The sequence below is a fragment of the Ambystoma mexicanum genome, chromosome 10, assembly GCF_040938575.1.
Source record: "Ambystoma mexicanum isolate Mex_15411 chromosome 10, UKY_AmexF1_1, whole genome shotgun sequence".
Lineage (NCBI taxonomy): Eukaryota > Metazoa > Chordata > Amphibia > Caudata > Ambystomatidae > Ambystoma > Ambystoma mexicanum.
Window position 1 is genome coordinate 1,586,921,621 of NC_090932.1, and position 72,089 is coordinate 1,586,993,709.

Genomic DNA, 72,089 nt, shown 5'->3' on the forward strand with positions numbered 1-72,089 from the left:
GATGACTCCCATCATGAACGTCCAGGACTCCTATTTCATGGAAATTGGCTATGGTTACCTACCGCAGAATCTCAAGTGTTCCTATTACGTTATTGCCACGATGATTTAGGAGCAGGCCAATTTGGAACACTTAAGACCCAGAAAAAGGTAGAAAGATTCGACTGGTGGGAATCCTTGCTGAAAGATGAGAAAGATTATACTCAGGCTGTGAAGCATGTTCACGAGGCAAGGTAACCCATCAAAAGATGATGGGATTATTACAGCCTCTGGTTAAAGTCTTCCGTAATATTTCCTTACGTACGGGCGAGGGCTGGGGATACTGGGACACTGCAAGATAGTCTTGCCTGCGCCCTTGTTCACCCCAGTTTTTACTTGTGTGTGCACTCTACATGGCTCCCGAGAGCTTGTGAGTTATTGAATCTGACACTAACAAAACTTTATAAAATTGCACTTAAAAGGACATTTGCATACATCAGGAGATTATCTTTAGGACAGACAGTGTAGGCATTAAAACAAAAACTCCAGGGGTCTGTAAGGTGTCCAAAAATCATAAGGAAGACCCATGCGGGTTGCAAAAAACCTATAGAAAGAATGGCCATTGAAATTGAATAGCTTATAATTGACCCCAAAGAGGAACATTAAAGGGGTAACGCTATAAAACGTGCAGAATCGGCTGCAGACATCTCAGTTCAAATTTCAGGTCAGAGGTTTGCATATTACTGGTATCACACCTTCTCTAAATCCTCAGGATCGTTGCAACAAGTTCCTTTACACCGTGCAACTGCAACAATAGCTAAAAAGTTTGTGGCACTCGGTGCTATTTAAAATAGCCTTGCTAGTTACATAAATAATGGTAGACATTATAGAAAGGTGAATTGTATAATGCTGAGATTCTAAGAAAGGGCAAACCCGTGATCTTGGTTTCATCGAACCAATAGGATTCTATCAGAGTAGGATTCTAAAAGCAGTGACAGCTGTACGAGTTAGAAATAAGGCAAGTATTCTTTGTTGAAGTGAGCAATGGCGGGAAATGTCTGCAAGCACCAGGGGCTACATTATTTAATCTTTGCACCTGTGCTAAAAAGCAATGAAATTCTTAGATAACACGGAAGAGTACAATTGTATTTTGTCACAATTCATATAATCTGAAAATCTTGCACCAGCGCAACATTTCGACTGTGACCCTATAATATGCTTGCTGTATAACATCTTCATGTATTTCTTTTCTTGTTGCACACCAAACATAGTAGATGAAACAGTCTGCTTCATGTTTTAAATAATACAGATTGGTGTTAAACATGTTTGCTCCATTTTGTTTCACCTAAGCACAGTGCTTTAAGTGGGGTAAGAAATTGAGGGGGGGCCCTCGTTTGGGGGCGTGGCTTTCATTGTGGGCGTGGCCTAAAAGTGCACAAATCATAGTAAGGTGCGCAATCAAATATATAAATGTATGTGAGCATTTATATGTTTGTATGCGTACTACTATGGTGTGTGTACTTTTCAAGCCATATTTTATAAACATAGCAATGTTACATATTTCTATGTTTATAAAAGGTGGTTTGAAAAGTGCACAAACCATAGTAAGTTATGCACACTTGTGTGCTTACCTTACTATGGTTTGTGTACGTTTCAAGCCACCTTTTATAAACATAGATATTTGTAACATGTTTCTATGTTTCTAAAAGATGGCTTGACACGTAAACAATTCAAGGCATGACGGACAAAACAAACCGCAAGGTGGCTTTGTCCGTCGACAAAGCTTTATAAAAGATGCCTTGAATTGTGCACGTTTCAAGTCTTTTATAAACATAGAAATATTTCTACCTTTATAAAAGATGGCTTGAAACGTACACAGTTCAAGGCATCTTTTATAAAGCTTTGCCGACGGAGAAAGGCACCTCGGGCTCTGTGATCTATCTGCTATCACTGAGCCCGAGGTGTCTTTCACCCTCTGCGAACCCGCGGGCTCCATGATTTAATCTGCATATTAGATCACGGAGCCCGCGGGGGTCAGTGACCTGGGGAGGGAAAACAAAGGGACAGTAACTTCCTCTGATGACCCTGATGAGGGGTCATCAGAGGGAGTTACACTAACTGACAGAAGTGCCGCCAGCCTCAGTGTCGCTGTGGCTGGCTGGCACTTCTGTCAGCTTGGCCAACATAATGACGGGCGCAATGTTGTGTGGGACGGGGGGCCCCGGCTGGGCCCCGGCTCAGCCCCACTTTCTGGAGACTGCCCGGCCCCGGCAGGCCCCGGCCCACTTAAAGCACTGCCTAAGCAGCAAAATTGCAAAAGGACAGAGTTTTGATAATCTGGCCCCAGGCGACTCTTCTGACAGTAGCACGTAGGTGTGGACGTCCCATATGTCTCACTCGTGCAGAAAGTGCGGCATGCAGTGCTTACTGTGCCTGCTGTTCGGCATCCGCCTGGTGATGAATTTCCTTTCATCCTAGCTCATGGGACAGTGCTTAACTGTGCCCAATGCTCTGTATCATCATGGAGCTGCTTTTCTATCAATCCTCTGCCATGTTGGCAGTGATTGACTGTGCCTAACTCTCTGTATCTTCATGGTGCTGGATCTCCATCCATTATCTCTCATTATACAGTACCCGACTGTGCCTTATGCACTGTATCAACATGCTGCTGGATCTCCATGTATCCTCTCCCATGCTTGCAGTGACTGACTGTGCCTAACTCTCTCTTTCATCATGGTGCTGGATCTCCATCCATCCTCTCTCATTATACAGTACCCGACTGTGCCTTATGCACTGTATCAACATGCTGCTGGATCTCCATGTATCCTCTCCCATGCTTGCAGTGACTGACTGTGCCTAACTCTCTCTTTCATCATGGTGCTGGATCTCCATCCATTATCTCTCATTATACAGTATCCGACTCTGCCTTATGCACTGTATCAACATGCTGCAGGATCTCCATGTATCCTCTCCCATGCTTGCAGTGACTGACTGTGCCTAACTCTCTCTTTCATCATGGTGCTGGATCTCCATCCATCCTCTCTCATTATACAATACCTGGATGTGCCTTATGCGCTGTATCCTCATGATGCGTGATTTCTAGCCATGTGCTCTCATTTTTCAGTGCCCAAAAGTGTGTGCAGGCATTTGAGGAGATTTGATTAAAAGTATTAAGCCGAAATTATTTGTTTTTGGACAAAAATGCATCCGGAAAATGTTTTAAAAAACACATGTTTGAAAAGAAAAACAGAAATCATTGTTTTCGAAAATTAAAATAAGATGACACTTTAAAAGTGTAAATTATGCAAGTTGAACTAATATGAAAAAGGAAAATATTTAAAGCTAGATTGGTTTTCTCACGGTGCTAAAGCTCCAGTCATCATAGTACACGCCTACGCTGCACTGAAGACAAGGCATGCATGGTCTAAATGTGTACACAGCTTTCTGATGCAGCTTCATACACCCTTGCTCATGCACCCACTCAATTACACAAGGGTGTCATTCAGTGGTGATGGTATTCCATCTCACCATGATCATTCCCATAGGGGCCAATTCAGAAAGAAGTAAGTCTGGCTTACTCCTGACATACTCCAGATTCACTTCTAGTAAGTCTGGAGTAAGGCGCTGTTGCTCAAGGTGACCTCTTTTAGAGTCAAATAATACTCTCCAGGATTAAGTCAACAGCAAGTCAAAGTTTCTGTTAGAAACCGTACATCATTCTCATAAAACCTTTAAAATGGTGCAGTCTCATTGAAAAAACGCTTTGTAAATCAGGATAATAGTCTCTAACCATGAGAACAACCCTTCACCCTGAAGGTGATAACGATGAAGGGGGATCTACTTTGATCTTCCTCTGCACAAACGCCTGCTCTGCATATGATATGGTTTTTGTACTGCCCTGTAGCACTGTGGTTTATCCTTGGTGGCGGTACCCAGCTGAACGTCCAAAGTAAGTACCGCAATTTACACTAGCTGCTACTTCTTCGCAGTGATTTTTTGGACATTGTGTTGATTTTTTTAAAGTCTAAACTAATGAGAGTTTCACATGAAATGTAATGATTCACATAAATGGTGCCTGTCTTCCCTGTTTGTAAATTTGTAATGTGTACATTGTTCGCTGTGTTATACAACCTTGAGCTACCTTGCCATAAATTGTGTATGGTGTCATGTCTTCACAAATTTGAATCTGTCCCTTTTCAATTAAATTCTACAACGAAATTCTGAGTCTAATTGATGTAAACATTTGGAGGTTTACCCTGCAATCCAGTATTTCCTGAGCCTACTCACCACCACAACAATAGTAGGTTATACCAAAACAAATTAAATGTTTTTTTAAAAATCACTGAGGTCTAGTGGGCTTCATTCTGATTGTCTCAATGAATGGTGATGGAATACTTGCTGCAGACCTAAAAAAAAGTTTGCATCTTGGAGCCATTTTCTACACATTAATTTCAATCTAAGTAGAAATCTAAACCAAAAGTCTACTTTCTTATCTGTGAAACATTATTGACATGTGGACACTGTTTTAGGGCCACAAAATATTCCTGCAACCTCCACAATTGCCTAAAATCACAACAGGTATATTTGTTAAAAAAGGCATTGTAGTATCTATATCAAAATCAAATAAAAAATGTCTCGTGGAGTATGCCTGTTGGACATTTACAGTTGCCACAATGAAATTGCATAATAGAAATACATAATAAGAAAGGTTGTAAACAATCCACTGTTTCATGTAGGCACATGTTAAATGTAGATGCATTTTGAAAAAGATCAACACTCAATCCATTCTCATAACATGGCAATTTTTTTCAATAGATAAACCTTACAAATCCGGAACGGTACTACATTTCAAAAACAATAAGTGTCCAAATAGGAATGCAATGGATTTTTAAATACAGGAACATCAATTGCATTTTTTTCTGCAGTTCTAAAATAATTCTGTTTGAATTTTGTGGCAATATTTGTATTCTTTTTAACCATACAACTCAGTTTTGAATCTGGGACCTTTTTATGGCACTTGCATTGTTCTAAGATGCAATCTATTTTATTTTGCATGGTGACTGTTCAGAAGTTCTCATTATAGTTATGGGACATTAGAAATAAGCCTAAACATGGAATAGCGCTGTTCAAAGTTTTAATGAAAAATTATTAAATTAAACTAACAATGTGTGCAAAAAGGACACATAGACCTGTTGATTATAGTTTTGAGTTAAATGTGAAAAAGTATCTTTTGAAATGTGGTCTTAGAGTATTGTGTGTCGGCCTCATAATCTCTGACTATGAGTACAGTTCATTACCCTGAGGGAGACGAAGAGGCCTGTACTGTATAATTCATCTGCACAGAATTGTGCTCTGCAAATGATATAGTTTGTGAACAGTCTTGTAGCACTGTGGGTTGTCTTTGGTGGAGGAACCCAGCTGAGCGTCCTAAGTAAGTACCAGAACTAATACTGGGTATCAATTTTTGAGAAAGGTTCTTTGTATGTGTGCTGATTTTCTTTTTTATCTTTTGACTGTCTAAACTACTGTGACATTCACATGAGGTTTAATGATTTATATTAATGCTGCATGACCTATTTCTTTTTAAATGTGTAATTTTGTCATCAGATTGCTGTCTCCTTTCAGATAGAATGACATGAATTGTCACAAATTTAGATCTATCCTTTTCCATTTATATTTGAAAGCAATTTTCTGGGTCATAGCCATTTACACGTTTGTAAGGCTATCCTTTAAATAGCCTAAGATTCCCCTCGCTTATTCAGCACCACAAATAGTATGCATTACACATTTAAATGAAATGCCATTATAGTAGGCTTCATTCAGTCAGACTGCAGGTCATTTCGCTCAACGAATGGTCATCGAATCTGTGCTGCAGAACTCCAATTTTCTTTTAACGCCATGGCCATTCTTTACACATACATTTCAATCAAAATAGAGATCGAAACCAAAAAGATTTTATTCCTGTTTGTGCAAAAGTCTGAACACTGCTTTAGATCTATACAATGTTTCTAGAGCATCTGCAACACCCTTAAATCACAATATATAGGTATCTTAAGAAGTCATCTGAGTATCTATATGAAAATAAATAAAAAAATATGTATCTTAACTTCCTCTCAATGAGGTTTATACAGACAAACATTTTAAGCAGTGTAAATATTGAATTTGTTTGCATTTAGAAAAAGACCCAAAGGCAAGCCACGCTCCTAACAGCGCAATTTAAAATAGTCGTAGACTACACATTTTGCAAGGTAGTTCATTTCACAAAGATAGAGGTGATTTAGTAGCTTTTTTTAACCTCAGGACTTGCAGACCCCTGTTTGAATTTGAGGGAGTATTTGCATATTATAAAGTTTTTACAAACTATCTTTATTCAAAGATTCAATCTATTTAATTGGACATATTTAGGTTTCAGAGGTTTCTATTATAATGAAAATATATAGAGCATATTAATTCAGAATTATTTTAGCTGCTTAGATAATATGGAATCGTGCAAAGAGGTTACCCCCCAATCTGTATTATCTAAAATATTTTCACTTGGGCAGCAGACTCTTTAATTTACCACATTTACTCGAAACATGAAAAGAAATATAGTAAACACATTCAGGGCCTGATTCACAGAGTTTTCCAATGGGATTTGCGCCATTATACAAGGCTTCTGAGAATCAGGCCCTTAATTGTATGTTATGCAACAAACACACCATAGAAAACAGTCATATAATTGTTGCCCTACTGCAAACATATTTAGATAATACAGACTGTGACAAAAACTGTTTGCCCCATTACATATAATGTGAGCATTTGCTCAATTTCTAGCACTGGTGAAAATGTTAGATTATCTGGACCTTGGTGGTTACATTCATTTCGCAAATTCTCTGACTTCAGCATAGATCCCTTCCCCATTTCCTTCACTCACCCAAGTACAGTTATTAATGCAGGAAGAAGGTTTGGTACAATCATGTCACCTCAATGGGTGTGAGGTAGAGTATTTGCCTTTTCTGGTTATCTACACCTTTTATAATGCCCCTTTATTTCATGTACAATATTGTTAATGCAGTTAAAAATCTTAGCACTGAGTGGCACAACCTTTCAGTTCCATCAAAGCCATAAACAAAAAGGTGTTGCCATCCGTTGGTGTAGATTTCACTGAATACAATTTACCTAAGGAGAGGTGACCAAATGTATTTGACCAAAATTGGTAGGTAATGTGGTACGTGTATAGTGCATAATAGGTGGGGTGTGGGGCAAGGCCATGAGTTAGTTTATAGAGGAGTAAGGGAGGGCTGCAGGGGTTCTCCCCCCGTATTAAGTACAAAAAGTAAAAAGTGATTTTATTTTTGGGGTAAAAAAATGCAGTCACTTCTCATTAGGTAAAATATTTTCGAAAACATCATGTATATCCCTTGCCGCCACCCAGTTCAATGACACCTATCGCAACAAACTTTAACATTTACAGACTGCTTGAACCCAGCAATATTCAAGCCTCTGTCCTGAAATTTTAGCTGAGATCTCTGCAGTAGGTACTTTAACAACATCTGCAATTTCACTAAGCTATGCCATTATTCCAAGTCCATGTGGTCAATTATAAGCTATAAGCTTTCCAAGTGCCAGTAATTAAGGTTATATGTGGGATATTGAATGAGAGCAGAAGAGAATAGAAAGTGGTGACAGAATGGTTGCTGTCAAAAAGGAATACAGTGTTATTATTGAAACCAGGTGGAATGAGAGGGGAGAAGAAATACAAGGAAAGAGGATGCAGTTAATAGGATGCTAGAGAAAAAGGAAAGCAAGGTAAATTGATAACACATTGATGTTAGGATAACTATTCAATTTTTGTGAGTGATTGTGTAGAACAAAGAAGTACAGTCACAATTTCAATAAGGAGAGAATAAAGAGTCGAGGTAAGTAGAATAGAGACGTGTGAAAATTATAAAGGATGCATGGAACAGACATACAGACAAACCGATACATGGATAGCATACCTAAAGTTTTATTTGAAAAAAACACTACATTCTTTTAGGAACTGCAGCTTAGCCTAAAAATATCCATCAAATTATAAACTGGCAATGCAGTCAGGTCTGATGAAGTCCCCAATCCAGTAATGAAAGAAAATCCAGTATGTGTGGCTTGAGTTGCTGACCCCTGTTTCGAATGTTTAATATGCTCCCCACCCCAAGCAATAGTTTAAGGTTGGAAAGTGGGTATAAATATTCCATTAATCAAATCTGGGAATAGAGCACAGCTATAGGATGATTGCTCTCCAAGATGCTGCAGTGAAGATTTTCCTGAAACCTCCACTGATTCATTTAACAGAATGTATGGAAACAAGTAACCTTATTTGCCACAACTAGCTCGGTTTGGCGAACGGAACATCTTAGGAATACAACCAATCACCCTTAAACTTCCTGTACTCAAATATACTAAAACACAACAAAAAGTATTTATATTTACGCTTTATAGACTTGTCGTTGGCAATTTATAAAGTTTATATGTGTGTACATTGATAGAGACTTGCACATTGGGGGCTACCACATGCACTACTAACCTTCATAATTGAATTTCATGCAAAGAAATGGACTAGGGTTGAACTTGCAAAGGGTGGTGGACAATCAGAAAAATCACTGTATGAAACTAAAGAGCGGCGCCTTATAACGTCACTCCACAATTGTATAACAACTGATCTAATGGGTTCTATGTGAAAATGTACCCTGGAAAAAGGTCACCAGGTAATCAATTATTTTCCCTGCACACCTAAAAGCTTCCCTCACATATTCTAGGATGGGTGTTATTTACTATTCTAACTCCAATTCTAGAATATTTGGGGAAAGTGCTTGATTTTATTGGGAGTACAAATTTGGGGAAATGTTGCAACCTGGTAACATTTTTCCAGGCGGCTTTATCACTGGATACCCAAAACTGATATTTCTAATATTGGAATTCACAAACTCTCTTATTTCTCTTTCACAGAAGACAAAGACATCTTTGATTTAATGCCCTTAGGTTTGCAATATTCTGTAGACCAATTATATGTATATGTAAATTGACATAACCTAATGTTCAATACCAAAAAAACAGCAATAATAATTTCAAATTGCAAAAGAAAAAATCAATTATAAATATCATGTGAATAAGCAAGCACTCATCTCAGTAACCAAATATACATATTTGGGATTTATAGTAGATCAAAATATGAACTCTAAGACTCAAGGTTTGAAGAGAGGTTTGGAACCAACTAGGAAACCATTGATTGAACTTTATGGACTAAAACTAGCCCTGCTATAAACACATAGAATAGTTGCTGAATGAATAATAATGAATAATATAATGGACATATGAAATCTAGTAAAGAAATTGAAGGTTTGGTGTTGAAAAGGAAATGACAAATTAAGAAATCTTGCAGTATGGAAGGTAATACATTAAAAATATAAACCCCAATATAAACTTACAAAATGAGGTTGCATGTATGCAGTTTTGGGAAGCTTTCAAATATTCCAAAACAGGGACCAAAGACTATAATACCATGAATTAAAGGCAGATTTTAGCCACAGAGGAAAGAAGTAAACAAGGGAGAGCAGAACGGATAGCACGACTGCATTCTTGAAATCTGGAATAAATATAGGCATTTCAATTCTATGGATGGATCTAGATAGATACTCTTTCAGTAAGAAAGGCTACAAAAGTTCTGATTTGGTGTTATATGGGTCTGGGAGGGCGGAACATTATGAATATGAACTGCAATAAAAATAAATCCCCAGTAATCACAAATAAGAAATTAGAAACAGACTTCCAATGATCACATAATGATGTTTTACGTCAATGAGAGTCAGATTCTGGGTTACAAATAAAAGACTTTCCAGACTATGGATCTGATGCTTTACTTAAGCCACGTTTAGCAATGTTATGAAATCAGTGCTTAAAACTTTTAAAGAAATTCCTAGAGCAGGTTAGACCTGCCTGGCAATGTACTATCCAGTCAAAATGATGACTATGAATCGCCAAGGATATGCACAACGGCATTCTATGTTCTCTGTGAGGGCTATTTTCTGTTGCATAGTTTTGTCATTCTTATCTTTGGGAATGCACACATAAAGCCTGCAGTCCTGACAGGTGCATTGTATCTTGAATATAGGAAAGGTGTAGAGATAAACAAACAATCCTCAAAGCTCATACAGGACTATGGGATCCTTAGGAAAAGCTCAGATGGACACACGAGTACAATCAAATGGTGACATACATAAACAATTTGAGTGCAGAAAGAGACACTGCTTCCACTGCTAATGGCCACTTCATTGCAGCAACCAATCTACCATCAGACATCAAAGCTGCCCTCATCTGTCTCATTGTGATTTTCTGCCCTTTCCTGTAGATAGCAAAGCCCACCAATCAATGAGAGGTACTTTGCATTATATATGTCTCATCTCTTTAACAATATGATTTATTGCAAAGGAGTAGCCTAGCAGTTCCTCACTGTCCATATTATTCTCTCTCAATGAGTCCAGGAAATCAATTTGGAAATGTTGTCTCATCAGGGTAAAATTCAGTCTTCCACTGTATGTTGAGACCCACAAAAGCAGCACTTTGGGATCCTCAGGCCCATCTCATCCAGTAAAGCCACAGGTAGACAGACAAGGACTGATCAATGAATAATAAAGTAAGGTGCAGCTGGAACCTTCTTACTTATTATCATTAATCCAGGAGACAGAGCTGGAGGTGGACTTCAAACACAAGGACAAAACTGCACATGTGTAATTCATTCATGATTGGAACATTTGTCCCACATCTGATATCTCTGTTGAGATATGTTTAATTTGCTGTTTACAGTGTCAGCATCTTCTTTGATCCAGTAGCCACGTTCCGATTAGCTCACTGACATCTTATGTCCACATAAGTCAGAGTTCAGTGTAGAAACAAATGTATTTTTTTGTCAGTAGAAATTGGCTTTCCCCAAAGCAAGACACTGTTAGTTCATTTAATAAACATCTTTTGTTCTCCAGATTCACTGCATATGAAGGAGGTCACAGAAAAGGTCTGGATCTCCATATCCCAAAGCTTAATGTGTCTTAATGTATTCACATTTATCATGTAAGCTCGCCAGTCATGTGTTTGTCTGTGAAGAGTGGTCTCAATCAGAGATGTTGAAGAATAGAGATCAGTGGATTTCTACTAGCCACTGGACTTAGCTGGCCCACCATGTTGCTCTCAATGTCCAAGGATGATCTTCCTAAATCAGAGGGTATCCCCTGATGTCAGATTGATAGGTTTTCTGCAGACCTCCTGGTGCTGCAGAATGGCCTTGTGATTGTTTTTGTACAGCCATATAACACAGTGGTGGATGTTTGGTGGAGGCACCCAGCTGAACGTCCTTTGTAAGTAACACCATCCATCTTTTTCTATCACTCTGAAATGGGTTTATTATTGTTTTAAGTATTTTTCCTTTGAAGTTAACAGATTATTCACTATTACTGTACACGTGTACTTTCCTCATCGGCAGAATCAATTTCTGCCAAAATACATTAATTTCATATATCATTATTCATAGGTTGTGCTGCTCTCGTGTTTCTAAAGAATAATAACATTCTCAACAGCATGATATTGTATGTTTTCAGAAAGGGAATATTTACTCTGTGCCACTATCATCATTATCTTTCCATTCTTAGAACTATCTGGTCATCCTGAGATTGGCATTACTTTGAAAAAAGCCACAATAGAGATTATATCAAGCATGTATAATTGTAACAACAACATTCACTTTCACTGTGCATATTTACATGTATGTCCCAATGTGATATAAATGGCATTTAAATTGGGAACAATACATTGTGTTTCATCCTCGGGAACCAGATGAAACATCTTTCACTGAATTGTGAGGGTAATTTCATGTGTTATAAGTTAAAAGAGCAGCCATTACTACTGAGGCATTGTTTTAAATGCTATCTTCAATTTATACAAGGGCAGAGTTACTCAGGGATAAAGTGGCACCAGGTAGATGTGTTTGCAGGTCTACAATGAATTATTGCAGTTTGAATACATATCTTCAATCACATGCAAAGACCCCTAAAGGAGAGCAGCAATGACTATTAAAGAGGGACCACTGTGATCTGTGATAGGATCTATTCACAGGGAGGATTGATTTGGGAATTGCAAAGCTCAACAGATGGTAATATTGTCAGAAAGCAAATATATTTGTATGGAATTGTTCCAAAGTAACAATGATGGAAACACCAGCAATTATTGTAATATTTATTAAAGGGATTCCTGTGTAGATTTATGTTTAACTCCCCCCTCATGAGCTCTGGTAACTTAGGCTTCACCGGTCCAGGGTGATTAAAAAATGACCATTAATCTGGGAAACAGTGACAAATGTTACGTTCAAAATTACAGAACTGAAGCTCTGTTGTGTGGTGGCTATTGAAAAGGAATCTGCTATTGGATTTAAATTGAAAATAGTGAACACAGCTCCATGTAGCCCAGGAATCATTAGGTCTGGTACTCAGGAACTGCATCACCTTTCTTTGTTTTCAGAACGTCCACACTAAAAATATTTTTAATACCATTAGTCTGAATGTTAGTTCTTTCCAAAGTGACTGGTTATCCTGAAATCTTAGAATAGTAGGGATTCTCAAGCACAAGCTCTGGACATAAGAGACCCCTGATTTGCTAGTGGGCTGGGACTCTACCAAGCTTTGATCATGAAGAAAAATGTGCAGAAAATTCCCAAAGTGTCTAGTTGTGCCTGCTGCTCACCTTCCTATGGACAATGTACCCCCTATATTTTCATCACCTTTATCTGCTGTGTTACGCATGGTCGGGTGTGTATACAGCCCTAAGACACTGTGGGTATGTCTTTGGCGGAGAACCCAGTTGAACGTCCAATGTAAGTATCAGAATTAACACCGTACACTGCTCTAGAAAGTGCTTTCTTCTCTTTTTATTTTGTTCTTTTTTATCATTTCACTATCTGAAGTGTGCAGTCACATTTGTAGGATATTTAGCATTTAGTATAGGTATCATTGTAATGTAGTTCATTGCTGTTTTGCGATGTTCATTTTTTATTTATTTTTTATTTTATTTGTTAAAGTACAGACTTAGATCCACAGCAGCAGAGCCCTGTGCAAGGTTTGGGTAGCCAGCATTTGGGTTTGCATCTTTTAACAGTAGCACTGCATTGTGAGTTACATTATGTGCATCCTTTGAGAAACTGAAGAATTTGGGGGCATTCTTAGACGTTACTGGGATGGAGTTCCAAAGTGTGGTTGTATGACAAGAGAAAGATTGTTGGGTGTTCCTCTCTTTATGTATTAGAAAGCTAAATGCTGAGATAGGTTAATAAAGTACCTATCTGTGCGGTTAGCTTTCCATTATTAATCTAAAATAATATTAGCATAGCTTTCAATTGTGAAATGGTTATAGGGTAAAAACAGTAGGACAGGATAAAACAACTTTGATTGAAATGTGAGGGGCAGCTATCTCAGTCTAATTGATATAAAGGTTCTGAGGTTTTCCCTGAAATCCAGTATTTCCTGAGACTTCTCACCACCACAACAATAGTAGGTTATACCAAAACAAATTAAATGTTTTTAAAAATCACTGGGGTCTAGCAGGCTTGATTCTGATTGTCGCAATGAATGGTAATGGAATACTTGCTGCAGATCTAAAAAAAATGATAGTTTTAAATCTCAGGGCCATTTTCTACACATTAATTTCAATCTAAGTAGAAATAGAAACCAAAAGTCTCCTTTCTTATCTGTGAAAGATTATGAACATGTGGACACTGTTTTAGGGCCACACAATATTCCTGCAACATCCACAATTGCCTAAAATCACAATTGGTATATGTGTTAAAAAAAGGCATCATAGTATATATATCAAAATCAAATTAAAAATGTCTCCTGGAGTACGCCTGTTGGACATTTACAGTTGCCTCATTGAAATTGCATAAAAGAAATACAAAATCAGACAGTTTGTAAACAATGCACTGTTTCATGAAAGCAGCTTTTAAATGTACATGCATTTTGAAAAAGATCAACACTCAATCCATTCTCATAACATGGCAATTTCTTTCAATAGATAAACCTTACAAATTCGGAAAGGTACTACATTTCAAAAACAATAGGTGTCCAAATAGGAATGCAATGGATTTTTAAATACAGGAACATCAATTGCATTTTTTTTCTGCAGTTCTAAAATAATTCTGTTTGAATTTTGAGGCAATATTTCTATTATTTTTAAACTTAAAACTCAGTTTTGAATCTGGGAACTTTTTATGGCACTTGCATTATTCTAAGATGCAATCTACTTTACTTTGCATGTTGACTGTTCAGAAGTTCTCATTATAGTTATGGGACATTAGAAATAAGCCTTAACATGGAATAGTGTTCAAAGTTTTTATGAAGAAATATGACATTAAACTAACAATGTCTGCAAAAAGGACATATAGACCTGTTGATTATAGTTTTGAGATAAATGTGAAAAAGCATCTTTTTAAATTTGGTCTTACTAGGAAATTTAAAAAAATCAAAAGAGGATCTGAAGACAGACAATGTCACATTTTAATGAAACGGTCTAGGGTTTTTTTCAAGATCAGAAATCCTAAGGAACCCTGTACCTGGTAAACAATAATGGCATTTGGAAAGCTAATAGATTATAATTGAACAGATAGCGTAGGCTTAATGGAATAACCAAGGGAAATTGTGCAGTTTGCTAAAGTACCTGCTGCTTAGAACGCTTTAAAAATGTCTGGTCACTGGCTTGAAGTGATGCCATATTGATGGATCGAAACAGTCTCTAAATGTTCAACACTGATTCAATAATGACCCTTAACGCTTGGTAATGCCAACAAACGTTGCTTACAGCACTATGTAGATGAAAGTTTATGGCACTCTGTGCTATTTAAAATGGCTTTGTTAATTGAGTTAATAATATTAGACATAACATGAAGGTACATTTTATAATGCTCAGATACTCAGAAAAGAAAGAAAAATTCTGTGTCATGGTTGCATCAAGGTGATATAATTCTACCAAAAGGTATTCCTGTAGTAACAACTGTACCAGAGTAAGAGAAGGAATTCGGGGAGGGCTCTGTATTGAAGTGAGACATAGTGGGAAATGGCTGAACCCCCCAGTGATGCGATTATCATTTGAACCACTGAAGAAAAATTGAGCAAATAGTTAAGATAATATGGAATGGAGCAAACACATTTTTTTCTCAATCAGTATTATCCAAAAATGTTTGAACTAGGGCAAAAAAGGAATCTGACTGGTTTTCAAACTGTGTTTGCTGCAAAAAATAAAAATAAATATGTTTACTAAATTTAGTTTCAGGTTACGAGGCAAACATATTAAATGAAAAAGATTGCTTCTGGTTTGCCCCAGTGAAAACATCTTAAATAATACTGGTTGGGTTTAAACCTGTTTGCTCTATTGCATATTATCTGAGCAGCACCACTGGAGCTACATTAATTTGCTCCACATTCATGTTCACAGGGGAAAGTTTTGATAATCTGACCCAAGATAACTCTCGTGACTGTAACATGAATTTGTGGAATTCCCAATTATCCTTGCTCAAATGAAGACAATGCTCACAATGGCTAAATGGTCAAGCATCTTCCTTGACATAGATCCATCCATCCTTGCTCATGCAGACAGTGACTTATTTTGTCTTTATTTCGATATTATCTGGGTGATGACATTAAATCAGGTCATTATTCTTCTAATACGGGCCAATTCATAAAGAAGTAAAACTAACTTTCCCTTGACCTAAACCTGGAGAGGGCTATTACATTCACTAAAACGTTATTTAGTAACTCTGTACTTCTCCTGACGTATCTGATTTACACATAGGGCCTCATTACGACCCAGGCGATAAGTTACCGCCTGGGTCGTACCTTTACCACCATGGCGTGAACTACGTTTACGCCATCGTGGTTGGTGGACTTACCGCCCCATTCCAAGGTTGGCGGGGCGGTAAGTCCCCAATCCCCATTTACCCTTCCCCATTCCCATTTTTGCCCCATAGGGCATAATGGGAGTGGGGAAGGCGTTAATTACGCCACCGTAAATTACGGTGGCATAATTAACAACAAGGTCCCTTAGCGCCATGGATTTTAACACCTGCTAAAAGCAGGTGTTAAATCATCCATGGCGCTAAGGGACCTCGGAATCAGGCGGTAAGGGTCGGCGCTGTTTACGCCGCCGTAAACCCCTTACCGCCTGGGTCCTAATGAGGCCCATAGTAAGGCAGACTTTCTCATAGTAACTTATTTGTGTGCCAAATAATCCTTTCCAGGTTTACGTCAAAGGTAAGTCAAAGTTTCTTAGAGTAATTGTGGATCGGCCTCATAATCTATGACTATGAGTACAGTTCATTACCATGAGGGAGATGAAGGGGCTTGTACTGTATAATTCTTCTGCACTGAATTGTGCTCAGCACATGATATAGTTTGTGAACGGTCCTGTAGCACTGTGGGTATGTCTTTGGTGGAGGAACCCAGCTGAGCGTCCTAAGTAAGTATCAGAACTAACACTGCGTATCTCTTCTTGAGAAGGGTTCTTGGTATGCGTGCTGATTTGCTTTTTTTCTTTTGACTGTCTAAACTACTGGGACATTCACGTGAGGTTTAATGATTCATATTAATTCTGCATGACCTATTTCTTTGTAAATGTGTAATTTTGTCATCAGATTGCTGTCTCCTGTAACCTTTAAGTTAGCATGACATGAATTCTAAAGGGTGGCATGTGTTCACAAATTTAGATCTATCCTCTTCCATTTATATTTTAAAGCAATTTTCTGGGTCATAGCTATTTACAAGTTTGTAAGGCTATCCTTTAAAAACCCCAAGATTCCCCTCACTTATTCAGCACCACAAATAGTATGCATTACAAATATAAATAAAATGCCATTATAGTAGGCTTCATTCAGTCAGACTGCAGGTCATTTCGCTCAATGAATGGTCATCGAATGTGTGCTTTAGAACTCCGATTTTCTTTTAACGCCATGGACGTTTATTTCACATTAATTTCAATCAAAATAGAGATCAAAACCAAAATGTTTTTTTTTCCTGTTTGTGCAAAAGGGGGAACACTGCCTTAGATCAATACAATGTTTCTACAGCATCCACAACACCCTTAAATCACAATATACAGGTATCTTAAGAATTAATTTGAGTATCTATATGAAAATGAATGCAAAATATTTATCTTACCTTACTCTCAACGGGGTATATACAGACAAACATTTTAAGCTGTGTGAATATTGAATTTGTTTGCATTTAGAAAAGACCCAAAGGCAAGCCAAGCGCCTAACAGCACAATTTTAAAATTGCCATAGACTACACATCTTGCAAGGTAGTTCATTTCACAAAGATGGACGTAATTTAGTAGCTTTTTTTACCTCATGACTCACAGAACCCTCTTTGAATTTGACGGAGTATTTGCATATTATACATTTTTTACAAACTATCTTTATTCAAAGATTCAATTTATTTAATTGGGCATGTTTAGAGTTCAGAGGTTTCTATTATAGTGAAAATATATAGAACAAATTAATTCAGGATCTTTTTAGCTGCTTAGATAATATGAAATCGTGCAAAGAGGAGCCCCCCAATTGGTATTATCTAAAACATTTTCACTAGGGCAGCAGACTCTTTAATTTACCACATTTACTTGAAACATGAATAGAAATATACTAAACACATTCAGGGCCTGATTCACAGAGTGTTTTCCAATGAGGTTACGCCATTATACAAGGCTTCTGTGAATCAGGCCCTTAATTGTATGCTATGCAACATACACAGTATAGAAAACAATCATATAATTGTTGCCCTCCTGCAAACATAGATTTTGTCACAGTTTGTATTATCTAAATGTTTGCTCAATTAAATATAATGTGAGCATTTTCTCAATTTCTAGAACTGGTGCAAATGTAGATAATCTGTACCTTGGTAGTTACATTCAATTCCCAAATTCTCTGACTTTAGCATAGATCCCTTCACCATTGCCTCTACTTACCCAAGTGCAGTTATTAATACAGGAAGAAGGTTTGGAACAATCATGTCACCTCAATGGGTGTGAGGTAGAGTATTTGCCTTTTCTGGTTATCTGAGCCTTTTATAATGCTCCTTTATTTAATGTACAATATTGTTAATGCAACTAAAAATGTTGTTTAAAATAGCACTGAGTGGCACAACCTTTCAGTTACATCAAAGCCGTAAACAAAAAGGTGTTGCAATCCTTTTCCGTAGATTTCAGCAAATACAATTTCACCTAAGGAGAAGTGACCACATTTATTTGACCGGAATTGGTAGGTAATGTACATGTATATTGGATAATAGGTGGGGTGTGTGGTAAGGGCATAAGGTATGGTAGAGAGGAGCAAGGGAGGGCTGCAGGGGGTCACCCCCGTATTATAAAAAGAAAAAGTAGAAAAAGTAAAAAGTGATTTTCCTTTTTGGGGTAAAAAAATTCAGTCACTTCTTCATTAGGTAAAATATTTTCGAAAACATCATGTATATCCGTTGCCGCCACCCAGTTCAATGACACCTATCGCAACAATCGTTAACATTTAGAGACTGCTTGAACCCAGCAATATTCAAGTCCGTGTCTTGAAACTTTAACTGAGATCTCTGCAGCAGGTACTTTAACAACCCCTACAATTTCACTAGGCTATGCCATTATTCCAAGTCCATGTGGTCAATTATAAGCTATTAGTTTTCCAAGTGTCAGCGATGAAGGTTATATGTGGGATATAGCAAGATGCCATTGAATGAGAGCAGAAGAGAATAAAAATTGGTGACAGAATGGTTGCTGTCAAAAAGGAATACAGTGTTATTGAAACCAGGTGGAATGAGAGAGGGGAGGAGACATACAAGGAACGAGGATTCAGTTAATAGGATGCAAGAGGGAAAGGAAGGCAAGGTAGATTGATAACACATTGATGTTAGGATAACTATTAAATTATTGTGAGTGATTGTGTAGAACAAAGAAGTACAGTCACAATTTCAAGAAGGAGAGAATAAATAGGGGAGGTAAGTAGAATAGAGAGGTGTGACCATTATAAAGGATGCATGGAATAGAGATGCAGACAAAGAGACACATGGATAGCATACCTAAAGTTCTATCTGAAAAAAAACACTACATTCTTTTGGGAACTGCAGCTTAGCCTAAAAATATCCATCAAATTATAAACTATATTATGTTAAAAAAAAAGTCATGACAGTCGGGCCTGAGGAAGTCCCTAATCCACTAATGAAAGAAAATCCAGAATGTGTGGCTGAGTTGCTGACCCCTGTTTCAAATGTTTAATATGCTCCCCACCCCAAGCAATAGTTTAAGGTTGGAAAGTGAGTATAAAGATTCCATTAATTAAATCTGGGAATATAGGACAGCTATGGGATGATTGCTCTCCAAGATGCTGCAGTGAAGATTTTCCTGAAATCTCCACTGATTCATTTAACAGAATGTATAGAAACAAGTAACCTTATTTGCCACAACTAGCTCGGTTTGGCGAAAGGAACATCTTAGGAATGCAACCAATCACCCTTAAACTTCCTGTACTCAAATATACCAAAACACAACAAAAAGTAGTTATATTTACGCTTTATAGACTTGTCGTTGGCAATTGATAAAGTTTATATGTGTGTACATTGATAGAGACTTGCACATTGGGGGCTACCACATGCACTACTAACCCTCATAATAGAATTACATGCAAAGAAATGGACTAGGGTTGAACTTGCAAAGGGTGGTGGACAATCAGAAAAATCACTGTATGAAACTAAAGAGCGGCGCCTTATAACGTCACTCCACAATTGTATAACAACTGATCTAATGGGTTCTATGTATGTGAAAATGTACCCTGGAAAAAGGTCACCAGGTAATCGATTATCTTCCCTGCACACCTAAAAGCTTCCCCCACATATTCTAGGATGGGTATTATTTACTATTCTAACTCCAATTCTAGAATATTTGGGGAAAGTGCTTGATTTTATTGGGAGTACAAATATGGGGAAATGTTGCAACCTGGTAACATTTTTCCAGGCGACTTTATCACTGGATACCCAAAACTGATACTTCTAATATTGGAATTCACAAACTCTCTTATTTCTCTTTCACAGAAGACACGGACATCTTTGATTTAATGCCCTTAGGTTTGCAATATTCTGTAGACCAATTATATGTATGTGTAAATTGACATAACCTAATGTTCAATACCAAAAAAACAGCAATAATAATTTCAAATTGCAAAAGAAAAAATCTATTATAAATATCATGTGAATAAGCAAGCACTCATCTCAGTAACCGAATATACATATTTGGGATTTATAGTAGATCAAAATATGAACTCTAAGACTCAAGGTTTGAAGAGAGGTTTGGAACCAACTAGGAAACCATTGATTGAACTTTATGGACTAAAACTAGCCCTGCTATAAACACATAGAATAGTTGCTGAATTAATAATAATGAAAAATATAATGGACATATGAAGTCTAGTAAAGAAATTGAAGGTTTGGTGTTGAAAAGGAAATGACAAATTAAGAAATCTTGCAGTATGGAAGGTAATACATTAAAAATATAAACCCCAATATAAACTTACAAAATGAGGTTGCATGTATGCAGTTTTGGGAAGCTTTCAAATATTCCAAAACAGGGACCAAAGACTATAATACCATGAATTAAAGGCAGATTTTAGCCACAGAGGAAAGAAGTAAACAAGGGAGAGCAGAACGAATAGCATGACTGCATTCTTGAAATCTGGAATAAATATAGGCATTTCAATTCTATGGATGGATCTAGATAGATACTCTTTCAGTAAGAAAGGCTACAAAGGTTCTGATTTGGAATTATATGGGTCTGGGAGGGTGGAACATTATGAATATGAACTGCAATAAAAAATAAATCCCCAGTAATCACAAATAAGAAATTAGAAACAGACAGACTTCCAATGATCGCATACGTTTTACGTCAATAAGAGGCAGATTGTGGGTTACAAATAAAAGACTTTCCAGACTATGGATCTGATGCTTTATTTAAGCCACGTTTAGCAATGTTATGAAATCCGTCCTTAAACTTTTATAGAAATTCCTAGAGCAGGTTAGACCTGCCTGGCAATGTACTATCCTGTCAAAATGATGACTATGAATAGGCAAGGATATACACACCTGCATTCCAAGTTCTCTGTGAGGGCTATTTTCTGTTGCATAGTTTTGTCATTCTTATCTTTGGGAATGCACACATAAAGCCTGCAGTCGTGACAGGTGCATTGTATCTTGGATATAGGAAAGGTGTAGAGATAAATAAAAAATCCTCAAAGCTTATACAGGACTATGGGATCCTTAGGAAAAGCTCAGATGGACGCACAAATACAATCAATATGGTGCCACACATGAACAATTTGAGTGCAGAAAGAGACACTGCTTACACTGCTAATGGTCAGTTCATTTCAGCGGCCAATCTACCATCAGACAACAAAATTGCCCTCATCTGTCTCAGTGTTATTGTCTGCCCTTTCCTGTAGATAACAAAGCCCACCAATCAATGAGAGGTAGTTTGCATTATATATGTTTCATCTCTTTAAAAATATGATTAATTGCAAAAGAGTAGCCTAGCAGTTCCTCACTGTCCATATTATTCTCTCTCAATGAGTCCAGGAAATCAATTTGGAAATTTTGTCTCATCAGGGTAAAATTCAGTCTTCCACTGTATGTTGAGACCCACAAAAACAGCACTTTGGGATCCTCAGGCCCATCTCATCCAGTGATGCCACAGGTAGACAGACAAGGACTGATCAATGAATAATAAAGTAAGGTGCAGCTGGAACCTTCTTACTTATTATCATTAATCCAGGAGACAGAGCTGGAGGTGGACTTCAAACACAAGGCCAAAACTGCACATGTGTAATTCATTCATGATTGGAACATGTGTCCCACATCTGATATCTCTGAGATATGTTTAATTTGATGTTTACAGTGTCAGCATCTTCTTTGATCCAGTAGCCACGTTCCGATTAGCTCACTGACATCTTATATCCACATAAGTCAGAGTTCAGTGTAGAAACAAATGTATTATTTTGTCAGTAGAAATTGGCTTTCCCCAAAGCAAGACACTGTTAGTTCATTTAATAAACATTTTTTGGACTCCAGATTCACTGCATAGGAAGGAGGTCACAGAAAAGGTCTGGATCTCCATATCCCAAAGCTTAATGTGTCTTAATGTATTCACATTTATCATGTAAGCTCTCCGGTCATGTGTTTGTCTGTGAAGAGTGGTCTCAATCAGAGATGTTGAAGAATAGAGATCAGTGGATTTCTACTTGCCACTGGACTTAGCTGGCCCACCATGTTGCTCTCAGTGTCCAAGGATGATCTTCCTAAATCAGAGGGTATCACCTGATGTCAGATTCTGGTGCTGCAGAATGGCCTGGTGATTGTTTTTGTACAGCCATATAACACAGTGGTGGATATTCGGTGGAGGCACCCAGCTGAACGTCCTTTGTAAGTAACACCGTCCATCCTATTCTATCACTCTGAAATGGGTTTATTTTAAGTATTTTTCCTTTGGAGTTAACAGATTATTCACTATTGCTGTACATGTGTACTTTCCTCATCGGCAGAATCGATTTCTGCCAAAATACATTCATTTCATATATCATTATTCATAGGTTGTGCTGCTCCAGTGTTTCCAAAGAATAATAACATTCTCAACAGCATGATATTGTATGTTCTCAGGAAGGGAATATTTAACTTTGTGCCACTCTCATCATTATCTTTCCATTCTTGGCACCATCTGGTCATCCTGAGATTGGCATTACTTTGAAAAAAGCCACAATAGAGATTATATCATGCACGTATAATTATAACAACATTCACTTTCACTGTGCATATTTACATATATGTCTCAATGTGATATAAATGGCATTTACATTGGGAACAATACATTGTGTTTCATCCTCGGGAACCAGATGAAACATCTTTCACTGAATTGTGAGGGTAGTTTCATGTGTTATAAGTTAAAAGAGCAGCCATTAGGACTGAGGCATTGTTTTAAATGCTGTCTTCAATGTATACAAGGGCAGAGTTACTTAGGGATGAAGTGGCACCAGGTAGATGTGTTTGCAGGTCTACAATGAATTATTGCAGTTTGAATACAGATCTTCAATCACATTGCAAAGACGCCTAAAGGAGAGTAGCAAAGACTATTAAAGAGGGACCCCTGTGATCTGTGATAGGATCTATTCACAGGGAGGATTGATTTGGGAATTGCAAAGCTCAACAGATGGTAATATTGTCAGAAAGCAAATATATGTGTATGGAATTATTTCAAAAGTAGCAATGATGGAAACACCAGCAATTATTGTAATGTTTATTAAAGGGATTCCTGTGTAGATCTTTGTTTAACTCCCCCGTCATGGTCTCTGGTAACTTAGACTTCACCAGTCCAGGGTGATTAAAAAATGACCATTAATCTGGGAAACAGTGACAAATGTTACGTTCAAAATTAACTGAAGCTCTGTTGTGTGTTGGCTATTGAAAAGAAATCTGCTATTGGATTTAAATTGAAAATAGTGAACACAGCTCCATGTAGCCCAGGGATCATTCGGTCTGGTACTCAGCAACTGCATCACCTTTCTTTGTTTTCAGAATGTCCACACCAAAAATATTTTGAATACCATTAGTCTGAATGTTAGTTCTTTCCAAAGTTACTGGTTATCCTGAAAACTTAGTGTGGTAGGGATTCTCAAGCACAAGCTCTGGACTTAAGAGACCCCTGATTTTGTAGTGGGCTGGGACTCTATCAAAATTTGATCATGCAGAAAAAGGTGCAGAAAATTCCCAAAGTGTCTAGTTTTGCCTCCTGCTCACCTTCTTCATCTACTTTATCTTCTGTGTTACGCATGGTCGGGTTTGTGTACAGCCCTGTGAGACTGTGGGTATGTCTTTGGCGGAGGAACTCAGTTGAACGTCCAAGGTAAGTATCAGAATGAACACTGTACACTACTCTAGAAAGTGCTTTCTTCTCTTTTTATTTTGTTCTTTTTTATCATTTCACTATCTGAAGTGTGCAGGCACATTTGTACGATATTTAGCATTTAGTATAGGTATCATTGTAATGTAGTTCATTGCTGTTTTGCGATGGTTATTTTTATTTATGTTTTATTTTATTTGTTAAAGTGCAGACTTAGATCCAGAGCAGCAGAGCACTGTGCAAAGTTTGGGTAGCCAGCATTTGGGTTTGCATCTTTTAACAGTAGCGCTGCACTGTGAGTTACATTATGTGCATCCTTTGTGAAATTGAAGAATTTGGGGGCATTCTGAGACGTTACGGGGATGGAGTTCCAAAGTTTGGGTGTGTGACAAGAGAATTATTGTTGGGTGTTCCTCTCTTTATGTACTAGAAAGCTAACTGCTGAGATAATAAGGTTAATAAAGTACCTCTCTGTGCAGTTAGCTTTCCATTATTCATCTAAAATAATATTAGCATAGTTTTCAATTGTGAAATGGTGATTTAAGCGTTCAGCGGTTTTCCCTGAAATCCAGTATTTCCTGATCCTACTCACCACCACAACAATAGTAGGTTATACCAAAACAAATTAAGGCCCTGATTCATGGGACGTTTTCCTATGGGATTTTGCCATTATAAAGCACTTCCATGAATCAAGTTATACATGTTTTTAAAAATCACTGGGGTCTAGCGGGCTTGATTCTGATCGTCTCAATGAATGGTAATGGAATACTTGCTGCAGATCTAAAAAAAATAATAGTTTTAAATCTCAGGGCCATTTTATACACATTAATTTCAATCTAAGTAGAAATATAAACCAAAAGCCTCCTTTCTTATCTGTGAAACATTATGAACATGTGTACACTGTTTTAGGGCCACACAATATTCCTGCAACATCCACAATTGCCTAAAATCACAATAGGTATATGTGTTAAAAAAAGCATCATAGTATACATATCAAAATCAAATAAAAAAGCTTTCATGGAGTACGCCTGATGGACCTTTACAATTGCCACAATTAAATTGCATAATAGAAATACAAAATCAGACAGGTTCTAAACAATGCACTGTTTCATGAAAGCATGTGTTAAATGTACATGCATTTTGAAAAAGATCACAACTCAATCCATTATCATAACTTTGCAATTTCTTTCAATAGATATACTATACAAATTCGGAAAGGTACTAGATTTCAAAAACAATATGTATCCAAATAGGAATGCAATGGAATTTTAAAAACAGGAACATCAATTGCATTTTGTTTCTGCAGTATTAAAATAATTCTGTTTGAATTTTGAGGCAATATTGTATTATTTTTAAACTTAAAACTCAGTTTTGAATATGGGAACTTTTTATGGCACTTGCATTATTCTAAGATGCAATCTACTTTACTTGTTGACTCTTCAGAAGTTCTCATTATAGTTATGGGACATTAGAAATTGTCCTGAACATGGAATAGTGTTGTTCAAAGTTTTTATGAAAAAATATGAAATTAAACTAACAATGTCTGCAAAAAGGACATATAGACCTGTTGATTATAGTTTTGAGATAAATGTGAAAAAGCATGTTTTAAAATTTGGTCTGACAAGGAAATTTAAATAAATCAAAAGTGGATCTGTAAAACAGACAATGTCACATTTTAATGAAACCGTCTAGGGTTTCTTTTAAAGACCAGAAATCATAAGGAACCCTGTAGTGTTAAACAATAATGTCATTTGGACAGCTAATAGATAATAATTGAACAGATAGAGTAGGCTTAATGGAATAACCAAGTGAAATTGTGCAGTTTGCTAAAGTACCTGCTGCTGAGAACGATTTTAAAATGTCAGGTCATCGGCTTGAATATTGTTGTATCGAAACAGCACTATGTATCTGAACATTTCTGGCACTCATAGCTATTTAAAATGGTGTTGTTAATTGCGTTTATGATATTAGACGTAACATGAAGGCACATTTTATAATGCTCAGATACTCAGAAAAGAAAAATTCCATATCATGGTTGCATCAAGGTGATAGAATTCTACCAAAACGAATTCCTGTAGTAACAACTGTACCAGTGTGAGAGAAGGAATTCGGGGAGGGCACTGTATTGATGTGCGACATAGTGGGAAATGGCTACAACCCCCATGGATGTGATTATCATTTGAACCACTGAAGAAAGATTGAGCAAATAGTTAAGATAATATGGAATGGAGCAAACACATTTTTTTCATCACAATCAGTATTATCTAAAAATGTTTGAACGAGGGCAAAAATGGAATCTGACTCGTTTTCATACTGTGTTTGCTGCAAAAAATAAAAATAAATATGTTTACGAAATTTAGTTTCAGGTTACGAGGCAAACGTAGTAAATGAAAAAGATTGCTTCTGGTTTGCCCCAGTGAAAACACTTTAAATAATACTGATTGGGTCTAAACCTGTTTGCTCTATTCCATATTATCTGATCAGCAACATTGGAGCTAAACACATTTACTCCACATTTATGTGCACAGGGCAAAGTTTTGACAATCTGACCAAAGCTAACTCTCATGACTGTAACATGAATGTGCTGAAGTCCCAAATATCCTAGCGCAAATGAAGACAACGCTCACAATGTCTAAATGTTCAAGCTTCTTTCTTGACATACATCCATCCATCCTTGCTCATGCAGACGGTGACTTATTTTGTCTTTATTTCCATATTATCTGAGTAATGACATTCCATCCGGCCATTATCCTTCTCATATGGGCCAATTCATGAAGAAGTAACAATAACTTTCCCTTGACCTAAACCTAGAGAGGGCTATTACATTCACTAAGACTTTATTTAGTAACTCTGCATTACTCCTGACTTATCTGACTTACATGTAGTAAGGCAGACTTTCTCATAGTAACTTATTTGTGGGCCAAATAACCCAGTTTTACGTCAAAGGTAAGTCAAAGTTTCTCAAAGTAATTGAGTATCGGCCTCATAATCTCTGACTATGCATACAGCTGAGGGAGATGAAGGGGCCTGTACTGTATAATTCCTCTGCATTAAATTCTGCTCAGCACATGATATAGTTTGTGAACGGTCCTGTAGCACTGTGGGTATGTCTTTGGTGGAGGAACCCAGCTGAGCGTCCTAAGTAAGTATCAGAACTAACACTGCGTATCTCTTCTTGAGAAGGGTTCTTTGTATGTGTGCTGATTTTCTTTTTTATCTTTTGACTGTCTAAACTACTGTGACATTAGCATGAGGTTTAATGATTCATATTAATTCTTCAGGCCATATTTTTTTGTGAATGTGTAATTTTGTCATGAGATTGCTATCTCCTGTAACCATTAAGTTAGCATGCCATGAATTGTAAAGGGTGGCATGCGCTCACAGATTTAGATCTATCCTCTTCCATTTATATTTTAAAGCAATGTTCTGGGTCATAGCTATTAGTTTGTAGGGCTTTCCTTTTAATAGCCTAAGATTCCCCTCACTTATTCAGCACCACAAATAATATGCATTACAAATTTAAATGAAATGCCATTATAGTAGGCTTCATTCAGTCAGATTGCAGGTCATTTCGTTCAATGAATGGTCATCGAATGTGTGCTGCAGAACTCTGATTTTCTTTTAATGTTTTTTAACGCCATAGCCATTTTACACATTAATTATAATCAAAATAGAGATGTCATCTAAAAAGTGTTTTCTTTATGTTTGTGCAAAAGTGTGAACATTGCTTTAGATCTATACAATGTTTCTACAGCATCCACAAAATCCTTAAATCACGATATACAGGTATCTTAAGAATTTCTCTGAATATCTATATGAAAATAAAGAAAAAATATGTATCTATACTTCCTCCCAGTGGGGTATATATAGTTGCCACTTTGAAATCAGCATCCATAAAAGGCCTTATCACGAACATTTATACAGTGTAAATATGAAATTTGTTTGAATTTAGAAAAAGATCCAAAAGCAAGCCAAGCTCCCAAGAGCGCAATTTTAAAATAGTCTTGCAAGGTAGTTTATTTCACAAAGATAGATGTCATTTAGCAGCTTTGTTTACCTCAGGTTTTTGCAGAACCCTGTTTGAATTTGAGGGGTATGTGAATATTATTAAGTGTTTACAGGCTATCTTTATTCAAAGGTTCAATTTTATTAATTGGGCATGTTTAGGGTTCAGACGTTTCTATTAGTGAATATATATATAAAATATATTAATTCAGGATTGTTTTAGGTGCTTAGATAATATGGAATCGTGCGAAGAGGAAACCTCCAATCTGTATTATCTAAAATATTTTCACTATGTCAGCAGACTCTTTAATTTACCACATTTACTCGAAACATGAAAAGAAATATAGTAAACACATTTGGGCCTGATTCACAGAGTGTTTTCCAATGGGATTGCACCGTTATACAAGGCTTCTGTGAATCAGGCCCTTAATTGTATGTTATGCAATAAACACAGTATAGGAAAGAGTCAAATAAATGTTGCCCTACCGCAAACATATTTAGATAATATGGACTGTGACAAAATCTGTTTGCTCCATTAAATATAATGTGAGCATTTGCTCAATTTTTAGCACTGGTGCAAGTGTTAGATAACATGGACCTTGGTGGTAATATACATTTCCCAAATTCTCTGACTTCAGCATAGATCCCTTCCTCATTTCCTTAACTTACCCTTGTACAGATATTAATGCAGGAAGAAGGTTTAGTACAATCATGTCACCTCAATGGGGGTGAGGTAGAGTATTTGCCTTTTCTGGTTATCTGAGCATTTTATAATTCCCCTTTATTCAATGTACAATTTTGTTAATGCAACTAAAAAATTTGTATTGAATAGCACTGAGTGCCACAACTTTCAGCTACATCAAAGCTGTAAACAAAAAGGTGTTGCCATCCATTGGCGTAGATTTCACTGAATACAATTTCAACTAAGGAGAAGTAATCAAATTTATTTGACCAAAATAGGTAGGTAATGTGGTACTTGTATATTGCATAATAAGTCGGGTGTGTGGGAAGGGCATACATTAGGGTATGGAGCGGTAAGAGAGGTCTGTGGGGGGGTCCCCCCCGCTTCATAAAGAGAAAAAGTAGAACAAGTAAAAAGTGATTTTCATTTTTGGAGTAAAAAAATTCTGTCACTTCATTAGGTAAAATATTTTCGAAACCATCATATAAATCTGTTGCGGTCACCTGGTTCAATGACACCTACCGTAACAATCTTTAGCATTTAGAGAACGCTTGAACCCACCAATTTTCAAGCCTCTGTCCTGAAACTTTAACTGAGATTTCTGCAGCAGGTACTTTAACAAGCCCTACAATTTCACTAGGCTATGCCATTATTCCCAGTCCACGTGGTCAGTAATAAGCTATTAGCTTTCCAAGTGGCAGCAATTAAGGTTATATGTGGTATATAGCAAGAGGCCATTGAATGGGAGCAGAAGAGACTAGAAATTGGTGGCAGAATGGTAGGTGTCAAAAAGGAATACAGTGTTATTGAAGCCAAGTGGAATGAGAGAGGGGAGAAGACATACAAGGAAAGATGATTCAGTTAATAGGTTGCTAGAGAGAAAGGAAGCCAAATTAGATTGATAAAACATTGATGTTTGGAGAAATATTCAATAATTGTGCTTATGTAGAACATAGAAGTACAGTCACAATTGCAAGAAGGAGAGAATAAGGAGGGGAGGTAAGTAGAATAGAGATGTTTGAAAAATATAAAGGTTGCATGGAATAGAGATTCAGATAAAGAGATACATGGATAGCATACATAATGTTTTTATTTGAAAAAAACACGAATTTATTTTGGGTACTGCAGTTTAGCCTACAAATATCTATCAAACTATAAACTATATTAAAGTTTTAAATGTCATGACAGTCGGGCCTTATGAAGTACGTAATCCACTAATGAAAGAAAATCCCAAATCTGTAGCTGAGTTGTTGACCCCTGTTTCGAATGTTTAATATGCTCCCCACCTCAATCAAATACTTTAAGGTTGGAAAGTGGGTATGAAGATCAATTACTTAAATCTTGGAATAGTGGACAACTTTGCGATGATTGCTCTTCAAGATGCTGCAGTGAAGATTTTCTTGAAACCTCCACTGATTCATTTAACTTGATGGAGGGAAACAAGTAAACCTATTTGCCACAACATTGCTTGGTTTGGCGAAAGGAACATTTTAGCAATATAACCAATAACCCTTAAGCTTCTTGTACTCAAAAACACTCAAACACAACAAAAGGTCATTATATTGATGCTTTACAGAGTTGTCTTTGGCAATTGATAAAGTTTATATGTGTGTACATTGATAGAGACTTTCACATTGGGGGCTACCACAAGCACTACTACCCCTCATAATAGAATTACAGTCAAAGAAATGGACTAGGGTTGGACAGGCAAAGGGTGGTGGACTATTAGAATAATCATTGTACGAAACTAAACAGGGGCTGCTTATAAAGTAACTCCACAATTTTATAACATCTGATCGCATTGAGGCATTGAAGGATAATCAGACAAATTGGTTCTATGTGAAAATGTACCCTGCAAAAAGGTTGCCAGGTAATCGATTATTTTCCGTGCACCCCTAAAAGCATCCCCCACATATTCTAGGATGGGTATTATAATCCTATTCTAACTCCAGTGCTTGATTTTCTTGCGAGTACACATTTGGGGAAATATTGCAACCTGGTAACATTTTCCCAGGTGACTTTATCAATGGATACCCAAAACTGATATTCCTTATATTGGAAGTCACAGACTCTCTTATTTCTCTTTCACAGATGACACAGGCATCTTTGATGTAATGCACTTAGCTGTGAGGTGTTCTGTAGACCAATTATATGGTTATCTAAATTGACATAACATAATGTTCAATACCAGAGAAAAAAACAATCACAATTTTAAATTGCAAAAGAAAAGATCCATCATCAATATCATGTGAATTAACAAGCGCTCATCTCAGTAACAAAATAAACTTATTTGGGATTTATAGTAGATCAAAATATAAACTCGACTCAAGGTTTGAAGAGAGATTTGGCACCAACTTGGAAACCACTGAGTGAACTTTATGAACTAAAACTAGTCCTGCTATAAATACATAGAATAGGTGCAGAATAATATAATGAAAATATGAAATCTAGTAAACAAATTGAAGGTTTGGTGTTGAAAAGGAAATTACACATATTAAATCTTTTAGTATGGAAAATATTACACTTTAAATATAATCACTAATATAAACTTACAAAATGAGGTTGCATTTATGTAGTTTTGGGACGTTTTCAAATATTCCAAAACAGAGACCAAAGACTATTATTCTGTGAATTTAATGCAGATTTTAGCCACGGAGGAAAGACGTAAACAATGATTACTTTAGGGAGAGCAGAAAGGATAGCCCGACCACATTCTTGAAATCTGGAACAATTATTGGCATTTCAATGCTACTGATGGCTCTAGATAGATATGCTTTCAGTAAGAAAGGCTAAATACGTTCTGATTTGGAATTATATGGGTCTGGGATGGCAGATAATTGTGAATATGAACTACAATAAAAAATAAATCCCCATTAATCCCAATTAAGAAATTAGAAGCAGACAGACTTCCAATGATCACTTATGTTTTAAGTCAATAAGAGTAATATTGTGGGTTACGAATAAAAGACTTTCCAGAATATGGATCTGTTTCTGTATTTATGCCACGTTTAGCAATGTTATGAAATCAGTCCTTAAACTTTAATAGAAATTCCTAGAGAAGGTTAGACCTGCCTGGCAATGTACCATCCAGTCAAAATGATGACTATGAATCGGCAAGGATATGCACATCTGCATTCCACGTTTTCTGTGAGGGCTATTTTCTGTTGCATAGTTTAGTACTTCTTATCTTTGGGAATGCACACATAAAGCCTGCAGTCATGACAGATGCCTTGTATCTTAGATATGGGAAAGGTGTGGAGATAAACACACAATCCTCAAAGCTTATACAGATCTATGGGACCATTAGGAAAAGCTCAGATGGACACATCAGTACAATCAATATGGTGCCACACATGAACAATTTGAGTGCAAAAAGAGACACTGCTTACACTGCTAATGGTCAGTTCATTTCAGCGGCCAATCTACCATCAGACAACAAAACTGCCCTTATCTGTCTCAGTGTGAAGGTCTGCCCGTTCCTGTAGATAACAAAGGCCACCAATCAATGAGAGGTACTTTGCATTTCATATGTCACATCTCTCTAAAAATCTGATTTATTGCCAAAGAGTAGCCTAGCAGTTCCTCACTGTATGTAGAAACCCACAAAAGCAGCACTTTGGAATACTCAGGCCCATCTCATCCAGTGAATCCACAGGTAGACAGACAAGGAGTGATCAATGAATAACAAAGTAAGGTGCAGCTTGAACCGTCTCACTCATTTTACTTATTCCAGGAGACAGAGCTGGAGCTGGACTTCAAACACAAGCCCAAAACTGCACATGTGTAATTCATCAATGATTTCAACATTTGTCCCATATCTGATATCTCTGGTGAGCTAGGCTTGATTTGATGTTTAAAGTGTCAGCATCTTCTTTGATCCAGTAGCCATGTTTTAGCTCACTGACATCTTATATCTACATAAGTCAGAGTTCAGTGTAGAAACAAGTGTATTATCTTGTCAGTAGAAATTGGTGTTCCCCCTATCATGACACTGTTAGTTCATTTAAAAAACATTCTTTGGGCTCAGGATTCACTGCATGTGAAGGAGGTCACAGAGAAGGATTTTTTCTCCATATCCCAATGCTTAATGTGTCTTAATGAATTCACATTTGTCATGTGTATGTCTATGAAGAGAGGTCTCAATCAGAGATCAGTGGATTTCTACTTGCCACTGGACTTAGCTGACCCACCATTTTGCCAAGGATGATCTTCCTTAATCAAAGGGTATCCCCTGAAGTCAGATTGATAGGTTGTCTGCAGACACTACCTGGTGCTGCAGAATGGGCTGGTGATGTGTTTTTATACAGCCATACAACACAGTGGTGGATGTTCGGTGGAGGAACCCAGCTGAACGTCCTTTGTAAGTAAGACTGTCTGTCTTATTCTATCACTCTTAAATGGCTTTATTATTGTTTTGAGTATTCTTCCTACGAAGTTAACAGATTATTCACTTTTACTGTACATGTGTAATTACCTCATCTGCAGAACCAATTTATGCCAAAAATACATTTATTTTGTATATCACTAATCATAGGTTGTGCTGCCCTCATGTTTCCAAAGAATATTATCATTCTCAATAGCATGATATTGTGTGTTCTCGAAAGGGAATCTTTAGTTCTGTGCCACTCTCATAATTATCTTTCCATTCTTGGCACCATCTAGGCAGCCTGAGATTGTCATTACTTTGAAAAAGCCACAATAGAGATTATATCATATACTTATAATTGTAACAACATCATTCACTTTCACTGTGCATATTTACATATATGTCCCAATGATATATAAATAGCATTTACATTGGGAACAATAAATTGCATTTGATCCTCGGGAACCAGATGAAACATCTTTCACTGAATTGTGAGGGTGGTTTCATGTGTTATACGTTAAAAGAGCAGCCATTAGGACTGAGGCATTGTTTTAAATGCTGTCTTCAATGTATACAAGGGCAGAGTTACTTATTGATAAAATGGCACCAGGTAGATGTGTTTGCAGGTCTACAATGAATTATTGAAGTTTGAATACAGACCTTCAGTCACATGCAAAGACCCCTAAAGGCGAGCAGCAATGACTATTAAAGAGGGACCGCTGTGATCTGTGATAGGATCTATTCACAGGGAGGATTGATTTGGGAATTGCAAAGCTCAACAGATGGTTATATAGTCAGAAGGCAAATAGATATGTATGGAATATTTTAAAAATAACATTGATGCAAACACCGGCTATTATTGTAATGTTTATTAAAGGGATTTCTGAGGAGATCTTTGTTCAACTCTCATATCATAAGCTTTGATTACTCAGTCTTTAACCAGTACAGGTTGATAAAAAAATTACCATTAATCTGGGAAACAGTGACACATGTTACATTCAAAATTACAGATCTGTGGTTGCTATTCAAAGGAATCTGCTATTGGATTTAAATTGAAAATAGTGAACACAGCTCCATGCAGCCCAGGGATATTTAGGTCTGGTACTCAGGAACTACATCACCTTTCTTTGTTTTCAGAACTTCCACACAAAAAAACATTTTGAATGCCATGATTCTGAATGTGAGTTCTCTCCAGAGTTACTGGTTATCCCAAGCACAAGCTCTAGACTTATAGACCCCTGATTTGGCAATGTGCTGCACTCTATCAAGCTTTGATCATGCAGAAAAAGATGCATACAATTCCTATAGTGTCTAGTTGTGCCTACTGCACACCTTCCTTAAGAAACTGTACCCCCATATGATTTGTATCTACTTTATCTGCTGTATTGCACATGGTCAGGTTTGTGTACAGCCCTGTGACACTGTGGGTATGTCTTTGGTGGAGGAACTCAGCTGAGCGTCCTATGTAAGTATCGGAAGTAACATTGTACACCACTCTTTCTTCTCGTTTTATTTTGTTCTTTTTTTTATCATTTCTTTATCGAAAGTGTGCAGGCACATTGATAGGATATTTAAAAGTTAGTATAGGTATCATTGTATCCTAGCTCATTGCTGTTTTGCAATGTTCATTTTTATATATGGTTTATTTTATTTGTTAAAGTGCAGACTTAGATCCAAAGCAGTAGAGCAAGGTTTGGGTAGCCAGCATTTGGGTTTGCATCTTTTAACAGTAGCTCTGAACTGTGAGTTGCATTATGTGCATCCTTTGTGAAATTGTAGAATTTGGGGGCATTTCGAGACGTTACTAGAATGGAGATCCAAAGTGTGGGTGTGTGACAAGAGAATGATTGTTGCGTGTTCCTCTCTTTATGTACTAGAAAGATAACTGCACAGATAAGATCTGTGCAGTTAGCTTTCCATCATTCATCTAAAATAATATTAGCTTAGCTTTCAATTGTGAAATGGTGATAGGGTAGAAACAGTAGTACAGGATGAAACAACTTTGATCGAAATGTGAGCGGCAGCTATCTCATTGCTAAAGTTAGAGAATAGTGCGTTACAATTAAATCAAAAGGTTATTGAACTATAAAGTAAATAATTACTCTTCATTGTGACCAAACCATCCCATTATAGTGCTAGTTCACTTTCCCTAGCCATGTGTGTACTAAGTAAATTTGAGTTCAAGCCCCCTTGTTTTATGTGATTTATAAACCGGGTTTTAGATTATTGCTCAATTTAAAGAAGTTTAAGATCACAAATCTTTTTTCAGCACACTCATTTTAAACACATTTCGCTGAGTTCTGATGAATTGCCACTCTTCTGCAATTTAAACTTAAGCTAAACCCCTAACTTGTTTGCCAGTTAAGCATTCTGCATGTTGTACAGTCAATCAATGCAGTGAGATTCCTTGATAAAGCACCATGATTCCTTTTCAAGGTCAACATGTATGCTGCAAATTCATTCCATACCACTTCTGTACCACAGTACTGTAGAAAAGGGTATCAGCCAAGAAAGGAGTTGTATATATTAAATTACCTCTGACAATTGCAAATTGTGATCTTGTTTATTGGTTTTGTTGAGGTCAGGGTATATTTCACCCACCTTTTATAATAAAATTTGATTTGATATGACCAATTAGTTTACAATTCACAGCAGTGACATTGTGCAGGACCTTGCTGTACATGTGAGATGTGTACACTGAAGTCCCAATGTACATTAATTGCCTTTTCATTTAGTAATATAATGTTCCTCTAAGGCCATTAGTAACTTCTTATCTTCTCTAACTATTCTCCAGTTCTCCTACCTTTCAAAATAGGAAACGCTTAATAAAGGACTAAATACTCACAACAAATGTTATATAAACTATTTCACATTAACATTTCCATCTTAAGTATAACTTATTTATAATAATATGGAATAGATAATGTCAGTGCAAACAACATTTTAAATAAATTAAAATCTGACTTCTTAAGTTTGAAAATAAAGTCACGGTTTCTGATGTTTGTGGCATTTTTCTGTCAGAAAACTGTGTCTAGTATTTTGTAATTTCAGAAATGTGAAACAGAAAATGTGAAGAAATAGGTATTATAATTGGTCAATTTTAAATGTACATACATTGTACAAGATTCGGCCACACCAGATCTAACTCATTAGTCAGCTTTAGTGTATTGCTGATTTCAAGATGTGATCTCAAAGATGAGACTTGTTGTAGTCTCTAAATTAAGCCTAAATTCACCTGTAAACTCATAAATTCTCACTTTGATAGTTCAAAGGCACCATTCTACTCAGTAAAACTATAAGAAATGCTAAATTACATTGCCAATTTTATTATAGTGCTGTATGATAATCTATGTAGATGACAGGCTGCTTTAGGGGACTCAATGGGCAAGTATAAAAGTCAAACTACAAGCAGTGGATCTTTGGAGCATTCAAGGAGCCCTGGGTAGAATTAGGCACCTTAATAATCAAAAATAATACTTAAAAAATGGTACTGTGAATAAAGATGATTTCTGGACACAGGTAATGAAAAACACACAATTAAGGTAAGGCAGAGCTCCTTGGAGTAAAAACATCTTCAGATTACATATTATTAATGTATACAAATAATTGTGAATTGTCCAAAGAGATAAAATCCATAATTCATAACAATCTTCAAATATCTGTAGCCATAGGGATAATTATAGGGAGTAGTAAATCAATCCAATACGGATGGTCGCGAAGACAAGAGTGTAGACGTTACACATTCTACATCAAAAATGTACATATGCACATTAAAAGTTCTATCCACATATCATGGAACTTTAAAATATCCTGGGAGACCTCTTCTTTCTCATAATACATTCTAGATGTGGAGAGCAAAGATTGGACACCAAAGAATGTTTTAAACCACAAAAAAGTAAACTGCAATAGAATTTGCATGCATTTATTCCAAACTGAATGTCTGCTCATACAATTGTCCAAAGACAAGCTACAACTATATTTTTTACAAAACCTTTTAGGGAAATAATGACATTTTTTCTGGGAGACAAGAAACACCTTTTGCAAAATTGACTTCTGTAGAGACTAATATTGTGAAAAGACTCAGAAGAATTCATATTGAAAATGGTTCTTCTTTGAGTCCGTCCTTTTCCATTTTTAAAGAGGTACTTCTCTCCAAGAACAAGGCCATCCATTCATTTGGGAAGATAATGAAAGGATGTACTGTTTATTCAGCACCTCGAAAGGCCCAGTGATGCAGCACACCACCTCCACCATAGCTGAACTCTGACAAGTCAATCAGTCATCCTATTGAGAGAGTAAATCAAAAGCATCCTTTTTAATTACAGACTGTGATCTAATACTGGGATATTACCTTCAGCTTTTGAACAGTAAGGCCCCATTCCCATGGAGTCCCCTATGACTATGACTCCATGGGAGTGGGAACACTGAAGCACTAACAGTGCCGGTGCTTCATTGAATTATCTGCCAGCAGGAGCCTGAACTACCAGCAGTCAGGCCTGCCAGTTGTTCAACCCGGCTACCGGCAGACTCAGAGTATACCGGTCTGGAAAAAGTGCTTGTAACCCTTGTAACAGGCACCTTTTTCATGCTCGTAATGAGGGCCTAGTCTTCATAATCAAGCAAAGACTTAATTGGCATTGTGCCATCACAGATGGTCTCCCACAATGAATCCTTCTAGGGGTGCATGAGGTGACCTAATGTGAACTTCTAGATATATTTGCTCTGCTTCGCCCTCTTCTTGAAATCAATAGAGAATTTGACCCCTGCATATTTACCTGTTTTCTTAAGTGTTCCTCTAGATATACTCTAACTTTTAAGTGCAGATGCAAGTACATAGGTATTAAAAGTGACGCCCATATTATAAAGGTCTCCTTTATATGGTAATTCCAAAGCCATATTTAAAATTGCAAATGAGATGGCATTACAGGCTTGCAGCGCCTAAAAAGGGGAAGCCAAAATACCTGCTATGGCAAAACATTTAAATGCACAGTGTGGGGTAAGTGATGAAGTTCACCCATTACCTGGAGGTGTTTGTTGATTTTTGTGATGTGGACCAAAGAAGGTGCCTGGCCTCATCCCTACTGCATAATACTGTAACCTACTCCTTAAAATTAAACAGTCAGACAGGTCTATCTCTTCACATTGACAGCAAATATTTAGGCCTTTTTGAATACATTGGAATCTCTGCAAGAAACATCTTGTCTAATAGTGTTGGAAGAGGCACTCAAGGAGTTATTCCCAAGGGCAGCGGTATACTCTGTCTTCCTCTGGTAAACTTTACCAAGCTTCCTATAGCATCTTCAAGAGCATTTACAATATCCAATCGAGATATAATCACTATGGTCACATTGGGACAAAGGGAAACATCAGGACAAGCCTAGAAATGTGACAGTGAGAACAACAGATCAGCTACATGAAGCCTTGATCTGCTGGTGACAAAGACACATGGATGTTTTTCTAATAGTGTTTTCTCTCGCATAGATTTACCTTGCAACCATTGTCTTCTAGCATAATTCTTGTTATCACTAAACTTGGATATGATTACTGCTGTTATTGTAATCAATTACTTTATTAATTTTGTTTCTCCAATAAATATTTTGAGATTGCTTATATTGCACATTTTTTAACACCTTTAAGGATTTGCATTCTTACCTTAAATACATTGCTCAGTTGTTCATATTGTTCATACCCCCATCATCCATTTCCCCCCACACATTGAGTCATGGACTCTGACTCCTCTACCAAAGTGTGGGACCTGGCTAATTGAGCCAGCTGAGCTTGGGAATTACGCAAGCTTGCTTGCAGCCGCACAGTCAGCCAGGGGTGCAAACAGAAATACTCCAGCTTTGATTCATGTATTCTTGAGAGCAACATACCCTCCTTTAACACCTTAAGCATATTTAACCCCGAATCATTTGAAGGCACAGGTGTACGTCACAGAGGCAGATGATAACAGAACATGGCTTAGAATTAGAAAAATCAATGTCCTTCATTAAGAGTTTGTGCTTGAAGCAGACAGAAATGAATGAAACCTGAATCTTGAATTGTATTCATTTAACTGCCTCATTCTAACAGTTGTAATTCTTTTCTTGCAGCCGGTGAGACCAAAAAACCTTCCATGAGTCTCTTCCCACCCTCTTCAGAGGCAGTCGATGCAAATAAGGGCACCCTGACATGTCTCCTGTCAGACTTTTATCCCGGATCTGTGACAGTGAGTTGGACGGCGGATGGGCAACCAATAAGCAGTGGAGTTGAGACAGCCAAAGCCACTAAACAGATTGAAAACAACCTGTACATGACCAGCAGTTACCTGCCTGTGACCTCTTTAGACTGGAACTCAAATAAAGTGTACGCCTGTCAGGCCACGCATGAGAGGGAGACCATTACAGCATCTGTGAGCCGATCTCAATGTGCTTAACCCTTCGTAAGCCAACTCGGGTCAGTGTCAAAGGGCTGTGCTGGAGTAGGCATCAACGCAGTAGGATTTAAATATGGTGAGATGTAATAGTGACCAACCTGCCAACTAATCCTGGGGAATGCCCCCAAATGCTGTTAGAACACTCTGCTTCCTGAACTGAAGCTTTGCTCTGTCTCTATCTGATGTCATTCCAGGCAAGTGATTGATTGGTGTGTTATATCATTATATCCAGCCAGATATGACTTATTTGGAATATTTCACTGTCATCACTAGATAGCGCTGGGATTGGTCTTCTGCCTTTTTATGTAATGTGTTCATTTTTCGACCAATAAAATATGTATCTTCATCATCCATTGCGTTATAGAGTTTAGTCTTCATTTTTTAGTTTCTCTAATGGTTTACACAGCCTCGTCTTAGCTCAGATAATACAGCTTGCATTGCACAGGCTTTTCATTTCCTATTTTTGATGACACTCTTTCATCCATCATTCTGACAATTTCCATTCATCTATGGGTCAACACCAAGCAAACTAGTTGCATATATTCACTCACCCATAGTAACATAATAGAGAATAGCATCTCCTTAAATGACAATGTAAATATTCATGAATGAAATGTGGATCAACAGATGTCTGAGGTGGTGAATTGCTGAATGGTTTCCCTATAGCTTTTCTGGGAATTGGCAGTTCAGTGTGCATATTGATGTGGGCCGGCATTGTTGGAAGGAGAAATTGTCATTTGTTGGTGGACCTAGGGCTCTGCCACTGTATACATGTTGTGTTTGCTCTTTGGATAGATTTCTAGATGAACATTGGGTTCGTTATCGCATAATTTCAATTTCCTGAGAATTGTGTCACAAATATTACATGTATCAGACATGTCCCACACAAGAATACACATTTCCAAAAGGTATTTATTAGAACAAATCAAAAACAATTCTGTAAGGGCTAAAATGGTGCATGAAAGTAATTCAAATGGGATCAAGATGGTCATGCACCAAATAGTGCATGAAGGAATCTCAACTGAGACAATATTTTGGGCTGTGCACTTACAGTTATAAATAAGATGTCGATATTAAGTATAACATCCTCTTTGAAGGGTTCATCTATAAAGGAATTCTCTGACATTCAGATTTCTTGTTCGATGTTCCTGTGCAGCAAGCGGAAGGTGTGCTGAGGTTACCAGAAGGTGGTGACAGAATTGGTGCAGCCAAAGTGAATTAGAGTGACATTGACTGCAGGTGGTAAGAGGTATGTGAGAAGAAGATTGAAAAGGACTTGCATGTACTTTTCCGTGTTCTTCTTCTACCATATCTCATGGCAAAGAGAACGTGGAGTCAAGGATTAATGATGCAATGTTGATATCTGGAGGAATACGAGCTAAATGTAAATGATCTTGTCCACAGAAGAGTACAGAGAAACTTAAGAGAAATTGACAGAATAAGAAGTGGATATTAATGGTATGAAGAGGTGTGTGAAATTGAAAAGATAACTGGAATAGAGAAATATCTCAAATGTAAATGAAATTGAGATATGTGTGTGGGGACAAAATAGATAAATGCATCTGGGAGGAATAGAAAAGGAAATGTGTAAAGTAGTATGAGAGGCCAACAACATATCACGATTATGAAGAAGGTTAAAATAGATATGCATAGACAACACATAGGTAGCTCATTAATTGAATAGTTGTAGATGAATTAGAGTTTGTCTTAAGTGAAGGAGAGATTGGGAGGATGGGCAGAGACCATGTAATTATTGCACAGGAACTGGTGACTTTCAGCATTTTATGGAGATTATTTGAAGTGCAGTGTCAAGAACATGTGAGAAAAGGCATACAAATACAAAAAGGGACATTCTCTCTACAAATGCATCCCTCACTGAGCACAGGAACACTGTGGACTCACTGAGGCACAGGGCAGTCAATAATGATATCCTCTGGGTAATAGCAAACATGTGCAGCTAAGGTGTTCATTATAAGGGCGTTTCCACATTCTGATTCTTCAAGACCCTGAACGAACTCTCTGGCATGCTTGACTAACCCACTGATTGCAGCGTTAAGCAGTGATTTCAAATGAGATGTTAAAGGCATCAGAAGACTCTTATCTGCCCAATTTCCCACTCTAGGATTATATAATTGGTTAATGAATAAATAAATTCGAGCAGACAGGTTTTAAATAATTGCCGACTTTTTGAGATATTGAGGTTTACAACATCATAACAACAGTCCTTACATTTTAATAGAAATTCATAGAGAGGGATGCAAACACCTGGCAATGAGCTATCTAATCAACTTGATGACCACAAGCATTCATGAATAAGTAGTTCTGAATGCTATATGGGTTGTGAAGGATCATTTGAATAACTTGGTTCAGAAATATGTATCTTTTGTAAGCCTGCTGGATGCATTATACATTTTATGCAAGAAATATTTAGAGGGAAATCCCTGGTTACCTAGGGCACATGTAACTAAGAAATCATCAGGAGAAGCTCAGATGGGCACAGGAGAACATGCAAATGTTGTCTTACAGAAACTATGTGAGTACAAACAATTAAAATGTTACCACTGTCGATGGCAACGGAGGAGGGCAACTTCATCACAACTGTCAATTAAGTATCAAACAACAGAGCTGTCCTTGTTTGCCTCAGTGTACATGGTGTTTAGCAGATCACTTCTCTCAAAAAGTTTGATATATTGTAAACGTTACCTGAGCATTTTCTTAACACTCAATGGTATCTCCCTTTATGAGCCCAGGCAATGGATTTGGACATCTGGTCTGTGGCAGGGTGAACTGAGTTCATGCTACATATGTGCAATCTCATACAATCAGCACTATTGGATGCTCACGTCCAACTCATCCAGTGAAGAAACAGTCAGATAGACACAGAGAGATCAATGAACAATGAAGTTAGGTGGAGCTTGAAAAGAAACCTTCACTCTCATCAACAATAGTGTCAACCAACCTACAGGAGACAAACCTGTAGAGGGTATGTCCAACAGAGAGTCAACAAATTAACATTTGTAATTCATCAACAATTGGATCATTTGGTCCAAATCTGACATCTCTGGTGAGCTTGAATTATTCAGATGTTTACTATGTCAACATCATCTTTGACCCTGTGGCTGCATTCTTATTTGCTCTCTGATATCTCGTGAATGCTGGGTCACACAAGGATAAATTCAGTTTTCTTTGTCATAAAATTAAACTGGTTTTCCCCAGCAAGAGACCACTTAATTACATATGCAGATGGATCGAATGTGTGGTTAATGAAGGTCCTTTGGTATCAGTAGCCGTTAAATGCCCTGAAGGACACAGAGAATGCCCCCATCTTCTTAATGTGCCTTAACCATTCACATTGATCATATAACTCCTCTGAGCTAGTCAATGAAGATGGATCTCAGTCAGAGATGAAAAAGAAGAGTGATCTGCTGATTTCTACCTGGCACTGGACTTAGATGATCCAGCATTTTGCACTCGCTGTCCCAGGAAGATATTCATGATAAGTTCTTCTGCACCACATAATTAATCAGAGTTCATCCCCTGATATAATATTGATATGATGTCTGCATACCTCCTGATGCTGGATGTCGCAGTATGGTCTGGAGGTGGTTTTTGTACAGATATGCACCACAGTGGTGGATCATCGGTGGAGGCACCCAACTGAACGTCCTTTGTAAGTAACACCCTATATCCACTTAATACACTTTGAAAAGTATTCATTGTAAACTAATTGTTATTTTAATATTCTTTTAAATATTATGCAGATTAATTTACCTGAATTTGTCAATATTACAGTAAATTGTGTGATTCCTCTACTGCATGAACAAGTTCAGTCCAATACACTTCTATATTATAAATCTTTATTCAGATATTGCACTGCTTCCATCTATTCACAGACGAATACATTTCTTAATACCATTTTTTTTTTTATTTCTGGAAGGAGGATATTTGAACTCTGTGTTATTATCTGCATTATATTTACATTCTTGCTCCCATCTAGTTGTTCTGAAATTGTATTTACTCTGACAATGCCACAATATTTGGGAAACATATACAGATGTGTAACTGTTAAAAAAAGCATAGTTCACTTTCACTAAATATATTTATACATATAAATGGAACACAGGTTTACAAAATGTTAAATAAGGTTATTATATTAGCCCTTTGTTGACGATTCAGTACAGAGATGGAATCACACATATTTACTAAATAATAATAAGATAACAGCACTTAGGACAGGGCAGTATACTTGCATTTACATCTATTACAACTGCAAAATAGTTGGTGACAATAAAAGTGTGATTGTTTGCAAAATGGCACAATTAGAGGACTAAGTGTTTTAGATTGTTCAGAAAACATTTGCACTTTAACCATGTAGGGAATAATGGTGAGATTAGTAGTTGTAATAGTTCAGAGTCAATGTATGTGTAGTTGTCATCATATGTGAGAACATAGCTGACTATAAAGGAGATACCAACACAAAAATGTATTGTATCATGACATTTTAAGAATTGATTAAGTGATCATGTTTTATGTCTATTGCATGTTTGTATTATTGACTTTTTAACGGGTACGCCTAAATAAAATAAAGTAGTATTATAAATGTCCCAATGTGATGTCAACCGCATTTATTTGGGAATCAATGTTTTCCTTCTCCTGACCTAGATGATATATATGCAATTGCATCTTGAGGAACTGCTTACTTATTATAATTACTAGATAACTAGAAGGTGTATGACTAGGACATTTTCTTAACAGTTTATGTATTAGTTCAGTATTGCAATGCACATCTGAAATGGCAATTCCGTGTTTCAAAATGTACTGTGGTAGCACTCTCGAAAAATGCCGTTATGCATGCAATTGTCATTGTTTAAGTACATTCTCTAAAAACATTACATTGAATGTCCTCTTGAAAGGGAGCAGAAAAGCAGCACGAATATGCTCGTTATAGCTGCAGACTCATTTAGGGAAAATGCTGCACCAGGTAGATACGATTGCAGGTCTGGAATATATTGCTGCAGTTTCAGATCTACCAATCTCACTGCCCAGACCTTTAAAGAAGTGTAACAAAGATGATGAAAGAAACAATCCAGTGATTGATGTGGGAATTGCCAAATTTAAAAGATGGTAATTTCTTCAGAAAGCTTAAGGATTCCTATGGAAGTCTTTAAAAAGTAACGATGAAGCAATCAGCTTGTAATAACGGAGTTATATGCAGTGTTTTCTGGAGATCTCTGTTGAACTCTGAAGTGATAAGCTCTGTTCACACAGAGTTTAACTGATCAAAGTTGATGCAAACATGACCATTTTGCTGCAAAATGGTGACAAGGGTTACCTTCAAAACTACAGAACTTTAATCCAGTGCAGCTGAGTGTTATTAAAAAAGCTGATATTGCATTTATATTTGAAAATATTTAACACTGGTCTGTATAGACCAGGGCGCTGCAAGATTTCCTCACAAAGCAGCAGCCTCCACCTTTTGCTCGCTCATGCATGAAGTGCTGTAGGCAGTGCTTACAACGCATGTAGTTCTGTATCCTCACAACACTGGATCACCATCCATTCTCTCCCATGCTTACAGTGCCTGACGGTGCCTGCAGATCTGTCTCTCGTGGTACTGCATCTCCACACACCCTGCTCATGCTTACAGTGCCTGACGGTGCCTAACATGCTAGGTACACTCACATTGCCTCAATCTCCATCCATACTGCCTCACTTTACCTGATGCGCTGTATCTTGGTGGTGATGGTTCTACATCCATCCTAGCTCATGCTTGCAGTTTTTGACTGTGCCTAATATGTTCTGTATACTCCTGTGCCTCTTTCTCCATCCATAGTACAGTGACTCACTGTGACTGTACCTGAATCTCAGTACCCCCATGATGATGGGTCTCTGTCCATCATAGCTCAAGCCTTCAGTGCCTGAAAGTGCCTAATCCTTTATATCCTCATGGTGATGGATCTACATACATTGTAGCACAGGTACAATGGTGCATCAGTGTGCCTGATGCTCTGTATACTAATTGTGATGAATTCAATATATTGCAGCTCATTTTGTTTCTGCAGTACTAAAATAATTCTGTTGGAATTTTGAGGCAATATTTGTATTATTTTTAACCATAAAACTCAGTTTTGAATCTGGGACCTTTTTACAGCACTTGCAATATTCTAAGGTGCAATCTATTTTATTTTACATGTTGACTGATCAGAGGTTCTCATTATAGTTGTAGAAATAAGCCTAAACAAAAATTAAGAAATTAAACTAATAATGTCTGTAACAAGGAAACACATACTTGTTGATTATAGTTTTGAGTTAAATGTGAAAAGGTATATTTTGAAATGTGTTCTTACAAGGAAATTTAAATACATCAAAAGTGGATCTGTAAGACAGACAATGTCACATTTTAATGAAAACATCTGTTTTTATTTTTCAAGACCAGATATCATAAGGAACCCTGCAAGTGGTAAACAATAATGGCATTTGGAAAGCTAATAGATTATAATTGAACAGATAGAGTAGGCTTAATGGAATAACCAAGTGAAATTGTGCAGTTTGTTAAAGTTTGTTAAAGTACCTGCTACTGAGAACGCTTTTAAAATGTTACCCTTGAGCAGATATTAATGCAGGAAGAAGGTTTGGTACAATCATGTCACAATCATGTCACCTCAATGGGGGTGAGGTAGAGTATTTGCCTTTTCTGGTTATCTGAGCATTTTATAATGCCCCTTTATTCAATGTACAATTTTGTTAATGCAACTAAAAATGTTGTATTGAATAGCACTGAGTGCCACAATTTTCAGCTACATCAAAGCTGTAAACAAAAAGGTGTTGCCATCCATTGGCGTAGATTTCACTGAATACAATTTCAACTAAGGAGAAGTAATCACATTTATTTAACCAAAATAGGTAGGTAATGTGGTACATGTATATTGCATAATAAGTGGGGTGTGTGGGAAGGGCATACGTTAGGGTATAGAGAGGGGTTAGAGAGGTCTGTGGGGGGTCTCCCCCCGCTTCATAAAGAGAAAAAGTAGAACAAGGAAAAAGTGATTTCCATTTTTGGAGTAAAAACAGTCTGTCACTTCTTCATTAGGTAAAATATTTTCAAAAAAAACATATAAATCTGTTGCGGTCAAATGGTTCAATGACACCTATCGTAACAATCTTTAGCATTTGGAGAACGCTTGAACCCACCAATTTTCAAGCCTCTGTCCTGAAACTTTAACTGAGAGTTCTGCAGCAGGTACTTTAACAAGCCCTACAATTTCACTAGGCTATGCCATTATTCCCAGTCCACGTGGTCAGTAATAATCTATTAGCTTTCCAAGTGGCAGCAATTAAGGTTATATGTGGTATATAGCAAGAGGCCATTGAATGGGAGCAGAAGAGCCTAGAAATTGGTGGCAGAATGGTAGGTGTCAAAAAGGAATACGCTGTTATTGAAGCCAAGTGGAATGAGAGAGGGGAGAAGACATACAAGGAAAGAGGATTCAGTTAATAGGTTGCTAGAGAGAAAGGAAGCCAAAGTAGATTGATAAAACATTGATGTTTGGAGAAATATTCAATAATTGTGATTGTGTAGAACAAAGAAGTACAGTCATAATTGCAAGAAGGAGAGAATAAGGAGGGGAGGTAAGTAGAATAGAGATGTTTGAAAAATATAAAGGTTGCATGGAATAGATATTCAGACAAAGAGATACATGGATAGCATACATAATGTTTTTATTTGAAAAAAACACTATTTTTTTGGGTACTGCAGTTTAGCCTACAAATATCTATCAAACTATAAACTATATTAAAGTTTTAAATGTCATGAGAGTCGGGCCTGATAAAGTACCTAATCCACTAATGAAAGAAAATCCCAAATCTGTAGCTGAGTTGTTGACCCCTGTTTCGAATGTTTAATATGCTCCCCACCTCAAGCAAATACTTTAAGGTTGGAAAGTGGGTATGAAGATCAATTACTTAAATCTTGGAATAGTGGACAACTATGCAATGATTGCTCTCCAAGATGCTGCAGTGAAGATTTTCTTGAAACCTCCACTGATTCATTTAACTTGATGGAGGGAAACAAGTAAACTTATTTGCCACAACATTGCTTCGTTTGGCGAAAGGAACATCTTAGGAATAGAACCAATAACCCTTAAACTTCTTGTACTCAAATACACTAAAACACAACAAAAGGTCATTATATTGATGCTTTACAGACTTGTCTTTGGCAATTGATAAAGTTTATATATGTGTACATTGATTGAGACTTGCACTTTCGGGGCTACCACAAGCACTTCTACCCCTCATAATAGAATTACATTCAAGAAATGGACTAGGGTTGGACAGGCAAAGGGTGGTAGACTATTAGAATAATCACTGTATGAAACTAAAGTGGGGCTGCTTATAAAGTAACTCCACAATTGTATAACATCTTATCGCATTGAGGCATTGAAGGTTAATCAGACAAATTGTTTCCATGTGAAAATGTACCCTGGAAAAAGGTTGCCAGGTAATCGATTATTTTCTGTGCACCCCTAAAAGCATCCCCCCACCGATTCTAGGATGGGTATTATAATACTATTCTAACTCCAAGTCTATAATATTTAGGGAAAGTGCTTGATTTTCTTGTGAGTACACATTTGGGGAAATGTTGCAACCTGGTAACATTTTCCCAGGTGACTTTATCAATGGATACCTAAAACTGATATTCCTTATATTGGAATTCACAAACTCTCTTATTTCTCTTTTACAGATAACACAGGCATCTTTGATGTAATGCCCTTAGTTGTGAGGTATTCTGTAGACCAATTATATGGTTATCTAAATTGACATAACATAATGTTCAATACCAAGAAAAAATCCATGATAAATATCATGTGAATTAACAAGCACTCATCTCAGTAACAAAATAAACTTATTTGGGATTTATAGTTGATCAAAATATAAACTCTAAGACTCAAGGTTTGAAGAGAGATTTGGCACCAACTTGGAAACCACTGAGTGAACTTTAGGAACTAAAACTAGTCCTGCTATAAACACATAGAATAGTTGCAGAATAATATAATGAACATATGAAATCTAGTAAACAAATTGAAGGTTTGGTGAAAAGGAAATTACACATTAAGAAATCTTGTACTATGGAAAATATTACACTATAAATATAATCCCTAATATAAACTTACAAAATGAGGTTGCATTTATGTAGTTTTGGGACGTTTTCAAATATTCCAAAACAGGGACCAAAGACTATTATACTGTGAATTAAATTCAGATTTTAGCCACGGAGGAAAGACGTAAACAATGATTACTTTAGGGAGAGCAGAAAGGATAGCCCGACCACATTCTTGAAATCTGGAATAATTATTGGCATATCAATGCTACTGATGGCTCTAGATAGATAAGCTTTCAGTAAGAAAGGCTAAACACGTTCTGATTTGGAATTATATGGGTCTGAGATGGCAGAGAATTATGAATATGAAATACAATAAAAAATAAATCCCCAGTAATCACAGATAAGAAATTAGAAGCCGGCAGACTTCCAATCATCACATACGTTTTAAGTCAATGAGAGTCAGATTGTGGGTTACGAATAAAAGACTTTCCAGAGTATGGATCTGATGCTTTACTTGAGCCACGTTTAGCAATGTTATGAAATCACTCCTTAAACTTTAATAGAAATTCCTAGAGCAGGTTAGACCTGCCTGGCAATGTACCATCCAGTAAAAATGATGACTATGAATCGACAAGGATATGCACATCTGCATTCCACGTTCTCTGTGAGGGCTATTTTCTGTTGCATAGTTTAGTCATTCTTATCTTTGGGAATGCACACATAAAGCCTGCAGTCATGACAGATGCCTTGTATCTTAGATATGGGAAAGGTGTAGAGATAAACACACATTCCTCAAAGCTTATACAGGTCTATGGGACCATTAGGAAAAGCTCAGATGGACACATCAGTACAATCAATTTGATGCCACACATGAACAATTTGAGTGCAAAATGAGACACTGCTTACACTGCAATGGTCAGTTCATTTCAGCGGCGGATCTACCATCAGACAACAAAATTGTCCTCATCTGTCTCAGTGTGATTGTCTGCCCTTTCCTGTAGTAAAAAAGCCCACCAATCAATGAGAGGTAGTTTGAATTTCATATGTCACATCTCTCTAAAAATATGATTTATTGCAAAAGAGTAGCCTAGCAGTTCCTCACTGTATGTAGAAACCCACAAAAGCAGCACCTTGGAATACTCAGGCCCATCTCATCCAGTGAAGCCACAGGTAGACAGACAAGGAGTGATCAATGAATAATAAAGTAAGGTGCAGCTTGAACCGTCTTACTCATTTTACTTATTCCAGGAGACAGAGCTGGAGCTGGACTTCAAACACAAGGCCAAAACTGCACACGTGTAATTCATCAATGATTTCAACATTTGTCCCATATCTGATATCTCTGGTGAGTTAGGCTTGATTTGATGCTTAAAGTGTCAGCATCTTCTTTGATCCAGTAGCCACGTTTTAGCTCACTGACATCTTATATCCACATAAGTCAGAGTTCAGTGTAGAAACAAGTGTATTATCTTGTCAGTAGAAATTGGTGTTCCCCCTATCATGACACTGTTGGTTCATTTAAAAAACATTCAATGGGCTCAGGATTCACTGCATGTGAAGGAGGTCACATAGAAGGAATGTTTCTCCATATCCCAATGCTTAATGTGTCTTAATGAATTCACATTTATCATGTGTATGTCTATGAAGAGTGGTCTCAAACAGAGTTGTTGAAAAATAGAGATCAGTGGATTTCTACATGCCACTGGACTTAGCTGACCCACCATTTTGCCAAGGATGATCTTCCTCAATCAAAGGGTATCCCCTGATGTCAGATTGATAGGTTGTCTGCAGACACCAAGTGGTGCTGCAGAATGGACTGGTGATTGTTTTTGTACAGCCATATAACACAGTGGTGGATGTTCGGTGGAGGCACCCAGCTGAACGTCCTTTGTAAGTAAGACTGTCCGTCTTATTCTATCACTCTTAAATGGCTTTATTATTGTTTTGAGTATTCTTCCTTTGAAGTTAACAGATTATTCACTTTTACTGTACATGGGTAATTTCCTCATCTGCAGAACCAATTTCTGCCAAAAATACATTTATTTTGTATATCACTAATCATAGGTTGTGCTGCCCTCATGTTTCCAAAGAATAATATCATTCTCAATAGCATGATATTGTGTGTTCTCGAAAGGGAATCTTTAGTTCTGTGCCACTCTCATAATTATCTTTTCATTCTTGGCACCATCTAGGCAGCCTGAGATTGTCATTACTTTGAAAAAGCCACAATAGAGATTATATCATATACTTATAATTGTAACAACATAATTCACTTTCACTGTGCATATTTACATATATGTCCCAATGATATATAAATAGCATTTACATTGGGAAGAATAAATTGCATTTCATCCTCGGGAACCAGATGAAACATCTTTCACTGAATTGTGAGGGTAGTTTCATGTGTTATAAGTTAAAAGAGCAGCCATTAGGACTGAGGCATTGTTTTAAATGCTGTCTTCAATGTATACAAGGGCAGAGTTACTTAGGGATAAAGTGGCACCAGGTAGATGTTTGCAGGTCTACAATGAATTATTGCAGTTTGAATACAGATCTTCAATCACATGCAAAGACGCTTAAAGGAGAGCATCAAAGACTATTAAAGAGAGGCTCCAGCGATCTGTTATAGGATCTATTCACAGGGAGGGTTGATTTGGGAATTGCAAAGCTCAACAGATGGTTATATTGTCAGAAGGCAAATAGATTTGTATGGAATATCTTAAAAGTAACAATGATGCAAACACTGGCTATTATTGTAATGTTTATTAAACGGATTTCTGAGGAGATCTTTGTTCAACTCCCACATCATAAACTTTGATTACTCAGTCCTTAACCAGTACAGGTTGATTAAACAATGACCATTAATCTGGGAAACAGTGACAAATGTTACATTCAAAATTACAGATCTGCGGTTGCTATTCAAAGGAATCTGGTATTGGATTTAAATTGAAAATAGTGAACACAGCTCCATGTAGCCCACAGATCTTTAGTTCAGGTAATCAGGAACTGCATCACCTTTCTTTGTTTTCAGAACTTCCACACAAAAAATATTTTGAATGCCATGAGTCTGAATGTGAGTTCTTTCCAGAGTTACTGGTTATCCCAAGCACAAGCTCTAGACTTATAGACCCCTGATTTGGCAATGTGCTGCAGTCTATCAGGCTTTGATCATGCAGAAAAAGATGCATACAATTCCCATAGTGTCTAGTTGTGCCTGCTGCTCACCTTCCTTAAGAAACTGCACCCCCATATGATTTGTATCTACTTTATCTGCTGTATTGCACATGGTCAGGTTTGTGTATAGCCCTGTGACACTGTGGGTTTGTCTTTGGTGGAGGAACCCAGCTGAGCGTCCTATGTAAGTATCAGAATTAACATTGTACACCACTCTTTCTTCGTGTTTTATTTTGTTCTTTTTTTCTCATTTCTCTATCGGAAGTGTGCAGGCACATTGATAGGATATTTAACAGTTAGTATAGGTATCATTGTATCCTAGCTCATTGCTGTTTTGCAATGTTCATTGTTATCTATGGTTTATTTTATTTGTTAAAGTGCAAACTTAGATCCAGAGCAGCAGAGCACTCTGCAAGGCTTGGGTAGCCAGCATTTAGGTTTGCATCTTTTAACAGTAGCGCTGCACTGTGAGTTGCATTATGGGCATCCTTTGTGAAATTGGAGAATTTGGGGGCATTTCGAGACGTTACTGGGATGGAGATCCAAAGTGTGGGTGTGTGACAAGAGAATGATTGTTGCGTGTTCCTCTCTTTATGTACTAGAAAGATAACTGCACAGATAGGTTAATACAGTACCTATCTGTGCAGTTAGCTTTCCATGATTCATCTAAAATAATATTAGCTTAGCTTTCAATTGTGAAATGGTGATAGGGTATAAACAGTAGTACAGGACGAAACAACTTTGATTGAAATGTGAGCGGCAGCTATCTCATTGCTAAGGTTAGAGAATAGTGCTTTACATTTAAATCAACAGGTTATTGAACTATAAAGTAAAAAATTACTCTTCATTGTGACCAAACCATCCCATTATAGTGCGAGTTCACTTTCCCTAGCCATGTGTGTACTAAGTAAATTTGAGTTCAAGTCCCCTTGTTTTATGTGATTTATAAACCGGGTTTTAGATTATTGCACAATTTATTAAAAACATATTTTCTTGTTAGAAGTTTAAGATCACAAATCTTTTTTCAGCACACTCATTTTAAACACATTTCGCTGAGTTCTGATGAATTGCCAATCATCTGCAATTTAAACTTAAGCTAAACCCCTAACTTGTTTGCCAGTTAAGCATTCTGCATGTTGTACAGTCAATCAGTGCAGTGAGATTCCTTGATAAAGCACCATGATTCCTTTTCAAGGTCACCATGTATGCTGCAAATTAATTCCATACCATTTCTGTACCACAGTACTGTAGAAAAGGGTATCAGCCAAGAAAGGAGTTGTGTGTATTTCTCTACTAAATATATATATATTTAGTAGAGAAATCCTCAAATTAAAATACCTCTGACAATTGCCAATTGTGATCTTGTTTATTGGTTTTGTTGAGGTCAGGATATATTTCACCCACCTTTTATAATAACATTTGATTTGATATGACCAATTAGTTTACAATTCACAGCAGTGACATTGTGCAGGACCTTGCTGTACATGTGAGATGTGTACACTGAAGTCCCAATGTACATTAATTGCCTTTTCATTTAGTAATACAATGTTCCTCTAAGGCCATTAGTAACTTCTTATCTTCTCTAACTATTCTCCAGTTCTTCTACCTTTCAAAATAGGAAATGCTTAATAAAGGACTAAATACTCACAACAAATGTTATATAAATTATTTCACATTAGCATTTCCATCTTAAGTATAACTTATTTATAATAATATGGAATAGATAATGTCAATGCAAACAACATTTTAAATAAATTAAAATCTGACTTCTTAAGTTTGAAAATAAAGTCACGCTTTTCTGATGTTTGTGGCATTTTTCTGTCAGAAAACTGTGTCTAGTATTTTGTAATTTCAGAAATGTGAAACAGAAAATGTGAAGAAATAGGTATTATAATTGGTCAATTTTAAATGTACATACATTGTACAAGATTCGGCCACACCAGATCTAACTCATTAGTCAGCTTTAGTGTATTGCTGATTTCAAGATGTGATCTCAAAGATGAGACTTGTTGTAGTCTCTAAATTAAGCCTAAATTCACCTGTAAACTCATAAATTCTCACTTTGATAGTTCAAAGGCACCATTCTACTCAGTAAAACTATAAGAAATGCTAAATTACATTGCCAATTTTATTATAGTGCTGTATGATAATCTATGTAGATGACAGGCTGCTTTAGGGGACTCAATGGGCAAGTATAACAGTCAAACTACAAGCAGTGGATCTTTGGAGCATTCCAGGAGCCCTTGGTAGAATTAGGCACCTTAATAATCAAAAATAATACTTTAAAAATGGTACAATGAATAAAGATGATTTCTGGACACAGGTAATGAAAAACACACAATTAAGGTAAGGCAGAGCTTCTTGGAGTAAAAACATCTTCAGATGACATATTATTAATGTATACAAATAATTGTGTTTTGTCCAAAGAGATAAAATACATAATTCATAGCAATCTTGAAATATCTGTGGCCATAGGGATAATTATAGGGAGTAGTAAATCACTCCAATACAGATAGTCGCAAAGAAAAGAGTGTAGACGTTACACATGCTACATCAAAAATGTACATATGCACATTAAAGTTTCTATCCACATATCATGGAACTTCAAAATATCCTTGGAGACCTCTTCTTTCTCATAATACATTCTAGATGTGGAGAGCAAAGTTTGGACACCAAAGAATGTTTTAAACCACAAAAAAGCCATGAGCAGTAAACTGCAATAGAATTTGCATGCATTTATTTCAAACTGAATGGCTGCTCATACAATTGTCCAAAGACAAGCTACAACTATATTTTTTGCAAAACCTTTTAGCGAAATGATGAAATTTTTTCTGGGAGCCAAGAAACACCTCTTGCAAAATTGACTTCTGTAGATACTAATATTGTGAAAAGACTCAGTCCAACATCTGAAACAGAAGTTTGGAAAGTGTCAGTAAAATCCATAGGTATCTTAGAAATGATTAAACGCTCTGAGTATAAAACTCTTTATGATTGGTCAGCGACTTGTCACGATCAGTTTCCATTAGAAAAACATCAATATCTCCATATTATTTGAAAAAAAAGAAATAATTATTAAAAATAAAAGAATTCATATTGAAAATGGTTCTTCTTTGAGTCCGTCCTTTTCCATTTTTATAGAGGTACTTCTCTCCAAGAACATGGCCATCCATTCATTTGGGAAGATAATGAAAGGATGTACTGTTTATTCAGCACCTCAAAAGGCTGAGTGATGCAGCACACCACCTCCACCATAGCTGAGCTCTGACAAGTCAATCAGTCATCCTATTGAGAGAGTAAATCAAAAGCATCCTTTTTAATTAGAGACTGTGATCTAATACTGGGATATTATGGGCAGCTGTGGAACAGTAAGGCCCCATTCCCAAGGAGTCCCCTATGACTATGACTCCATGGGAGTGGGAACACTGAAGCACTAACAGTGCCGGTGCTTCATTGAATTATCTGCCAGCAGGAGCCTGAACTACCAGCAGTCAGGTCTGCCAGTTGTTCACCCCGGCTACCGGCAGACTCAGAGTATACCGGTTTGGAAAAAGTGCTTGTAGCCTTTGTAACAGGCACCTTTTTCATGCTCGTAATCAGGGCCTAGTCTTCATAATCAAGCCAAGACTTAATTGGCATTGTGCCATCACAGATGGTCTCCCACAATGAATCCTTCTAGGGGTGCATGAGGTGACCTAATGTGAACTTCTAGATATATTTGCTCTGCTTCGCCCTCTTCTTGAAATCAATAGAGAATTTGACCCCTGCATATTTACCTGTTTTCTTAAGTGTTCCTCTAGATATACTCTAACTTTTAAGTGCAGATGCAAGTACATAGGTATTAAAAGTGAAACCCATATTAAAAAGGTCTCCTTTATCTGGTAATTCCAAAGCCATATTTAAAATTGCAAATGAGATGGGATTGCAGGCTTGCAGCACCTAAAAAGGGTAAGCCAAACTACCTGCTATGGCAAAACATTTAAATGCACAGTGTGGGGTAAGTGATGAAGTTCACCCATTACCTGGAGGAGTTTGTTGATTCTTGTGATGTGGACCAAAGAAGGTGCCTGGCCTCATCCCTACTGCATAATGCTGTATCCTACTCCTTAAAAGTAAACAGTCAGACAGGTCTATCTCTTCACATTGACAGCAAATATTTAGGCCTTTTTAATACATTGGAATCTCTGTAAGAAACACCTTGTGTAATAGCATTGGAAGAGGCACTCAAGGAGTTATTCCCAAGGGCAGCGGTATAGTCTGTCTTCCTCTGGTAAGCTTTGCCAAGCTTCCTATAGCATCTTCAAGAGCATTTACAACATCCAATCCAGATATGATCACTATGATCACATTGGGACAAAAGGAAACATCAGGACAAGCCTAGACATTTTACTGAGAGAACAGAGCAGCTACATGAAGCCTTGATCTGCTGGTGACAAAGACACATGGATGTTTTTCTAATAGTGTTTTCGCTCGCATAGATTTACCTTGCAACCATTGTCTTCTAGCATAATTCTTGTTATCACTAAACTTGTATATGATTACTGCTGTTATTTTAATCAATTATCTTATTAATTTAGTTACTCCAATAAATATTTTGAGATTGCTAATATTTCAAATTTTTTAACACCTTTAAGGATTTGCATTCTTACCTTAAATACATTGCTCAGTTGTTCATATTGTTCATACCGCCATCATCCATATACCCCCACATATTGAGTCATGTGCTCTGCCTCCTCTACCAAAGTGTGGGATGCGGCTAATTGAGCCAGCTGAGCTTGGGAATTACGCAAGCTTGCTTGCAGCCGCACAGTCAGCCATGGGTGCAAACAGAAATACTCCAGCTTTGATTCATGTACTCCTGAGAGCATCATACCCTCCTTTAACACCTTAAGCATATTTAACCCTGAATCATTCGAAGGCACAGGTGTACGTCACAGAGGCAGATAATAACAGAACATGGCTTAGAATTAGAAAAATCAATATCCTTCATTATGAGTTTGTGCTTGAAGTAGACCGAAGGGAATGAAACCTGAATCTTGAATTGTATTCATTTAACTGCCTCATTCTAACAGTTGTAATTCTTTTCTTGCAGCCGGTGAGACCAAAAAACCTTCCATGAGCCTCTTCCCACCCTCTTCAGAGGCGGTCGATGCAAATAAGGGCACCCTGACATGTCTCCTGTCAGACTTTTATCCCGGATCTGTGACAGTGAGTTGGACGGCCGATGGGCAACCAATAAGCAGTGGAGTTCAGACAGCCAAAGCCACTAAACAGATCGAAAACAACCTATACATGACCAGCAGTTACCTGCCTGTAACCTCTTTAGACTGGAACTCAAATAAAGTGTACGCCTGTCAGGCCACGCATGAGAGGGAGACCATTACAGCATCTGTGAGCCGATCTCAATGTGCTTAACCCTTCGTAAGCCAACTCTGGTCAGTGTCAAAGGGCTGTGCTGGAGTAGGCATCAACGCAGTAGGATTTAAATATGGTGAGATGTTATAGTGACCAACCTGCCAACTAATCCTGGGGAATGCCCCCAAATGCTGTTAGAACACTCTGCTTCCTGAACTGAAGCTTTGCTCTGTCTCTATCTGATATCATTCCAGGCAAGTGATTGATTAGTGTGTTATATCATTATATCCATCCAGATATGACTTATTTGGAACATTTTACTGTCATCACTAGAAAGCGCTGGGATTGGTCTTCTGCCTTTTAAGTAATGTGTTCATTTTTCGACCAATAAAATATGTATCTTCATCATCCATTGTGTTTCAGAGTTTATTCTTAATTTTTTAGTTTCTCTAATGTTTTACACAGCCTAGTCTTAGCTCAGATAATACCTGCATTGCACAGGCTTTTCATTTCCTATTTTTTATGACACTCTTTCATCCATCATTCTGACAATTTCCATTCATCTATGGATCAATACCAAGCAAACTAGTTGCATATATTCACTCACCCATGGTAACATAATGGAGAATAGCATATCCATAAATGACAATGTAAATGTTCATGAATGAAATGTGGATCAACAGATGTCTGAGGTGATGAATTGGTGAATGGTTTCCCTATAGCTTTTCTGGGAATTGGCAGTTCAGTGTGCATGTTGATGTGGGCCGACATTGTTGGAAGGAGAAAGGTCATTAGTTGGTGGACCTAGGGCTCTGCCACTATATACATGTTGTGTTTGCTCTTTGGCTAGGCTTCTAGAAGAACATTGGGTTCGTTATTGCATAATTTCAATTTCCTGAGAATTGTGTCACAAATATTACATGTATCAGACATGTCCACACAAGAATATCAATTTCCAAAAGGTATTTATTAGAACAAATCAAAAACAATTCTGTAGGGACTAAAATGGTGCATGAAAGTAATTCAAATGGGATCAAGATGCTCATGCACCAAATAGTGCATGAAGGAATCTCAACAGAGACAAAATTTGGGGCTGTGCACTTACAGTTATAAATAAGATGTCGATATTAAGTATAACATCCTCTTTGAAGAGTTCATCTATAAAGGAATTCTCTGACATTCAGATTTCTTGTTCGATGTTCCTGCAGCAAGGGGAAGCTGTGCGGAGGTTACCAGAAGGTGGTGACAGAATTGGTGGTGCCAAAGTGAATTAGAGTGATATTGACTGCAGGTAGTAAGAGGTATGTGAGAAGAAGAAGGTTGAAAAGGACTTGCATGTACTTTTCCTTGTTCTTCTTCTCCCATATCTCATGGGATGGTAAATGATGCCAAAGAGAACGGGGAGTCAAGGATTAATGATGCAATGTTGATATCTGGAGGAATATTTGCAAAATGTAAATGATCTTGTCCACAGAAGAGTACAGAGACACTTAACAGAAATTGACAGAATAAGAAGTGGATATCAATGGTATGAAGAGGTGTGTGAAATTGAAAAGATAACTGGAATAGAGAAATATCTCAAATGTAAATGAAATTGAGATATGTGTGTGAGGACAAAATCAATAAATGCAACTGAGAGGAATAGAAGAGGGAAATGATATGTAAAGTAGTATGAGAGGTCAACAATATATATCGATTATGAAGAAGGTTAAAATAGATATGCATAGACAACACATAGGTAGCTCATTAATTGAATAGTGATAGATTAATTAGAGGTTGTCTTAGGTGAAGGATAGATTGGCCAGATAGGCAGCGAACATGTAATTATTGCACGGGAACTGGTGACTTTCAGCATTTTAGGGAGATCATTTGAAGTGCAGTGTCAAGAATAGGTGAGAAAAAGCATACAAATACAAAAAGGACATTCCCCTACAAATGCATCCCTCACTGAGCACAGGAACACTGTGGGCTCACTGAGGCACAGGGCAGTCAATAATGATATCCTCTGGGTCATAGCAAACATGTGCAGCTAAGGTGATCATTATAAGGGCGTTTCCACATTCTGATTCTTCAAGACCCTGAACGAACTCTCTGGCATGCTTGAATAACCCACTGATTGCTGCGTTAAGCAGTGATTTCAAATGAGATGTTAAAGGCATCAGAAGACTCTTATCTGCCCAATTTCCCACTCTAGGATTCTATAATTGGTTAATGAATAAAAAAATGTGAGCAGACAGGTTTTAAATAATTGCCGACTTTTTGAGATATTGAGGTTTACAACATCATAACAACAGTCCTTACATTTTAATAGAAATTCATAGAGAGGGATGTAAACACCTGGCAATGAGCTCTCTAATCAACTTGATGACCACAAGCAGCGGTGTTCCTAGGTCTGAAAAAGATCCGAGGCTACACTGATGTCGGAACTGTCGGGACTAGGGGCTAGCTAGGCTTTTGGTTGAAGCTCCTGAGATTCTATCTGGGGCTACAACCAAAATACCAGGGGCTATAGCCCCCTTAGCCCCCCCTAGCAACACCTCTGACCACAAGCATTCATGAATAAGTAGTTCTGAATGCTATATGGGTTGTGAAGGATAATTTGAATAACTTGGTTCATAAATATGTATCTTTTGTAAGCCTGCTGTACTGCTGGATGCATTATACATTTTATGCAAGAAATATTTAGAGGGAAATCCCTGGTTACCTAGCGCAGATGTGACTAAGAAATCATCAGGAGAAGCTCAGATGGTCACAGGAGAACATGTAAATGTTGTCTTACAGAAACTATGTGAGTACAAACAGTTAAAATGTTACCACTGTCGATGGCAACGGAGGAGGGCAACTTCATTACAACAGTATATTAAGTATCAGACAACAGAGCTGTCCTTGTTTACATCAGTGTAGATGGTGTTTAGCAGATCACTTCTCTCAAAAAGTTTGATATATTGCCAAACGTTACCTGAGCATTTTCTTAACACCCAATGGTATCTCCCTTTATGAGTCCAGGCAATGGATTTGGACATCTGGTCTGTGGCAGGGTGAACTGAATTCATGCTACATATGTGCAATCTCATACAATCAGCACTATTGGATGCTCACCTCCAACTCATCCAGTGAAGAAACAGTCAGATAGACACAGAGAGATCAATGAACAATGAAGTTAGGTGGAGCTTGAAAAGAAACCTTCACTCTCATCAACAATAGTGTCAACCAACCTACAGGAGACAAACCTGTAGAGGGTATGTCCAACAGAGAGTCAACAAATTAACATTTGTAATTCATCAACAATTGGACCATTTGGTCCAAATCTGACATCTCGGGTGAGCTTGAATTATTCAGATGTTTACTATGTCAAGATCATCTTTGACCCTGTGGCTGCATTCTTATTTGCTCTCTGATATCTCGTGAATGCTGGGTCACTCAAGGATAAATTCAGTGTTCTTTGTCATACAACTAAACTGGTTTTCCCCCAGCAAGAGACCACCTAATTACGTATGCAGATGGATCGAATTTGTGGTTAATGAAGGTCCTTTGGTATCAGTAGCCATTACATGACCTGAAGGACACAGAGAATGTCTCCATCTTCTTAATGTGCCTTAACCATTCACATTGATCATCTAACTCCTCTGAGCTAGTCAATGAAGATGGATCTCAGTCAGAGATTAAAAAGAAGAGTGATCTGCTGATTTCTACCTGGCACTGGACTTAGATGATCCAGCATTTTGCACTCGCTGTCCCAGGAAGATATTCCATGATAAGTTCTTCTGCACCACATAATTAATCAGAGTTCATCCCCTGATCTAATATTGATATGATGTCTGCATACCTCCTGATGCTGGATGTCGCAATATGATCTGGAGGTGGTTTTTGTACAGATATGCACCACAGTGGTTGATCATCGGTGGAGGCACCCAGCTGAACGTCCTTTGTAAGTAACACCCTATATCCACTTAATACATTTTGAAAAGTATTCATTGTAAACTAATTGTTATTTTAATATTCCTTTAAATATTATGCAGATTAATTTACCCGATTTGTCAATATTACAGTAAATTGTGTGATTCCTCTACTGCATGAACAAGTTCAGTCCAATACACTTCCATATTATAAATCTTTATTCAGATATTGCACTGCTTCCATCTATTCACAGAAGAATACATTTCTTAATACAAATGTATTTTAAATTCTGGAAGGAGGATATTTGAACTCTGTGTTATTCTCTGCATTATATTTACATTCTTGCTCCCATCTAGTTGTTCTGAAATTGTATTTACTCTGACAATGTCACAATATTTGGGAAACATATACAGATGTATAACTTTTTAAAAAATGCATAATTCACTTTCACTAAATATATTTATACATATAAATGGCACACAGGTTTACAAAATGTTAAATAAGGTTATTATATTAGCCATTTGTTGACGATTCAGTACAGAGATGGAATCACACATATTTACTAAATAATAATAAGATAACAGCACTTAGGACAGGGCAGTATTCTTGCATTTACACCTATTACAACTGCAAAATAGTTGGTTGCAATAAAAGTGTGATTGTTTGCAAAATGGCAGAATTAGAGGACTAAGTGTTTTAGATTGCTCAGAAAACATTTGCACTTTAACCAAGGGCGGGAATAATGGTGAGATTAGTAGTTGTAATAGTTCAGAGTCAGTTGTGATCATTTGTGGGGATGTAGCTGCCTATATAGGAGATACCAACTCAAAAATGTATCGTATCATGACATTTTAAGAATTGATTAAGTGATCATGTTTTATATGTCTATTGCATGTTTGTATTATTGACTTTTTAAGGGGTACGCCTAAATAAAGTAAAGTAGTATTATAAATGTCCCAATGTGATGTCAACCGCATTTATTTGGGAATCAATGTTTTCCTTCTCCTGACCTAGATGATATATATGCAATTGCATCGTTAGGAACTGCTTACTTCTTATAATTACTAGATAACTAGAAGGTGTATGACTAGGACATTTTCTTAACAGTTTATGTATTAGTTCAGTATTGCAATGCACATCTGAAATGGCGATTATGTGTTGCAAATGTACTGTGGTAGCACTCTAGATAAATGCCGACATGCATGCAATTGTCATTGTTTAAGTACATTCTCTAAAAACATTACATTGAACGTCCTCTTGAAATGGAGAAGAAAAGCAGCACGAATATGCTCGTTATAGCTGCAGACTCATTTAAGGATAATGCTGCACCAGGTAGATACGATTGCAGGTCTGGAATATATTGCTGCAGTTTCAGAGCTACCAATCACACTGCCCAGACCTTTAAAGAAGTGTAACAAAGATGATGAAAGAAACAATCCAGTGATTGATGTGGGAATTGCCAAATTTAAAAGATGGTAATTTCTTCAGAAAGCTGAAGGATTCCTATGGAAGACTTTAAAAAGTAACGAAGCAATCAGCTTGTAACAGCGGAGTTATATGCAGCGTTTCCTGGGAGATCTCTGTTGAACTCTGAAGTCATAAGCTCTGTTCACACAGAGTTTAACTGATCAAAGTTGATGCAAACATGACAATTATGCTGCAAAATGGTGACAAGGGTTACTTTCAAAACTACAGAACTTTAATCCAGTGCAGCTGAGTGTTATTAAAAAAGCTGATGTTGCATTTATATTTGAAAATATTTAACACTGGTCTGCATAGACCAGGGCGCTACAAGATTGCCTCACAAAGCAGCAGCCTCCACCTTTTGCTCACTCATGCATGAAGTGCTGTAGGCAGTGCTTACAACGCATGTAGTTCTGTTTCCTCGCAACACTGGATCACCATCCATTCTCTCCCATGCTTACAGTGCCTGACGGTGCCTGCAGATCTGTCTCTCGTGGTACTGCATCTCCACACACCCTGCTCATGCTTACAGTGCCTGACTGTGCCTAACATGCTAGGTACACTCATGTTGCCTCAATCTCCATCCATTGTACCATGCCTCACTTTACCTGATGCACTGTATCTTGGTGGTGATGGTTCTACATCCATCCTAGCTCATGCTTGCAGTTTTTCACTGTGCCTAATATGTTCTGTATACTCCTGTGCCTCTTTCTCCATCCATAGTACAGTGACTCACTGTGACTGTACCTGAATCTCACTACCCCCATGCTGATGGGTCTCCGTCCATCATAGCTCAAGCCTTCAGTGCCTGAAAGTGCCTAATCCTTTATATCCTCATGGTGATGGATCTACATACATTGTAGCACAGGTACAGTGGTGCATCAGTGTGCCTGATGCTCTGTATACTAATTGTGATGGATTCAATATATTGTAGCTCATGATACAATGGTTGCTGACTGTGCCTGATGTTCTGTATCCTCATGGTAATGGATTGCCATCCGTCATCTGTCATGCTTACAGTCCACGATTGTGCCTACAATACTCTGTATCTTCATGTTTCCTCGATCTCCATCCTCACAGTGCCTGAATCTCTGTATTCTGATAGTTATGGTTCTACATCCATCCTGTCTCATACTTACAGTTCTTCACTGTGCCTGATGTTTTGTATCATCGTGGTGATCAATCTACATACATTGTAGCACATGGTACAGAGTTCCCTCACTGTGCCAGATGCTCTCTAGCCTCATGGTCTAAGTAGAAATCTAAGCCAAATGTCTAATTTCTTATCTGTGAAACATTATTTTCCTGTGGACACTCTTTTAGGGCCACACAATATTCCTGCAACATCCACAATAGTTTAAAAGGCATTGTAGTATCTAGATCAAAATCAAATAGAATTTTTTTTCCTGGAGTACGCCTGTTGGACATTTACAGTTGTCACATTTAAATCACATAATAGAAATACATAATCAGACAGGTTGTGAACAATGCACTGTTTCATGAAGGCACATGTTAAATGTAAATTCCTTTTGAAAAATATCCAATTTAAATCCATTCACATAACATTGCCATTGTTTTCAATATTCAATATACCTTAAAAATTCAGAAAGGTACTGCATTTCTAAAAACAATGTGTCCAAATAGGAATGCAATGGAATTTTAAATACAGGAACACCGATTGCATTTTGTTTCTGCAGTATTAAAATAATTCTGTTGGAATTTTGAGGCAATATTTGTATTATTTTTAACCATAAAACTCAGTTTTGAATCTGGGACCTTTTTACAGCACTTGCAATATTCTAAGGTGCAATCTATTTTATTTTACATGTTGACTGATCAGAGGTTCTCATTATAGTTGTAGAAAGAAGCCTAAACAAAAATTAAGAAATTAAACTAATAATGTCTGCAACAAGGAAACACATACTTGTTGATTATAGTTTTGAGTTAAATGTGAAAAGGTATCTTTTGAAATGTGTTCTTACAAAGAAATTTAAATACATCAAAAGTGGATCTGTAAGACAGACAATGTCACATTTTAATGAAAACATCTGTTTTTATTTTTCAAGACCAGATATCATAAGGAACCCTGCAAGTGGTAAACAATAATGGCATTTGGAAAGCTAATAGATTATAATTGAACAGATAGAGTAGGCTTAATGGAATAACCAATTGAAATTGTGCAGTTATAAAGGTTGCATGGAATAGAGATTCAGACAAAGGGATACATGGATAGCATACATAATGTTTTTATTTGAAAAAAAACACTATTTTGGGGTACTGCAGTTTAGCTTACAAATATCTATCAAACTATAAACTATATTAAAGTTTTAAATGTCATGACAGTCGGGCCTGATGAAGTACCTGATCCACTAATGAAAGAAAATCCCAAATCTGTAGCTGAGTTGTTGACCCCTGTTTCGAAAGTTTAATATGCTCCCTATCTCAAGCAAATACTTTAAGGTTAGAAAGTGGGTATGCAGATCAATTACTTAAATCTTGGAATAGTGGACAACTATGCGATGATTGCTATCCAAGATGCTGCAGTGAAGATTTTCTTGAAACCTCCACTGATTCATTTAAATTGATGGAGGGAAACAAGTAAACTTATTTGCCACAACATTGCTTGGTTTGGCGAAAGGAACATCTTAGGAATAGAACCAATAACGCTTAAACTTCTTGTACTCAAATACACTCAAACACAACAAAAGGTCATTATATTGATGCTTTACAGACTTGTCTTTGGCAATTGATAAAGTTTATATGTGTGTACATTGATATAACATCTGATCGCATTGAGGCATTGAAGGTTAATCAGACAAATTGGTTCCATGTGAAAATGTACCCTGGAAAAAGGTTGCCAGGTAATGGATTATTTTCTGTGCACCCCTAAAAGCATCCCCCCACATATTCTAGGATGGGTATTATAATACTATTCTAACTCCAAGTCTATAATATTTAGGGAAAGTGCTTGATTTTCTTGTGAGTACACATTTGGGGAAATGTTGCAACCTGGTAACATTTTCCCAGGTGACTTTATCAATGGATACCCAAAACTGATATTCCTTATATTGGAATTCACAAACTCTCTTAGTTCTCTTTCACAGATGACACAGGCATCCCTTATGTAAGCCCTTAGCTGTCAAAGAAAAACAATCACAATTTTAAATTGCAAAAGAAAAAATCCATCATAAATATCATGTGAATTAACAAGCACTCATCTCAGTAACAAAATAAACTTATTTGGGATTTATAGTAGATCAAAATATAAACTCTAAGACTCAAGGTTTGAAGAGAGATTTGGCACCAACTTGGAAAGCACTGAGTGAACTTTATGAACTAAAACTGGTCCTGCTATAAACACATAGAATAGTTGCAGAATAATATAATGGACATACGAAATCTAGTAAACAAATTGAGGATTTGGTGTTGAAAAGGAAATTACACATTAAGAAATCTTGTAGTATGGAAAATATTACACTATCAATATAATCCCTAATATAAACTTACAAAATGAGGTTGCATTTATGTAGTTTTGGGACGTTTTTCAAATATTCCAAAACAGGGACCAAAGACTATTATACTGTGAATTAAATTCAGATTTTAGCCACGGAGGAAAGACGTAAACAACGATTACCTTAGGGAGAGCAGGAAGGATAGCACGACCACATTCTTGAAATCTGGAACAATTATTGGCATATCAATGCTACTGATGGCTCTAGATAGATAAGCTTTCAGTAAGAAAGGCTAAACACGTTCTGATTTGGAATTATATGGGTCTGAGATGGCAGAGAATTATGAATATGAAATACAATAAAAAATAAATCCCCAGTAATCACAGATAAGAAATTAGAAGCAGACAGACTTCCAATGATCACATACGTTTTAAGTCAATGAGAGTCAGATTCTGGGTTACGAATAAAAGACTTTCCAGAATATGGATCTGATGCTTTACTTGAGCCACGTTTAGCAATGTTATGAAATCAGTCCTTAAACTTTAATAGAAATTCCTAGAGCAGGTTAGACCTGCCTGGCAATGTACCATCCAGTCAAAATGATGACTATGAATCGACAAGGATATGCACATCTGCATTCCACGTTCTCTGTGAGGGCTATTTTCTGTTGCATAGTTTAGTCATTCTTATCTTTGGGAATGCACACATAAAGCCTGCAGTCATGACAGATGCCTTGTATCTTAGATATGGGAAAGGTGTAGAGATAAACACACATTCCTCAAAGCTTATACAGGTCTATGGGACCATTAGGAAAAGCTCAGATGGACACATCAGTACAATCAATATGGTGCCACACATGAACAATTTGAGTGCAAAAAGAGACACTGCTTACACTGCTAATGATCAGTTCATTTCAGCGGCCGATCTACCATCAGGCAACAAAATTATCCTCATCTGTCTCAGTGTGATTGTCTGCCCTTTCCTGTAGTAAAAAAGCCCACCAATCAATGAGAGGTAGTTTGAATTTCATATGTCACATCTCTCTAAAAATATGATGTATTGCAAAAGAGTAGCCTAGCAGTTCCTCACTGTATGTAGAAACCCACAAAAGCAGCACTTTGGAATACTCAGGCCCATCTCATCCAGTGAAGCCAGAGGTAGACAGACAAGGAGTGATCAATGAATAATAAAGTAAGGTGCAGCTTGAACCGTCTTACTCATTTTACTTATTCCAGGAGACGGAGCTGGACTTCAAACACAAGGCCAAACTGCACACGTGTAATTCATCAATGATTTCAACATTTGTCCCATATCTGATATCTCTGGTGAGCTAGGTTTGATTTGATGTTTAAAGTGTCAGCATCTTCTTTGATCCAGTAGCCACGTTTTAGCTCACTGACATCTTATATCCACATAAGTCAGAGTTCAGTGTAGAAACAAGTGTATTATCTTGTCAGTAGAAATTGGTGTTCCCCCTATCATGACACTGTTAGTTCATTTAAAAAACATTCTTTTGGGCTCAGGATTCACTGCATGTGAAGGAATGTTTCTCCATATCCCAATGCTTAATTAATTCACATTTATCATGTGTATGTCTATGAAGAGTGGTCTCAATCAGAGATGTTGAACAATAGAGATCAGTGGATTTCTACTTGCCACTGGACTTAGCTGACCCACCATTTTGCCAAGGATGATCTTCCTCAATCAGAGGGTATCCCCTGATGTCAGATTGATAGGTTGTCTGCAGACCTCCTGGTGCTGCAGAATGGACTGGTGATTGTTTTTGTACAGCCATATAACACAGTGGTGGATGTTCGGTGGAGGCACCCAGCTGAACGTCCTTTGTAAGTAAGACTGTCCGTCTTATTCTATCACTCTTAAATGACTTTATTATTGTTTTGAGTATTCTTCCTTTGAAGTTAACAGATTATTCACTTTTACTGTACATGTGTAATTTCCTCATCTGCAGAACCAATTTATGCCAAAAATACATTTATTTTGTATATCACTAATCATAGGTTGTGCTGCCCTTATGTTTCCAAAGAATAATATAATTCTCAATAGCATGATATTGTGTGTTCTCGAAAGGGAATTTTTAGTTCTGTGCCACTCTCATAATTATCTTTCCATTCTTGGCACCATCTAGGCAGCCTGAGATTGTCATTACTTTGAAAAAGCCACAATAGAGATTATATCATATACTTATAATTGTAACAACATAATTCACTTTCACTGTGCATATTTATATATATGTCCCAATGATATATAAATAGCATTTACATTGGGAACAATAAACTGCATTTCATCCTCGGGAACCAGATGAAACATCTTTCACTGAATTGTGAGGGTAGTTTCATGTGTTATAAGTTAAAAGAGCAGCCATTAGGACTGAGGCATTGTTTTAAACGCTGTCTTCAATGTATACAAGGGCAGAGTTACTTAGGGATAAAGTGGCACCAGGTAGATGTTTGCAGGTCTACAATGAATTATTGCAGTTTGAATACAGATCTTCAATCACATGCAAAGACGCCTAAAGGAGAGCAGCAAAGACTATTAAAGAGAGGCTCCAGCGATCTGTGATAGGATCTATTCACAGGGAGGGTTGATTTGGGAATTGCAAAGCTCAACAGATGGTTATATTGTCAGAAGGCAAATAGATTTGTATGGAATATCTTAAAAGTAACAATGATGCAAACACTGGCTATTATTGTAATGTTTATTAAAGGGATTTCTGAGGAGATCTTTGTTCAACTCCCACATCATAAGCTTTGATTACTCAGTCCTTAACCAGTACAGGTTGATTAAACAATGACCATTAATCTGGGAAACAGTGACAAATGTTACATTCAAAATTACAGATCTGCGGTTGCTATTCAAAGGAATCTGGTATTGGATTTAAATTGAAAATAGTGAACACAGCTCCATGTAGCCCACGGATCTTTAGGTCAGGTACTCAGGAACTGCATCACGTTTCTTTGTTTTCAGAACTTCCACACAAAAAATATTGTGAATGCCATGAGTCTGAATGTGCGTTCTTTCCAGAGTTACTGGTTATCCCAAGCACAAGCTCTAGACATATAGACCCCTGATTTGGCAATGTGCTGCACTCTATCAAGCTTTGATCATGCAGAAAAAGATGCATACAATTCCCATAGTGTCTAGTTGTGCCTGCTGCTCACCTTCCTTAAGAAACTGTACCCCCATATGATTTGTATCTACTTTATCTGCTGTATTGCACATGGTCAGGTTTGTGTATAGCCCTGTGACACTGTGGGTTTGTCTTTGGTGGAGGAACCCAGCTGAGCGTCCTATGTAAGTATCAGAATTAACATTGTACACCACTCTTTCTTCGTGTTTTATTTTGTTCTTTTTTTCTCATTTCTCTATCGGAAGTGTGCAGGCAAATCGATAGGATATTTAACAGTTAGTATAGGTATCATTGTATCCTAGCTCATTGCTGTTTTTCAATGTTCATTGTTATCTATGGTTTATTTTATTTGTTAAAGTGCAAACTTAGATCCAGAGCAGCAGAGCACTGTGCAAGGCTTGGGTAGCCAGCGTTTAGGTTTGCATCTTTTAACAGTAGCGCTGCACTGTGAGTTACATTATGTGCATCCTTTGTGAAATTGGAGAATTTGGGGGCATTTCGAGACGTTACTGGGATGGAGATCCAAAGTGTGGGTGTGTGACAAGAGAATGATTGTTGCGTGTTCCTCTCTTTATGTACTAGAAAGATAACTGCACAGATAGGTTAATACAGTACCTATCTGTGCAGTTAGCTTTCCATGATTCATCTAAAATAATATTAGCTTAGCTTTCAATTGTGAAATGGTGATAGGGTATAAACAGTAGTACAGGACGAAACAACTTTGATTGAAATGTGAGCGGCAGCTATCTCATTGCTAAGGTTAGAGAATAGTGCTTTACATTTAAATCAACAGGTTATTGAACTATAAAGTAAAAAATTACTCTTCATTGTGACCAAACCATCCCATTATAGTGCTAGTTCACTTTCCCTAGCCATGTGTGTACTAAGTAAATTTGAGTTCAAGTCCCCTTGTTTTATGTGATTTATAAACCGGGTTTTAGATTATTGCACAATTTATTAAACACATATTTTCTTGTTAGAAGTTTAAGATCACAAATCTTTTTTCAGCATACTCATTTTAAACACATTTTGCTGAGTTCTGATGAATTGCCAATCATCTGCAATTTAAATGTAAGCTAAACCCCTAACTTGTTTGCCAGTTAAGCATTCTGCATGTTGTACAGTCAATCAGTGCAGTGAGATTCCTTGATAAAGCACCATGATTCCTTTTCAAGGTCACCATGTATGCTGCAAATTCATTCCATACCATTTCTGTACCACAGTACTGTAGAAAAGGGTATCAGCCAAGAAAGGAGTTGTGTGTGTATATATATATATATATATATTTAGTAGAGAAATCCTCAAATTAAAATACCTCTGACAATTGCCAATTGTGATCTTGTTTATTGGTTTTGTTGAGGTCAGGGTATATTTCACCCACCTTTTATAATAAAATTTGATTTGATATGACCAATTAGTTTACAATTCACAGCAGTGACATTGTGCAGGACCTTGCTGTCCATGTGAGATGTGTACACTGAAGTCCCAATGTACATTAATTGCCTTTTCATTTAGTAATACAATGTTCCTCTAAGGCCATTAGTAACTTCTTATCTTCTCTAACTATTCTCCAGTTCTCCTACCTTTCAAAATAGGAAACGCTTAATAAAGGACTAAATACTCACAACAAATGTTATATAAACTATTTCACATTAACATTTCCATCTTAAGTATAACTTATTGATAATAATATGGAATAGATATTGTCAATGCAAACAACATTTTAAATAAATGAAAATCTGACTTCTTAAGTTTGAAAAGAAAGTCATGCTTTTCTGATGTTTGTTGCATTTTTCTGTCAGAAAACTGTGTCTAGTATTTTGTAATTTCAGAAATGTGAAACAGAAAATGTGAAGAAATAGGTATTATAATTGGTCAATTTTAAATTTACATAAATTGGACAGGATTCGGCCACACCACATATAACTTCTCTAACTCATTAGTCAGCTTTAGTGTATTGCTGATTTCAAGATGTGATCTCAAAGAGGAAAATTGTTGTAGTCTCTAAATTAAGCCTAAATTCACCTGTAAACTCATAAATTCTCACTTTGGTAGTTCAAAGGCACCATTCTACTCAGTAAAACTAGAAGAAATGTTAAATTGCATTGCCAATTTTATTATAGTGCTGTATGATAATCTTTGTAGATGACAGGCTGCTTTAGGGGACTCAATGGGCAAGTATAAAAGTCAAACTACAAGCAGTGGATCTTTGGAGCATTCAAGGAGCCCTTGGTAGAATTAGGCACCTTAATAATCAAAAATAATACTTTAAAAATGGTACAATGATTAAAGATGATTTTTGGACACAGGTAATGAAAAACACACAATTAAGGTAAGGCAGAGCTCCTTGGAGTAAAAACATCTTCAGATGACATATTATTAATGTATACAAATAATTGTGTTTTGTCCAAAGAGATAAAATACATAATTCATAACAATCTTGAAATATCTGTGGCGATAGGGATAATTATAGGGAGTAGTAAATCAATCCAATACAGATGGTCGCAAAGAAAAGAGTGTAGACGTTACACATGCTACATCAAAAATGTACATATGCACATTAAATGTTCTATCCACATATCATGGAACTTCAAAATATCCTTGGAGACCTCTTCTTTCTAATAATACATTCTAGATGTGGAGAGCAAAGTTTGGACACCAAAGAATGTTTTAAACCACAAAAAAGCCATGAGCAGTAAACTGCAATAGAATTTGCATGCATTTATTTCAAACTGAATGGCTGCTCATGCAATTGTCCAGAGACAAGCTACAACTATATTTTTTGCAAAACCTTTTAGTGAAATGATGAAATTTTTTCTGGGAGACAAGAAACACCTTTTGCAAAATTGACTTCTGTAGATACTAATATTGTGAAAAGACTCAGTCCAACATCTGAAACAGAAGTTTGGAAAGTGTCAGTAAAATCCATAGGTATCGTAGAAATGATTAAACGCTCTGAATATAAAACTCTTTATGATTGGTCAGCGACTTGTCACGATCAGTTTCCATTTGAAAAACATCAATATCTCCATATTATTTGAAAAAAAAACAAATAATTATTAAAAATAAAAGAATTCATATTGAAAATGGTTCTTCTTTG

General features: G+C 37.0%; 1 long non-coding RNA gene across 1 annotated transcript; it reads left to right on the forward strand.

Moving 5' to 3' along the window:
• The first annotated feature begins 26,939 nt into the window (after positions 1-26,939).
• On the forward strand, positions 26,940-57,438 carry LOC138492633 (uncharacterized). The gene is made up of 3 exons (XR_011276232.1): positions 26,940-27,073; positions 39,080-43,072; positions 56,766-57,438. It is a non-coding gene; the product is annotated as an uncharacterized lncRNA (long non-coding RNA).
• Positions 57,439-72,089: the final 14,651 nt, after the last annotated feature.